This window comes from Syngnathus acus, chromosome 4, assembly GCF_901709675.1.
Source record: "Syngnathus acus chromosome 4, fSynAcu1.2, whole genome shotgun sequence".
Classification (NCBI taxonomy): Eukaryota; Metazoa; Chordata; class Actinopteri; order Syngnathiformes; family Syngnathidae; genus Syngnathus; species Syngnathus acus.
The window spans coordinates 7,806,345-7,877,736 of record NC_051090.1 but is presented as its reverse complement, the minus strand read 5'-3'; the positions used below and the strand labels follow the sequence as shown (position 1 = coordinate 7,877,736).

Genomic DNA, 71,392 nt, shown 5'->3' with positions numbered 1-71,392 from the left:
GCCTGTTGCTATGCCAGCCGCCCTCTCACCTGGAGGTGAGCCAACTTGTACTCATACAATGTGGGGCCATGTGTTGTTTTTGATCACAAAGGAGATGTCTCCAACTTTATAAAAGTGTTTTTTGTTTCAAGATATTGGAGCTGCGAGTCACCCAGATGAGAGTATACACAGATTATTTCACTTTGTCAATAAGTGTGATTATGCATGATCGTGATGATTTTATTAAATAAAGTCACATGAGACTTATTTCGTCTACAGCGACCCCCGACTTTTAAAAAATAATCAAATTGCAATTTATTTCCTTTCAGAAATTTGCTTCTAAGGCTGGTAAGCACTCCACAAATATAGTTATGACTTATAAACATGAATGTTTTTCTTCCCTGACCCTTCCAAGTATGTGAACGCATCGGCACACTTGTGTGATAACAATTGTGTCGATGACATTCTTGTAGTGGCCCTTTGCCCTTCCTTTGACATTCCTTACTTGTTTTTGTGTCTCATCTGGCCAGCTAAATCATAGCGAGGACGACAAGCGAATGTTGAATTTGAGGCATTATTATTATTATAACAGGTTTACAATTCTTTTCGATTGATAACTGTTTCCCCCCCTCATTTCTTTTCTCTCAGCTGTTATGTCTGTGTACCAACCTTTTCATCCTAGTCACAACAATAACAAACACGTGCACGCTCGTGTGTGTTTGTGTGACTCCAAGTTTCCACACAGGATGGAGGAAAGAAGGAAAGCCTTCGTCATTTCCTTCCCGTTTCCTTCATTTTATTCTCCGGTCTCTGGCTGCAACCTGCCCCCTCTTTCCTCCACCTGGAGACACAAAATAAAGTGCACAAACAATGCATGAAACTACTAAACATACAGAAGTTCAAAGCAGAATGTCATAAATAATTAGCCATTAGCACCCACCAATGTAAATTCATCTTGTGTATTGGAGTAACGTTTCATACCTGGGGCAAGTTTGTGACACTAATAATCTTCCAGGTGCAGCCTTTCAGGTGAAGGAAGCTCTAATAAAGTCTTATATTTTACACCCAATATGCTTTACAGAATTAAAAATCCAAAATTTACAAGCGTTTAAAAACAAAGGAGGTAAAGACACTTAAAAGCAAATTAAAGGAATACAAATCAACCTTCTCCTAAATTGTCCAATGTCTGTCCCTAGAGTGTCACCAGCAGGTTACAAAAGAGAGACTGGAAGAGTCACAGAAAGGCATAGAAGTGGACATCCTTGTAAAAGCTTCATAAACCACATATATGAAATTTTGCCAGGGCAGGTATTTAATTCAACTTTGATGGATAAGTTGATATTTAATTCATTATATTAGTTACATTTTCCAGATATTTTCCCTGGCACAGTAACTATTGTCAACACTCTTTCCCTCTTTGCTGTCACTACTATGCTATGTTATAGTAATAAAAGACAAAATAAAGAAGCAAGCACAAAACTTGTAAATGTTTTACGACATTAGAGACATATTTCTGACATAGGGCGGTAAATTTTGACCAGGACATGTGAATTTACACAACTTTACGTCAGGTCAATAAAAAGATTGTGCGTTCCCATGTGACAAAAGGGGTTGCCAGTCACGTTGTGTACAAGGTGGACGTGGGAACGCAGACGAATTGCGATGCACTGGCCTGAACACTAAAGAGCACACGAGGCTCTATAATCCTTTGATTTATGAAAATGAAATTGACAGATACAATTGTTTGCTCCAAAAAGCAAAATACACTGAATTAAAGTGACAGGAATGTTCTCAGTCAGGGTACATTAGATCAAATGGGATTGTACTTTGTGCCTGTGTGAGCGAGCGTAAGCATGTTTTGAATGCTGGGTGTGAACATTGACAATGTTTACAAGTTTCTAGACATCAATAAAACACATGCAGTGTCAGTGCACGGCAAACTACAGAACTTTTATATGATGCGATGGTGGCTGCACTTCATAAGAAATATAAGAGGCTTTAAAATGAAACCAATTACTCTAAAGTGCTTGTTTAATCTGACTCATATTTAATCCAAGTGGTGCGGCGCTAATAGGATTCACACTGTCATTTCATTTTAGCTAAATTGGGCAAAATACTGTATAGGAAGGTACAATTACACAGAACGCACTACATTAGGGGCACAGTCGTCTCTGCATTTGGGGCCCACAATCCATCCATCCGTGTCCCATACCACTAATCCTGGTCTGGGTCATGGGAAATCGGAGCCTATCACATCTGAATTTGGACAAAAGACAGACTGGACTAGTTGCCAGCCAATCGCTGGGCACATATAGACCAACAACCACTCACACTCAAATTCAAGCCATCATCAAGTCAGGTGACTGAACCACCAAACCATGAATTTCTTTTTTTAATTCATCAACCTTTTTTTAATTTTCTGAATTCACACTGTGTACAGCAACAAGTTGTATTTTCTTATCCAAAAGCAAAGCTTTTTTTTTTGGGTGTGTCAAAGAAACAAACAAGAGTGCATGCAAACTGTGCCGTTACGATGTCAATAAATAAAAGCATCCACAAATGCTCTGCACACAATCACAAGCGCCATAAGCACAACCCTTGCTGCAATAGATAAACCAGATAAAACAGCATGATAATCAAGATAGAAACTGCACAAAAGTAGGCCAGAAATCACTCACTATGTCAATCACTGTCTTTTTTAGCGCAATTCAACACGGTGTGTCAATGGGGTTGCCAACAACAACAAAATTCCAGCAGGGTGGATCCAGTTTCTGTTGAACTGCAAGAACTGTCTGATCAGTTTCTCGAAACCAATTCACACCCTCAATCGACCCGTGAAAGGTATGCACGGCATGACGGTCTGATGACAACTACTCTGCTGTACGTGTGAATGTCACACAACGATTTCTTTTCAAGGGTGTGTAGTAGCAGTACTGCACAGTGGGAGCGGCATTAAATAGTTTAAAGCTTCCTTTTCGAAAAAATGTTCGGTATTTGTCAAACTGCTTGTTGCGTAATCACGTGAGTTATGTTCATTGTGCATACAGCACACACATCTTTAATTGTTGCTGACAAGTCAAAGCAAAAACTGATGACTCATCGCAAAAGAATTTTGTCCACTTGCATCTCAAGGCAACACTCTGCTTAAATTAATTATGGTTTCTGTCAAATGTGTGAACAGTCTAGAATGTGTCTCACTTCTTGCTCTAAAGTCCTTTTTGGATTGGCTCCACCTTACCAAGCAAGCCTAATGAGAAAAAAAACACAAAAGAAAATGTATGGAGGGATTCTGAGTTCATGTTTTTATTTTGGATTGTTATCAGGGCGATACAGAAACTACTTGAGGCAATTGCGAGAAAACACGGTGAGATTTTTCTTTGATCCTCGACTGAATAATGTATGAAATTTGGGTGGCTTTACATTCCAGGTTTAAGTGCCAAATTCCAATTTAGTGCCTCCACTGTACTGTATACACAAAAGGAGCTTAGTGAATGCTTGTCTGCCTGTGCGAGTCAACCCAGTGATTGACATGCCTCCAACTTCTTCATGACCTTGAACAAAACATGCAGCATAGAAAATGACTGGAATTTTACCGTGCACTTTTTTTGGGGGGTAAAAAACGTTTCAGAACAATGAATAAATACACAGAGAATATTCTCTATTTAAAGACTGTCAGTGTATTTCCAAAGCCGCTGGAGTTTAGTATGCATTTGCGCACACATACATAAAAGTGTTTCGGGAGCTTGTGAGCTTGAAAGAATGTAAGCGGGAATGTGCATGTTTGTTTAGCGCGTGTATCTTCGGCGAGGCTCATTGTTGTTGTGCAAAAGGCTTCCTGTCAACCAGAATAGCAGAAAATCTCTTATCTCCTCTACTGGATGGGAAATACGGCTTTACGGCGTTTGTGTTAGCAGAGCCGGAGCTCAACGCCATTGCACACACAACGCTGACTCTGTCCAATATACAAGCGCCATTTTATAAATAGATACAAACCTATCTGTCGCCCCTCTTTATCGTCGGCTGTGTGGACGTGAGGGTGAATCCCTTTGGAGGTTTCTTTCTTTTGTCTCTCAACAGTCCTACTGCCCACAAAAATGAGAAACAGTGCAACCATCAAAATGAACATACTAGCTTTTGTGATTGATTGATTTTTGTGTGAGAATCGAAATAATCACCACATCAAATCTCGAGCCACAAATAAATGTCATGGAGGACCGGAGCAGGCCTGTGGGCCTTGGGTTGGAAACTGGTGCTTTAAAGAATACACAACATGCAGAAGTCTCATGAGATTTTTGCATTTGAATGATGGTGTCGGGTTGACTTTTGGGGCATTCCTGTTTAGCATAAAAAGAGTCCTGCTTGTTTTTCCACTCGTTCTTTCTTCTACTCATTAGAAGTAATAGAATCCTCCTGGGACTGAACTGACACAATGACAAAGTATTTCATCTTTGGGTCTGTGTGTGTGTGTGTGTGTGTGTGTGTGTGTGTGTGTGTGTGTGTGTGACTCTGTTTGTGTTTGGCTGAGAAATAGACGTTAAAAATAGATGCATAACAAAGTAGACAAATAAAACACTAAATTTTTAAATAAAAAGGCACACGCAGACAGACACACACACACACACACACACACACACACACACACACGCACACACACACACACACACAGGATGTGTGATGCATAAACAGGCATCAGGCTAGAACAAACTGCTCCACTGACTGAAATGTTTTTCTCGATGAAGTGACCTGCACTTGGTAACCTCCCACATCACCTATGACACATCTCCAAAAATAACTTTTTCATTCTTAATGGTGTAACTGTTATCTTTCATTGGATAATAAATAGAGGCAATAATTGTGATTTTAGACCATGGGTCAAATTGGACCCAAGTGAAAACAGAATAGAGTTGCAAATCATTTTCATTGGAGTTCAATCATTTGCGACTACAATTTATAATTGAAGTTCTTTTTCATTGTGGCCTTGATACCCACTGCCCAGTCACAATGACATTTTGGGAAGCGGCACTTTCTGCAGCATGCGTGCTTCCAAGAATGAGGAAGTAAGGAATTTCACTATTAGAGAGAAAGCGCACAAAAATTCAGAAGTCAAACCCCCCTTTCTCGCTAGCGACCGAAACATCTCAATGAAATGGAACAGATGATTCGCAAACAGGAGATGGACGTGTTTTCAGGCTCCTTATCACTTAGACGATTGTTCCACTTGGGCCTCATACATACGTGTGGACAATAGCACCTCGCTGTAAACAGGAAACAGGACAGAGGTTTGGAGAATGTGTTTGGAAGGGGTGTTTGAAAGCTGGGTGACCTGAAATTGGTCACCTCTCGTCCTTGCCTTTGTCAGCCAGCCTCTAAGTAGTCATCATCTGTGCTAGGCACTAGATAAAAAAGTGTACAAGTATGTATCTTACGGCATTTATGGCTCACTCTGCTTTTTTTGCAAAAGGATCAGCTGACTGTACACACACTGCAAGAACTGAGCTGTCAGTTTGGTAGTGGAAACCTACAGTAGCTATTCTAATCTTCACTCAAGCACATGTCTACTGTTGACAAGTTAAATGTAGCACAGCCTAAACTTTCACAGATTTTCACAGTATGATGTGACTGAAACACGGAACCTTTTGTCCTTATTGTAAGTCATCAAATTGATTATACTTACATTGCTACTCATTTGCATTTATTTCAAAGGCAAAGCTTATGAATTATGTCTCGATTTTTGTTCTTAATTCCTGCGGAATGAAAATCTGATTTACCCAGTTATGTAAATGCTGACGCAGTGTGTTTGAGCACATCAAAACCGCCAAAGTTGAAAGCTTCAAAAGTGGTCAAATTTGGAGTTCAACCTACATTTATTTGAAAACATCCATCCATCCATAATTGTGTCACACTCAGGGATGTGATTTTTATAATTTGTTGTGATAATAATTTGTTCAATGAACCGATTTCTAGAATGATTCCGACGGATTGATGGATATTGTTAGCATATTTATGAATGTAACATGATGACATCAATCACACATGTCAATCAAAAATCCAACTGGGCTACAAATTAGACCCGCTTTTATCTGGTGTAATGTCTCCTCTATTTTCTGTCATCAAATTGTCAGATGCACCAGCGGTGTCCAGTACAAAATGCACCTTCCATGATTTTAGAGCCCATTGAAAATGGAGCCCAATTATATCAATTGGCTTCTTTTCTTGAATTAGATAACAGAATGTTTTTAAAGTTACCTAAGGTATTGCTTATTGTACAGGTAAAAAGGTCTTAGATCATCATCAGGGGCGCAGTTGCCCGGTTTGCCCTTTTATGGCGCCAGTGATTTTGACAATTACCATTTTTAAATAACCTTCATGTCTGCATAGGTCACGTGGAGTCACAACTCTGACACCACAGCCCCTCCCCTCACTAATTTAAACGTTTAGAACATTAGTGATTTTTTTTCCCCCCAGCTAGGTTTTTCTCAAATTTTATCGTTGAAAATCTACATAAAGTCTTTCATCCACATAACTGCACGTGCACATAAAAAGAAGGTGCTCAAGGACAACCTTCTAACTAGAACACATCCACCTTACCACGCGCAACACTTGGACAGTAGATTAGAAATCAAAACCACCGTGAACAGGTACGGATTCCACTTAGCGAGCGGTTGAATGAGCTAATTGAAATGTCTGACACATAGTGTACGTACTGCAGACTGTGAACATGAAAGAAAAAGAACACTGCGTGGGTGTGTGCGTAGGGGTGTGCTTTCAAAGTATGCTTGCCACTAAAGCACAGTGAGTTTGCAGAGTGCGCCGTCTCGTGTATTTAATAATGATGAGCATCATTAAATGAATACAAATACATCACATTGTTAATACAACAATTCACTGCCGGCATGAGGTGAAACAAATTTACTGTGCTGAAGTGGAAGAATGTGTTGACATTGAATGCATTTAAATTATGTTTCAACCTTGATAACTCCTTCATATAACTCTAATGGCAAATGCAACATCTCTCATATTAACGATTCATAAGCATGCCTGTTGGTGGAAAATGTATGTATGTACCGTACTTTCCGGACTATAAGGCGCACCGGACTATAAGGCGCACCTTCAATGAATGGCCCAGTTTAAAACGTTGTCCTTATATAAGGCGCACCGGACTATAAGGCACACCATTAACGCATCCTGTCAGATTTTGAATCCAAATCAAATCATTCTCCATTTTCTCTTTTTTATTTCAACTTCAGAGGCAACAAATTACTTTATAATCGCAAAATAATGATCCATAGTCTTTTTGATTCATGGTTCATAGTCTTCAGCGGGCCATTTATGATTGATATCATGACACAATGCTTCGGGCCAGTTTAAATTTAGGAATTTGGTCCATATATAAGGCACACCGGACTATAAGGCGCACTGTCGGCTTTTGAGAACATTTTAGGTTTTTAGGTGCACCTTGTAGTCCGGAAAATACGGTATGTGAAAATGTTTAAAGTACTCTGGGAGTTCTGTGAGTAGGAATTTTATGCAGCACATATAGGTTATGGGCAAGTATTCCTAGTATGTACATTTGGTCACCTGTATCTCTGCTTCTATAGCTAGCAACAGCCTGCCATCCCCCCCGCTGAGGCTGATCTGCGTCTGGCACATGCAAAGCAACCTTCTCTGTCTCTGCTGATTAGCAGGATGACTGCTGAGGTCCTGGCTGGGACGACACAGAGAGCGATCTGCTCGTCTGGTCTATTTCAAGCTGCCGCCAGTTTAGGAGAGGAAAGGAATCAGAAGACTCCCCTCCTGGCTCGTATACTGGCGAGCTCCGGAAGAAGTCCTCCAAAAGGTGTTTAAATCAGAGCAGCCGCTGACGCCAGCGTCCTGATCATGAACCCGTGCCTTTGTTTCAAACAAGGTGGCGCTTTTTGATCAAATTCAACACAAAGAGCTATTGAGGAGACAGGATGTTTGACGATGTAATGATGCTGGCACAAGAACTGACACAGCATCTTTTGGTGATTTACTAACTTTCAAGTCATCATTCATTAATTGTGGACATACATGGTAAAAGAAAAACATTATTCTTCACCATCCACTCCCAGATTTGATCACAGACAAAATTTCAGTCTGCTCGCCCATCATGTCTACGTCATCCTCTTCAATCATTAGTGGCTGCAAACAAGCTTAGTACTCAGCTAGTTTTAAATGCGTGTGCTTCCCTGCTGTGTATTGAAGTGGTGTTTTGTGTGCTTGGCGAGTGTGCGTGTGAGTAGTCTACACAGTATTCTTAGCCGATTAAGCAGAGAGGACTGGCGGTCAAAGGTAAGCATAGCGGCCACAACTTAACAGACTGCAGCTCAGCTCCGCTAATAATTTGCTGCAGAGATTTTTTTTTAAAAGTACTTTAACACCTTACTGGCCAGGCCCGGTGTAAATCTATTAAAAGTTTTACAGTGCAGTCAAGGGCTTTTTATACGTTACAGATTTGAACAGAAGAACTGACGAAAGTCCGAAAATTGGTAGTTTTGGTTCATTTGTTACATTACATTGTACAGCATTATATTATTGTCAGCCTGTTAAAACGATAGCCTAGCCTAATAGAAGTGTTGATGTATATATAATCATGTCATATCCATCCCATCCATCCATTATCTAAACTTTTTCCTCATTCAGATCCTGGTGAGCTGTAGGAGACTATACCAGCTATGAAGCTGTGACACATAAGAAAATCACTTCCTCACTACATCAGCGGAACATTTGCCTAATGTGAATGTTGGCAAAGTGTGATTATTGATACCAGAAAAATCAACTGTCATGCTTTTTCCTTGTTGGCTGCCAATGAGCATTTTGCACAACAACACACACCGGTGGTCACACAGTGTCAACAGACTTTTTGCACAGTGCAGCTTATCTATGGATTTTTCATGATTTTGACAATATTGTATAATTTGTGCATGTTCTCTTACATATGGAAATTAAACATTAAAACACCTGCGGCTTATAGTACAATGCGGCTTATATATGAACAAAACAGGATTACCCCCGAATTTTAACTGGTGCGGTTTATATTCGTGTGCGCTTTATAGTCCAGAAATTACGGTAGTTAGATTCATGTGTTTTGCTTGAATACCGTTTGTATTTTTTTAACTAACTAAATATTAACCAACAAAATACTGGTGAGCTGTAGTAGACTATACCAGCTATGAAGCTGTGACACATAAGAAAATCACTTCCTAACTACATCAGTGGAACATTTGCCTAATGTGAATGTTGGCAAAGTGTGATTATTGATACCAGAAAAATCAACTGTCATGCTTTTTCCTTGTTGGCTGCCAATGAGCATTTTGCACAACAACACACACCGGTGGTCACACAGTGTCAACAGACAGTTCAAAATTCTTATCTCTTTACACAGCACAAATCACTTACCCACATATTCCCACACACTAACAGTCATGTTGGATTGTGAAATTTCATCCAGCAACTACGCAAAACTATTCTCATGGTTATCGTGCATTGATGACATATAATTGACTTCTGGGTACCACATTTCCCCCGTCCCTCGTAGGGTACATATAATTCCTGTTTACCAATATTTTCTGAGTTTTGTGGGTTTGTAGAGGAAAAGAATGTTTTGCGGAGCCCCCATAGATATTCCACTCACAGCACAAAGGAACGACAGCTTGAACACTACTTGCTCATTGCATATGCTAATTTGTGAATAAGACAGCTGCAAACTAAAATTATAATTAGGTCGGTCTCTGCAATATTAAACAAGTCTTTTTCATAAAACATTGTAATGCATTTAGATTTTGAGGTCTTTTTGAGGTTAGGCCTGCAATTACATCTACTGTTTGTATTGGATTTGTATTAGGATGAGAAATTTTAAATAGAATTGACTGTGTGTGTGTGTGTGTGTGTGTGTTACGTAACCGTTGGATTTAGCAGAACATCGCCCGCAGCCATGTCGTTATAACTCGGTGATACTGAGCAGCACACTGTGCTCTTCCGCAAGACTGTTGTGACAGGTTGCTTAATCCTGAGTGTCCTCGTCTCCTAAAATATATAGCGACACCTCTGTCTGCTCTGGGTCACCTGCAAACTTATAGTGAGGATGTATCTGAGTTGAGAGACAAAGCACTTTCAAACAACAACTGTGAACATATTCAGAAAATATATTATTCAGACTACTTCCTCTTTGCTGGTTTAATATTCATTTTCAGACTGCAAAAGTTAAACTGTTAGCCTCCAGTTCCAAAGCTCAAATTCTTACTGTTAGGGTTTGCACACCCTAACACTTACAGATAAGTTGCCTCGTCGGTGAGATGCTATCCAGCGATGTCCAACTGGGAGGAGGTCTCAGGGCACATCTAGGATGAACTCACGGATGAAAAGGGAATGTATCGGTGTCGAACTGGGGGAGTCGATAAACGGCAAAAAATGAATAGACCTTGACCTAAAAAGTGCATTGTGCAATGAAAAGCAGTCTCTCAAAGAGGTTTTTCTTCCAGACATCCAGCACATTTCCGAGTGGCCTTTTTCTACTTAATATATCTTTACTTGGCATTTGCTGCCAGGAAGATTGACAAAAATGGAGGAAACATGTCTATTATAACAAGACACACGTAAAAGTCGAAGGAGCCAGACCTCCAGATGAACAGGAAATTACTTATTTTGTAGCCAGTAGCCATTTTGTATGAATCATAGACTCACATTTTGACAAACTATTGTTATAGGGATGTCCTGATCCGACATTGATATCAGATATCGGTCTGATGTCATCCAATTAAAAACTGATTATTGTCATGTTTGAAGTTGAATTTATGCAACTCAAATGTTTATTTTCTCACACCTACATTTGCCGACTATTGTTGTTTGTTCTAATAGTATCAATTGATCAAGTTTCTTCAAACATTTCATTCTAAAAAAAAAAAAAAAGCCTGTATAATTCCTGCTGATATCGAATGTTAGTATCAACCAATTCTCGAAACTGCAATACCAATTGCAGCTATAATTTTACTTGTATCAAAATCATTCATACTTTTGCATTGATTCTCTTACAACAACCATTTTCTCGACAGTACCACGCAATCCGCTTATATGCCTCATGTTTACCTGCTATTGATGCATTTTCCAGTTCTTGGTAAAGCCTGAGGATAAACAATAGCGAAGCACCAATAAATCCTCTAATAGCGATTTGTGAAAGTGGACCAATGAGTCTTATTATCCTCTGTTTTATAACAAGAGTTGACAGATGTAGTGCTGAATGGACACTGAGTGAAGGTGCCTTGTGCTTTGTTTTGTTGCATTGTGCTTCTGTTTTAGGGGGCAAAGTGGACATCTGTTTCTTGGCAACCAAGAAATAGTCACAACTTGGCAAGCTTATAAAAAAAGCAGTGCACTGTTAAAAGTTTCATTCCAGTGCAAAGAGTTAGTATTCGGGTGTTGCTGGTATTTCAAAGATAGCTGCATGGTTTCAACAGAGGAATACTTTAGCTCTCGTGTGTGAGGAAGTGCACGTACTGCATGCCACATGATTTATTGCGAAATCTGTAACTGAACGGGGTATTTTTGGGGTTTGGAGAAAATTCTACACTTCAGAAAGCTTCATAAATCAATTCATTATGTAAGAGAATTCATATTAACAAACTAAGAGTCTTATCATTTTTTGGCAGGTTTCTTACTTACGTAATCTGACTATTTATTTGGGAACATGACAGACAGTGATACCACCTGTTCCAACTCCCAAACTTTTGGTGAAGTGCTACCCGTCTTATATTGTATTCTTTGGCAAAGACAGAAGAGTACATTCAACCTGAGACAGTGACATTTTTAAATATACCCACTTGAAGAGCAATCTAAACAAAAATGAAACTTTCCAAATGGTTGACGTAGTAACTCCAATGAGTCCTCTTTGCATAAACATGTCGACATAGTTGACGCTTAAATGTGGATGTTCTTTTTTTTTTTTTTATTGTTGTTATTGTTGCTGTTTACTTGTGCATCATTTTCACTGGCGGAGCTAAGATTTTTTCCCTCGGGAGGCGGGCCATGTGGAATATCTACGGGGGCTCCGCAAAACATTCTTTTCCTCTACAAACCCACAAAACTCAGAAAATATTGGTAAACAGGAATTATATGTTCCCTATGAGGGACGGGGGAAATGTGGTACCCAGAAGTCAATTATATGTCATCAATGCACGATAACCATGAGAACAGTTTTGCGTAGTTGCTGGATGAAATTTCACAATCCAACATGACTGTTAGTGTGTGGGAATATGTGGGTAAGTGATTTGTGCTGTGTAAAGAGATAAGAATTTTGAACTGGACTTGCCGTCTGTTGTCACTGTGTGACCACCGGTGTGTGTTGTTGTGCAAAATGCTCATTGGCAGCCAACAAGGAAAAAGCATGACAGTTGATTTTTCTGGTATCAATAATCACACTTTGCCAACATTCACATTAGGCAAATGTTCCGCTGATGTAGTTAGGAAGTGATTTTCTTATGTGTCACAGCTTCATAGTTGGTATAGTCTCCTACAGCTCACCAGTATTTTGTTGGTTAATATTTAGTTAGTTCAAAAAATAGAAACGGTATTCAAGCAAAACACATGAATTTAACTACCGTAATTTCTGGACTATAAAGCGCACACGAATATAAACCGCACCAGTTAAAATTCGGGGGTAATCCTGTTTTGTTCATATATAAGCCGCATTGCACTATAAGCCGCAGGTGTCTTAATGTTTAATTTCCATATGTAAGAGAACATGCACAAATTATACAATATTGTCAAAATCATGAAAAATCCATAGATAAGCTGCACTGTGCAAAAAGTAGCGTCTTATAGTCCAGAAAATACGGTAGCTAGAAAGTAGGACTGCAACCAACCAATAAGAATATGCACTACTCAATTATTGGGACATTTAAAAAGCCTTTTGTCAAATCCAAAATTAAACGGGACCCACAAATTTGAACACACATGATCGAATATGCAATTAAAGTGAACACTGATACCGAGCAAAGCAATTATATTCCCTCTGTCTTATACAGTGACCAGACATCAGCAATATTTTTTTTTTTGCTGACAAAGAAAGTTAGACTGGCTTGGAAGTGTGTGAGCAAAACGTGTCCCTGAATGTGACACAGTCATTGAATGTTGTCACACGTGTCACACTGCGGAGAATTCCTGTGACGAGCTGTGATGGATTTGTCCGCCTCCTACTGGGTTGACAAATTAAAAAAAAAAAAACACTGCCCAGCACACGAACAGGATGTTGAGACAAGTACATAGTGTACATATTTGCAAGAGAACATAGAGTCGTATCAAAAGTATTAACACTGTGGAAGGTATCCCCTTAGTCTCTATTATTAGTGTCCCCGTTTTCAAAGCAATTACTCAAACACCATGCTTATTTATAGACATTCATAGATGTGAAGCGGGAGAAAATAATTCACAAATACTATAAATACCCACAGAGACAGGTACACATGCATCTTTATTAAAATGGTGACGAGACCTTTGGGTGCACAGTGTGCTGCCTGCACGTGATAGATCAGAATGAGATAGCTAAACTCGGAAAAGGGCGACATGTCCTTTCCACACGCTAACTAACTCATGCGCTCATAGACGCATGCACACAAATGCTTGCACAGTATCGTTTAAGCGTGATTGTAAAGACTCAAGGCCTCTTTCTGTAGACTGCATGTGTAAATGTAATGATGGATGCACGTGTAACAACATGCAGCACGGTAAGGCGAGACGTGTTGACACAAAATATTTCGTTTAGATTTTAAGTTAACATTTTCTATTTGGCTACATGCTGTTAAAATATTCCCTGCAACGGAGACCCTGAATTGCTAAGCACGTGAAGTTGTACATCAGGAATTCCACCTCCAAAGCCTCAATTAGTGTCCTCAATTTCCAAATATTGTCAAAATATTTCATAGGAGAAGAATTGGCCAGCACCAAAAATATGACTGGATGAAATAAATATTTTCCCATTACATTGGCTACAAAGTGGTTTACTCCCATCTTTCTTGATTTAAAAAATACAACCCCATTCAAGCATGTACATCACAGGTGTCAAACTCAAGGGGCCAGATACGGTCCGCCACATCATTTTATGTGGCCCGCGAAGACAAATTGCGCATCAAATTCGTGTCATTACAAGAATTGCAAATTGTCTTCACTTTTAATATCTTTTTTTTTCAATATTTGACCAGTTTTTACTCGTCTGATTTGAAAACGAGTTATTTGTCAGTTTGTTTTGTAGCTTTTACTGTATATAATATGAGGTGCTCATACATTTATTTGGGTTGACAGTCATAATGGCCCTCCGAAAGAAGCTATGACTACAATGCGGCCCGCCAAAAAAATGTACATTGTACATGATGTGAATATGAACTCATTCTCAAAGCACTTGTATGCATAGCTGCTTTAGCTTAACAATGCAGTGATTGTCACTTCCTCTAAATGCCAAAAAACATCCATCCTTGTTGGAAGTATAATTAATGCACCGGTTTAAACAGGAAGCGTTCAGTCCAGGTAACGCTCCTTTTAAAGTATTCTTTACAGCTAATATAACGGCGAGGGGGAGACCCTTGGGTGCACACTTGAGAACAACAACAACAGAGAGAGGAAACATCTGCGGAGCGGCTCATTGCGCACATTGGAATGTACGCATATAAAACATGACTCACTGATGTTTATTTTGCAGTTACTGGGTCTCATGTTTTGACACTTTCACGTTGCCAAATAAGGTATCCCACAGGGCACTGCGAAATACAACCTCAATAGTGAAATATGCAAATGAAGGTCTTTGCGAAACTGCCTATATAGAGCTAAATAAAATCACACAAAGTTTCTTAGTTCAGTAGTGTTCAAATTTCATAAGTGCCACGTTATAAAATCCGGTTCACACGTCATAAAATCCAGTTCACACATGAACCTATTGAGGACAAGCGTCATAGAAAATGGATGGACAATACTGTGAGGACACTGAGTGACAGTAGAGTCACCATCACGTGTCCTGGTCAGACGCCCCAGCCTTGCCGGTACATGTGCCTCATGACTGCTCATTTCAGCCATCATTTTTTCATCATCTAGAGATGAATGTCATGTAAGATGTAGGTCACTACAAACACGAAAGGCCTTTCATTAGATGCTGCTTTCACTGTTTTCCATCTCAGCTACAAATAGGCAGATGGATCCCTACGCTGTCGTTTTTTCCGGCCTTATTTGGGATCCTTGATGAAACCTAATGAGATACTTTTAGCTCTGAAAAGACATCTCATATAACCATGCTTCAGTCAACGTCTTTTACATCTTTTGATGGAATCTGGATCATAATATTAGTTTAACTTTTTGAGTATTCATAGTGGTAATAAAAATAAAAAAAATCCACGTAACAGAAAAAATACATATTTTGTCCTGGCAGCTCAGTAAAATGAAAAACAACAACCAGATAAATGCTACAAAGCCAGCTAGCTATGTCTCATGTGAAAAGACTTTCCTCCCCAGGCACACACATTTATCTCTCTCTGTACAGCTGCAGGCGAGTCCCTGAGGAGTACATGACAACTTTTAATAGACAACTTTTTTTTAAAAAAACTTGCATCCCAGATAAAGGGGAAATCAAGTCAAAAATGTGTGTTTTTTTTTTTTAAATATTATGTTCCACGTGGCCCAACATGGTGTTCTGATTAATTCATGATATAAGAACTGAATGGAATAATTCACCCATATATGCAAATCTAGTGGGGCCCCGCAATATTGTACGTCAAAACTCAAAGCAGAAAATGACTTATTTTGGTTTTGCACAAGTGGCTGATGACAAAAGTGAGTATGCATTCAACACCTCAACCCAAATGTGCACTAAATCATTGCTAATAACTTCTAAGCACTCCACTTCTGCAATTTTGCATCCTCGTTTGTGGCCTAAATAACCCCTAGCCCATTCAGTGACTAAGAATCACATGTGAGCTGAGTCACACTGCTCCCCCCCCACCTCCAAGTGTCACACATTGTGAATGAAGAAAACCACTTTGTAAAAGTGAAAAACTTTTCAACCTTCACATGAGTTTGAATTGCGGCCAAAGTTTTGTTTGTTGAGGCACAGATGAATGTCAAATCAATGAAATAGAAAACTTGAAAACAAAGTATTGACTGTCACATTTTCTACTGTTCACTTTTTAACATCATATTTTATGTATTTCTAAATCACAAAGCCACAGCGCACAAATTCACAGGTGCTGAACTGTGAATATGCAGGGGTTGACTGTAGTTTAAGTTGTAATAACACCAATCACCACCAGATGGCACACATGTTTTAGTTGCGCTCACGCTGGGTCTTATTTTACCTTATACGACAACGTGACTGGCCGCTAATAATTTTTTGCAGATTTGAAATGATATGCAGGACAAATGTAGCACCTCAAATGTATCAACATTTTGAATGTGTTGATTTTTGGGGAAAAAAAAAGTGCAAAATGAGTTCTTGCACTTAATGTTGGTTTCGTGTTCCATAATTTTGTATTTTTCTTTAATGGTCATTTCTAGGCAAGAAAAAAAAAATGACGGTTGCCGATGTAGCCATTTTGTTGTTTGCTTCAAACCCTTTGTTGTGGTTTAGGATAGTAGATTTGTTCTATACAAAATGAAATAAAAAAATGTATGATCAAAAAAGAAATATAAAGTATGTTGTTTTTTGTTTTGCTTCAAACCCTTTGTTGTGGTTTAGGATAGTAGATTTGTTCTATACAAAATGAAATAAAAAAATGTATGATCAAAAAAGAAATATAAAGTATGAAGAAATCTGTGCAAAAGAGATCGATTAACTTTTCTATTTCTCACTTCTTTTTTAGCTTTCTAAGCTTACAAACGTTTCATCCAGCATCACTTTATCACTCTTAAACTCTGACTCTGGAGCAGGAAATAGACACCCAAGTCCCATCAGGGAGTACCAGACCACCTGACTGTGATAACGACAGTAAGTACTTAAGACGGAAAGAACTCAAGCTGAAGGTGATTCTAAGATGGTCATTTTTAATTTGCATGATTTTAGATGATGTAACTCAGCAAGGACTGCATGAAGAAGATAGCAGTGTTTTTTCCTAAAATATGTATCGTCGTTAATGACATACCTCGGGGTTTGGGGGCCAATAACGACTTAACATCAAGTTAACTTGGACGCTACCTTTAATTGCAGGACTTTGCACAAACCGAGAAACTATTTCTACAAAACTTTGTAGAGGGTGGGCGGGCAATAATCTGTATGGCTTTCATACAGGCACATTTCTATGAGTGCTGGTAAAACGAAGCTTCAAATTTGCTTCATGAACCAGTTATTGTATTTCTTTTCTCTAACTTCTATCACAGTGAGTCTCTCTCTGATTTCAAATAAACAGCTCCAGGTGCTTTGAAATTGGTTGCTTATTTTACAACATGTAGTATATCATTTTCACTTTGATTATGCTGCTATAATACAACCCCATTTCAGAATGGCTTTCTTGGGACTTTTCATTCTTTTCTCATTGGGAGCTATTTGGAAAGCATGTGAGAAAAAGACTGTTGACATGCAAAATCCACTGTTTTGTATTCAGGTCTGAGACCACCAATAAGGTGACAATCTCAGAGCTGTTTTATTGGCTCCTCGCAGTGAGCCGTGCAACATGGCATGCTCAGGAGGAATTTCACAGCTCTCCCTTGTACAAAACATCTTCTGATGTGGTGCGGACATCCATTCATTAGCACAGATCAGAGTAAACAGACCCATCTGATGATGTCACTTTTAGAACAAGGTGTACAACTCTGCCTCATCTTGTTCTCCAACAAGTATGCACTAAATCTACCCTTCACCTTTTTGTACTGTGCTGAATCTGGTGTTAGTGAAGAAAATGAGTTGACTTTTTTGGATGACCTTTGCTACATTAGCCTTTCTATTAACATAATATACGTATTGCAGTGTTTTTACTCTTTAATTGTAGTATCACAACCAATTTGGGCTTATGCAAGCCGAATCCTATGCTTTTGTCTGAATTCAAATGTTTCTTTCAATGTGAATGAGCCGATTAGAAACACTGCTTATGTAATTTTGTCTGCTCAAAGGCGCATGTACTTACGTGTAGCTTTGTTTTTGTTGCGAAAACAAGTTTGCGGCTTAGACCGACAGACACCAACAGCTACCAAATATAAGTACTTGTATTTTTTATTCAGTTATATCCTTTTAAGTCTGGAAATTCAGACTTAAATAAATTTACTAAACTTTTCGAAATTCTTTTTAAAACAGCCAGTGAATGTTTATGCTTTTTATGGAGAACATATCTGACCTCAGTGCATTCTTCATCACTTCAAACATGAATGCCTTTCTGCCTATCGCATTTCTCTCATTACACCGTTCCTTTTGTGGGCCTTTTTTGTAGCCTCCTAGGATTGATGAAAAATGGATACAAATGGTATTCCTATTATAAACAGATACCTTTGTTCATTGTCTGAACAAAATCATCTGTTTATAATTGTCACGTAGGCATGATGAATCTCATCGGAATAAATGGTATTCCTGCAAAGAAAAAAAATGTCGTAAACAGGTTTCATTATGGTCTATCAGTACTGACTCTGTGGATGCCAACTTTTTTCTTTCAGTGAATAACAGGCTGGGCAATCCCATCCGCAAAGCTATTTGCATCATTAGCTGGTCAAGTCAAGTCCATTTATACAGCATGAGCTGACCCGGACCTGACCTGTACCAAGATCCTGCATAGTAAGATCACTACACCAGTGACTTCACATTTAGTCATTTTACTTAACTGTCAGTTCGTGCTTTGGTAGGCTCCTTGTGGACTGAACAATTGTTTACATGCTTACAGTGCTACTTCTTTATGACTTAAAATTGTTTATACAGGATTTAAAAAAAAAAAAAGAAGTCTACAAGAATGTTCACATTTGTGTCAGTCACAAATGTAATACCATTTGCGGCTCTGCACTATTTCATAGAGTCTATTGGAAAAGATATCTAGTATATTCCTGTGGGTGTTGTTCTTTATCTCAACTTGGCTGCAGTCCAAGACCTTGGGAAACAATTCCGCTCGCAGCCACAGTTCATAAGGGTAGTAAAAAACCCCCACCTCAAGTCATTCTTCTTCGTCAAACGCTCTTCCTAGCACTAAATCGCCTTGGGTTTGTTTTTCTGTACTCTCATTGTTTTATGTGCGCCAGGTTATTTTTAAGCATTGGGGCTAAATTTATCCTCCTAATCTTATTTTTCTAAACCAGGCAAGAGAGTGAAAAATACATTAGTTGCACATATCTCCTCCTGGGAGCACAGCACTGTCGAAATAGAACAATAAAACTGAGAAAACAAAATGTTCCTAACCTGCTATTATTTTGTTTTGTTTTATTTTCATTACATTTAAATCTCTTTGTAATTAGACGACTTGAATGGCTACTAATAATAAGAAATGAGCACCATTATATTGCATACAAGATAAAACAAAAAGGGTTTAAATTTGACTTTGACAAATTATTTCTCTGTTTATTAGATTTGGGTACTTTTAAGGGACTACGTTTCTAATTCTAGGCTTAACGTTTGGGAAAACCTGGAGTTAATAAATTGGGAAAACCTGGAGTCAATAAAATAATTTAAAAGTACACGTTTGAACTTTCAACAGCATCAAATAAACACACAGCACAGGAATAAAACGGTCTAATTATAACATTTGGAAAGAATTAGAAAACGTTATGCAACAGCCTAATGAGGCTTTATTTAGGACTTTGCAGAGTGTAGCTAATGTCTTTGTGTGTGTGTGTGTGTGTGTGTGTGTGTGTGTGTGTGTGTGTGTGTGTGTGTGTGTGTGTGTGTGTGCAACCTCCATTTAGTGTGCCGTGAAACTACAAAAGAGGTCTTGACAGGGTAAAATAAATGTACAAATTCTTACAAATAAGAGCCGGTTCCATGAAATTGTTGCTGTGGCTTTCATTGGTGACAAAGAGGAAATTTAGCGAGACAAATTTCAGTGGGAGAGAAAGCCAGACAAGACCAAGCAGGAGGCCAAAATAGTTTTCCATTGTTCCCTCACTGTCATATTACCAAAAAGCAGCGGTTTAATCAAATAACAGGTCAGGGTGTTGCTGTCCCTTCACAATGAGGTCAGGCTGAACTCATAAAAATACGACATCGACTCATAAGCCATTTATGCTTAGACTCAAGACTATTGATCCCAACAATCTTAAATTCAATCTGGCTCTCCTCAATGGTTTTCGACCAAAGCCCGGTGAGCAAACATTGGCTCGAAAGTTTACTCAATAGGCACAAGCAATAAAATCTAGTATAATGAATTTATTAAAGCAAGGACACATAAATTTGTTAGATGCTCTAATGGCAATTCACAGTTTCATTATTGTACAGTACTATATTAGAGTCCTGATTTTGATCACAAGAATAATACTGATGATTGCATTAGCAGAGCCATCACTCAATGAGGATTGTACAGTGATTACTCCCCCGACCTCACCCTCTATTGCCTCTAAATTCCTTTTCAATATAGGTGCAGCACGTTTCATGCAAAGTGGAGGGTTTCAGTAAAAAATGAAGATGACATGTAACATTTTTAAGTTAAAAATGTCTCCAGTGTCTCTTTGTGCTTGCAGTCAATCACATGAAAAAAAATAAAATCACCACACACCACAAAACATTTTTTCTTTTTATCTTAAGACCAAACATCCTTTGTTGAACATGTAACGTCATCATTCCATCTTAAAAGCACTCACTTCTAAGAATCGGCTTTTCGGTGCAATCTTGCAGCTCACGTGCTGGCAAACTAGGCAAAGAAAATTGCTTGAAAACATACTGACCCATTTTTACACCACTTATTTTTTGACCTTCAAGAGAGGAAATACGGAAAACTTACAAATGGAGGCTTGATTTTGTTGGGATTTGACTGACTTTTTCAGATGACCCTTATGTATCTAAAGCCTGTGTTATTGAGGGTATTTCTTTCTTTTCTGATTTCTCCTCTCCGCATGACATGTGCTGCTTGTTCATCATCATAACCACAAAGTTCAAATGTATTTTCTATCATATATTTTTGAAAGACTCTGTAAAGTGAATTCAGAGATTTGTTCCTAAATACATTAAACATGTAGGTATATCTACACGCAAAAAAAAAACCTTTAGAGTGCCTCGTTGTCAGTCTTGAATGTGCGAACGTCACACAATGAATGACAGAAGAGCGAGGAGGGGATTCAGTGGATATGACCAAGCTGGGAGAATGACTTCATTTTCAGATTGGATTTTCACACACTCACATATTCCATTCTAATTTTCAGATAACTATCATATATTTAGAGCTGTCCACTTCAAGTGACCCTAATACAGACAATGATGTTATGTGTATGTCGTAAATAATAGTTGTTGACATGAGTTCTACAAAAGACTTGTGGTTATTGGCCACTGGAACACGGAACGAGTCAGACAGAACCTGATAAGAAGTGGATGTACAAAGGTGATTAATTGCAGCAGTGCCCTTTAGAAATGCATTCATTGTCCATCCGCTCCTAGAAAGCATGTGCCCACATACACCTTTCCACAAAGTGATGACAACAGCATGAGGAGACACAGCGAGAGAGAGAAAACCAGGGAAGTGAATGTAGGTCATCAATTTAGAAATGTATGTACCGTAATTTTCGGACTATAAGTCGCACCGGAGTATAAGTCGCACCAGCCATAAAATGCCCAAAAAAGTGAAAAAAACCCATATATATGTATATAAGTCGCTCCTGAGTATAAGTCGCCCCCCCACCCAAACTATGAAAAAAAACCGCGACTTATAGTCCGAAAATTACGGTAAGTGTGATAAAATACAATAACACAATATAATATAACTATCAATATATCACATTGGAGCTGTAACAAAGCACTTTACATATAATAATAGGACAACCCCAAAGATAGTGAAATCAGTAAATAAAACCACACATTATATTATAATATTAAAATAAAAACAGTCAGTCGAAAGCCAAAGAACAAAAATAGTTCTTCAAATAAGTTATAAAATTAGACTGAGAGGGGGCTTGTCTAACAATTAATGAAAGATCATTCCAGAGGGAAGGACTGAGAACAGACCCTCTGAGGCCTTCCATCCATTTTCTATGGCACTTTGAATGTTCTAGTCACACTATTATTCAATAAAATGTCCTTGGAAGATACTAACATTTAAGTAGCAGGTGGAAGCTGACTCAAGGTATTAGTTCTATGCCGCGTGCATGTCAGATTGCATTCATATTAAAGATACACACGCACATTCTCTGGAGCTTTTCAGGGGACCCACAGGGACCTCGTGTCCACCTTTAAATGTGAGCAGGATGTGTCCCAAATTCCTCACGTGCGCGGGCACGGTTAGACAACAGATTGAGACTCCCACAGAGTGCTGCGACCCAACTATTCAATGGTGCCAGACAATTTAAACTCAAGTTGGAAGAGAAATGGGGTGGGCGGAAGATGATTTATCACTCTACCGCCACTTCCGAATTTAAACACATCCTCACCCTGTGTGAGATATACTCAGGGTCTGGAGTGGTACAAAAAAATTGGCTGTGGCATTTCTGCTGAGACGCAGATGCACATGTATACAACGGCGATGTATGGACACCCGATTCAAATGATCAGCTCATCACCTTTAGAAGCTTGATAACAATTCTGATCATTTGTTGGAGCACTCATTTATTCTTTCTTTTGCTTGCACTCCCTTTCTCCTTTCCTCCATCCATGATTCATGCACTGAATTGCACACAAAGGCTAATATCAACGAGTGTCCTCCTAAATGAAACCTCCGGTTGTCTGTATAATCAGGCTGAGGACAGCATGTGCACCATAGCTGTGACTATTTGACTTGCATACCTCAAGTGCTAATGATTCATTAGTAGCACTCTAGCAGAGACACAGTGTGGACCCCAGCCATCTGGGCCAAGGAATGAGGACACACACACACGACACACACAACTGTGCACATGTGCACACGAGGTGGTAGCTGAAAATAGAAACAGGGTGTGTTGAGTAATGCTCGCAATCTGTGATGGGATGCCTGTTTTGTATCATGCAGATAGACCCAAAACAAATACACAAATATCCTTAGGCTATATTCAAACAATGATGCCTATAATTGAGATGCAATTACATATTAAATTATTCATCCTTGTCAATACGATAGTATCGGTAATCAATTTGTCACAATATTTATGGAAAAATTGAAACTATGGCATATTAGTGACGGGGTTGCGCAACAGTTTCTCAAAATAAAAATGATTTAAAAAAATCTGATATTGTATCGCAAGACACAAATTGTGAAGCACAGCTAATTCTGATGATATCTTTTCTCTGCGGAAAAATCTTCCAATAAAGTGTCGATCTTTTTCCTTTGACCGACTTATTGCGTATTGATTCGCAATGGCCCAGATATTGTAGTCTGAAGCTGCAGAATTGAATGAATGCGGCAAAATTAGGTCAACTTGTAATCATTGAAGGTGAAGTCAGGCCTTGCTTCGATTGGCCATTTGCAGAGGAGTGGAAATAATTCCATTTCAATTCATGCCCAACTCCAACACTCACAATAATGTTTAATCTGTCTGACCTACGCAGAAGATCCTCTACTAGTGACATCAGCACATCCTGTTTTAAAGCGTTTAACCCTTCATAATAGATGCTCTGACGCAGAATGGGTGGCTCTTAATCACCACAGGAGATACTGTGCAGCTGCCCTGTTGCATGGACTGTAGCACACTGACCCAGTTCTGCTACATTTGACCTCACACAACGATAAACGTAACGAACGGATATAGTTGGAATGAAATGTCTTACAGGACATTCTCTCCTCTTTCCTGAATGACTTGCTCAAATTACAAGCAATGTATGGAGTGAGTCAGAATACAAATCTGGGTGGTTCTGAGAAAGCATGGTACAAATTAAATCAAATTACAAGCAACGTATGAAGTGAGTAAGAATACAAATCTGGGTGGTTCTCAGAAATCATGGTACAATGATAAACAGAATGTAGGCCTAAAACCAAATGTGTTCAAAACCAGATGAAAATGATATACTATGCTTTAAATAAAAAAGTTCTTTGAGTGTGCTCGGAATAAATAAAGACCATCCACTATTATATAATAATCATATAATTATTATAGGACTCTTTGGTAGCGACTGTAAGTTGTCGTTTGCTCACCCCTGGTTTCACTCCTACACAGACACACGTTTAAAGTTTGTCAGCCACTGACAACACGGTAATGTCACGGTGTCATTTGGTTTCAAACAAACACATAACTCAGATCTTATCGGTTCTCAACTCAGTTGCTTCGAAACGGATAGCTCATGATGTTGGGTAAAATCGAAATTGTCAAGCAAATTCTGTTTTATTTTAGTTGCTGTATTTCCATAATGCAATAAACAAACTTAATTAACTGGCATAACATAAATGCTTAGTGGGAACCACCAGACAAGAGTAATCTGTCAAAGATGGAAATGTAAATTCTCCCTGTGGGGTCTGAAGTAGGACAATTTAGAGATCTAATTCCAGCGAGATGGAATGATACATTATGTGGGTCGGTTTCCCTGGTCAGTGCTCACAGTTTGCATCTTCCACAAAGGCATTGTGAATTCACATTTTGTCAATAAAAGTCGGTATTATGTCTCGAGACAGTCTAATCCAATTCCTGTCTTCTTTGTGTTGGGAAACAGGTTTCCTGTGGTTTGGCCATTACTATCAAGGCCATCTATTTTACTCGACTGGATTATGCATCCTTCCATTATGTGTCATCTGTGTGCCTTAAAGCAAAACTTGGGCAGGTTCCTCTTCTTCAAGATGGAGTAAACGCAGCTTCGGAAATACAAAGGGGAGATTGACATCCATCCCATATTTATTAGTACGATACAATCAGTTAGAGTTTACTGTATTTGTTGTTTTAGTATTGTAAATGACTATGAGAGGCTCCACGAGACTGATGTTATCCATTCTTGGTCTCACACAGTGTGAGCAAAAAGAAGCGACAGATATGGAAGATTATTGAAAGGTTTCACGAAAGTAGCTGCGATGGGACTCCCTACTGAGTCATTGATCCAGTTATTCAGTACAACAGAAAAAAGGGACTATAAAATGTTATTTTGAAGGCTGGCTGACTGACCATCCAAGAGACATACTGTCAAAACTGTGCGATTGCCGCAATGAAAATAATCAGATATAACCGGGGGAAATACAATTTCCTGTCATTGTCCCTCAAGAAGCTCAAGTTTATAGATCATTCTAAATATCAACACCCTGACAATCCAAGATTCTGCCGGTTATTTTTCTGAGGGAGTGACAGAAATAGGTCAGCTTTTGTATGTATGTCACACTGACGTTTTTGTTTTGTACGAAGGTTTTGAAATGCATTTGAAAGCACGTGTTGACAAGCGCATCACGATACAATCTGGTGAAACCATAGTGGTCAATTCCAGGTCCTGCCAGAGTTTGCCTTTAGCCAAAGGTGAGTTTAATTAAACAGACGGTAAACGAGCTAGCTCTCGGAGACCGATTACCGGCCCGGTTAATTCCAAGTACGTATGGCTAAAGGCAAATTGTGGCAGGATTTTTACTTTCTTTACTTTTGACACCTCTGTCTGAAAATATAGTGGTATGGTCTTTACTAATAGTTTCATCAGGCACTGAAGTAGCCCCCCACTTTCACAAGATATATTATCATTGAGAGAGTATCTGAAACTCTTTTGAAACTGCATAAAAGGGCACCGTCTTTTTTTAGTTACCCCGAAGATGGAGTGAACCGATGCTTTAAAAAAAAAAAAATTGATCAGCTTTGGGGTTAAATCATGTGAAATGTATTAATCTGAATACTTTCTTTTCACGAATATTTGTTAGCGAGACTTAATGCTGAACCTTCACCAGCCACCACATCACACACTTACGTGATGAATATCAAGTGCTGACATTCATTTTAATCTGAGAGTCTGCTCAAAAGTGGGTCAGTGGTTTTATTTGGGTCACAGTTAATATTTGCCAGTAAAAGAAAGGCAGAAGCTGACAAAAAACTACTGAATGTGAGGAAAACATAATAACAATAACAGGCAATTTGAATCTGAGTTTGCATGATTAGTCTACAGAGACATTGGTGCAAGTTATCAGGAAAAGGAAAAAGGTCTTAGCAACCCGTCGACCAGCAAAGGGCAAAGAGTCTGTTATGACAAATCCACTGATGATTTGTGAGGGGGAAAGTCTTCAATTATATTAAACAATACTGCATTTTTATCATCTGTATTTAATCATCTGGTATGGAGGTGTTACAGTTCCCATGGTAGATATAGATGGGTCCATCACACTGATAATACAACTGAAAGACATCTCGGTAGCCATGGTCCCTCCACCAGGTACACAGTTGCCGGTTCCAACCACACGCCAGGCTGTAAAACAGTTCTGGGTGCTCCATGCTGATCACAGTGAAGAAGTCTTGGTCCCCAAGGTGGCCCTTGATGCTGTATTTTTCAGCTAGCTTGGTCACGTTTCGCTTATCCAGGAGTTGGTTGTAGAGAGCGGAGGCCCTCATGGCAGCCAAGTCCAGTAACATCACGCCACTGTTGAAGCCGGGGAGACCTTCGGGCGGGGGGTCACCCACTCTGGTTTGAGGGTTTTCCTTGCGGTACTGCCAGAATGTGTGTCTGTGTGCGAAGAGGAGATGTCTGTATGCGGGGTAATGCAATAAAAATACTAGACTGCATATATTTGTTTTGTCAATGTGGCAATAAACAAGAAAGGAAAGAGCGGTGACACATTTGTCAATAAAGTTCCGATTCAACAATTTTGCAATGAGCTGTTTAAGAATTCGTTTGTTCGACTGCATTCATGAAACTGAGCAGCAACTCTCTTCGTATGCCATCTGCTGAACAAACAGCCCAGTGGGCAAATAACAGGAAGCTCGCAGGTCCAAGAGTGCCGTGCCAGCACAGCAGCATTCGGTGCCAACATACCACCACTGACGCTGGTAAAAGAACCCCACACACACACACACACACAGCCTCATTGAATAACCATCGGTATGCCTAGTTGACCTGTGGGTTTTCAAAATATTATTTTATTCCAAAGGCAAGTTTTATTCAATGGAATTGAAAAGTCATAGGGTAGATGTTACCTAATATTTAATGGTGACTGATGTGTTCCAAATTATTAGGCAAATGACATTTTTCTCAGATTTTTATAGACTATAGCACTGAGCATAATATTCAAATCACCAAGTTTTTGACAATTTTTTAAACAAATTTCACAATTTCCCAAATTTGTAGCCCTAGGAGGTTGTATTTTGCTTTCTGCCAAAACAAGTTAAGTTGCATTTTAACATTTGACCTCTTATTTGAAAACAAGACTTGTTTGAAAGATTCTATACAAGAGGTTGTATTTTGTTTTCTGCCAAAAACATCTAACAAGTCAAGTTGCATTTTAATATTTGACCTCTTATTTGAAAACTAGATTTACAAACCAAAGCTTGTGAGTTTCTAGACAGCTTTTGCTTGAATTTCTTTCCAGTGTGTCAGAAAAGTCTTCCAGAGCTGTTGTTTGGATGTGAACTGCATCCCGACCTCAGAGCTCTTGGTTGGCTTGATCGTTAGGGCAGGGTGGGGGCCAGACACAAGTTTCTCTCTTTTATGTCCATGGCAACCGACGATGAAGAGAAACTTCTTGCAGAATGCCCTGTTTTATTAACTTACTGCAGAATGAAGCATGCAAAACCCATCGGGAGTTGAATCATAATGTGTTATGTATATGGAATCAAGTGGGAAAATAATTTTGTCTGAGTCATGACCATCCAGCAGCTGTAGCTTGTCCGCAGTTTAAATCCCTGCAGAGTCGTGTTAAGATGCGTGTACGTGCCCTGCGACACATTCAGCAGGCTCAGTCAGTAAACAATAATAGAACTTTCTTTCATCCGTGATCTTAACCCGGGTGAAATTGGTCAAATAGTCATGAGAGTAAACTTTAAACAGAATAGTTACGATTGGAACAAGTTTGTGTATTTTCTACACTGTCAACTTGACATAGTTTCCTGTTTTTGAATGAAGGGACGGAAATCAAAAGATGCATTTTAAAAATCTGATTCATCAAAATAATATTCGACCGATTAATCGATCATTGAAGTAACCATTAGTTGCAGCTGTAAATGGAGCTGTAGTGTGAAGACAAAGCTTTTTTTCCCCCAAATCTAAATTGAACTGAACTTCAGGATGTGGTCTGAATAGCGAGAAGAAGCATTGTCCTGAAATTGCTCTTTCTTTCCATTAGCACCCAATAGGAGTGGGAGCTCGCAGTTCATAACAGGAAAGTTCTCCCGATGAGAGGCCTGCCAGTACATATTCAATGGTCATGATGGCTATATTTCGAATCCTTTTCAGCTTACTGTATATTCAATTCAATGAACTGCAAAGACAAAATAATTAAGTTAGAAATGACATTAATCCTGATCCACGGACTTTTTGTCGACATAATACTTACAATTAGGACTGCTCGATTATGGAAAAAATATGAATATCAATTATTTTGGTGATAATTGAAATCATGATTAATCAAAACAAAATATTTTAATGGTACAAATTAAGAAAAAACTTTAACATGTAAAAAAATATTAAGACAAATTTCTTTGAAACACAATCATTATTTAAGTTCCTTAATGGACCAAACATTTTTATGACAATGCAAAAGTACTGTATAAATTCAAGAATACCTTACTTGTATCAACATTGTGCATTGGTTATTAATGCATATTAGTAATCATTTTTCTGACGATTAAGCAATTTAGTAATCATGTAATTGTAATTGAATTTCGATTAATTGCACAGCCCTCCGTAAATTCTTTATGAAGTGTCATTATGTAACGCATTTTGTATGACATTGCTTATGCAATGGCAGACAGAAAAGTAATATCCTCCATGACGTGGGCTACGTACTTCTGCGGACTCTTCAATTTCCTTCAGAAACTTTACTTGCAGGAATACGGTTGTCCTTACCAGACTCATTTATCAAACATGGGCCAGAAAAATACTGACACAGTATTTAGCCTCCGTGTGATGGAGCTGTTTTTTTGGGGTGTTAAATGTATAGGAGAGGAAGAGGATGGGAGATAATTCAGCTGTATGCTAGAGAGAAACACATCAATACCAAAACCATCACTATTTATAACTGTGACTTCTTCCCCATCGACACCCATTTTGCCACGCATGTTTAATGTTTATCCTTGAGACCAAAGTTAAATAGTCTGTTGTGTCTTTAACAAAAACCTGGATGGATGGATTTTGACTTGAGAAGTCATTCTGTTCATATGTAAAACTTTCTCTGTGTATATATAATTTCTTTTTTTTTTTTTTTTTTTTTATAAATACAGTACAATGACTTTTTTTTTTTTTTTGAAAGAAAAGGTATTTTGTGTCACTGGCGGAGCTACAATTTTTCCTTGAGGGGGCCATGTATCTCAGGGGTCCGAGAAATAGGACAGATTTTCATAGGAAGAAATGCAAACAAGCCAAACATACAAAACATACAAATAGATTATTTGGCAACAGTGAGCAAGCATGAAAGAAAATCCTAATCCATATGTGGTTGATTGTCAGGTTAGAGAGCAGTGAGCAGATTGTTAATTTACTCCAGAAAGGGAACAAAAGGGACAGAGGACAGGCATGATTCACAATATGGCAACAAAGCCTTTGCTGATTAGAAGCGTCTCTCTGCCAATTTCTCAGTAATCTCCCGAGAATAAAAGAGCAGACCAACATCACGCCAGTAGCAGCTCAGGAAGAAATACCGTGGGCCTTCATGAGCAAACACCTGAGGAACCGACCCTCCTTTGCCATCAGACAAATACCAATGGCATTAAATACACCTATAAAAAAAACTATGCAAAAAATTCAAAAGTCAGTCCTTTTTGAAAAATGCTGGAGTCAAAATAGGACTGATATGATAGCGAATAACATCTCAGTTCTCAAATTGCTGAATATGCAAAATTTTCACGAGTGTTTCCCATTCACGGGTACGTTCTAATAATAATTCAAATCTTGACAAACACTGCAGCCTCTTGAATGGCCCCAAACTTGAAAATTATGTAAATGAGCTCCATAAAGCCAGTCGGGCTACAGGAAGCGATTGCTACATATTTCCAATTATGTTTCCTTGACAAAGCATCTCTTAAATAGGCTATGTTGAGTGACGTGCGATACCTGTACACTGGCTGCATTTCCCTGACGATGCCGAGTACGGCTCCTGGTGGGAAGCGGTCAAATTCCTGGAAGAGGTCCCTGATGTTGGTCCTGTACTTCAAATCGATGTCAAGTTGCACAATGCGTGTCAAATCTGAAAGAAGGAAAAAAATAATCACAACGTGTACGACTTTCGAGCAGCTGTGCAAACACAAGCAAATCATTCAGGAAATAGGAGCCTATGTGGGGGAGTTAAAGATGTTACATAAAACAGTCATCAGAACAGTGAACCCAAGACCTCAAAGAGGAAATGCCGTGAAAATGTGCAAATAAATAAAAAGGTCAGGTAGGCATTAAAAAAACCCTCAAGGTGACCTTTTTCTAGCATCGGGGTGAACACGGTAGCTTGTTTGTGACTATAATGTATCCAGGATATTCAAATCTCATCTGGTCATTGTTTCAATTTCCTATGTTTTTCTGGTTGGCATGGTAATGAAATGAGAAATAGTCAGTATGGGTGTCATGGAGATCCTATAATTATTGAGCAGCTATGCAGGAGCTCAGAAGAATGCTTCCAGGACTCCATGAAAATGTGGGAGAGAAGGCATCCATTTTCTGGAGACTACAGGTGTCAAACTCAAGGCCCGGGGTCCAGATATGGCCCGTCACATCATTTTATGTGGCCCGCAAAGACAAATTGTGCATCAAATTCGTGTCATTACTAGAATTGCAAATTGTCTTCACTTTTAATAATATCATCTCTTTTTTTAAATATCTGACCAGTTTTTACTCGTCTGATTTGAAAACGAGTTATTTGTCAGTTTGTTTTGTAGCTTTTACTGTATATGAGGTGCTCATACATTTATTTGGCCCTCCGAAAGAAGCTATGACTACAGTGCGACCTGCCAAAAAAAAAAAAAAAAAAGAGTTTGACACCCCTGCTGTAGACAATTCAAGGGAAGGTTGCTTCAATGGGGGACAACTTGTAGCATGGATTTCAAATGCATCTTTACGCCTTTTTTGATACATTTCAAATGTGGAATCCAAGTGAGCGGAAAAGAGCACAATGAACAACAACCTGTTTTCTACGCTCTCCAAACAAGGAAGCTAGGTGCACATCACAATGCCCTTGTGTACGATTTCAACAGAGAGGGGCTCTGACTAATGATGAGCTCTGATGGCTTGTACTAACACAGCTTAACTCGTACGAGTGGGATAGGAAGTGGTTATTCAATCGTGACAACACAGCGATGAGGTAGCTTTGATGTTGGATGCTGGACTTGGCACAAGAGTGACAGTAGAGCTAAGCTGTATTTTTTTTTTTTTTTTTCCCCAGGAGTTTTTGGTTGTACAGGGGAGAAAAATTTTGTCGGCCTGACATCCACCCAATTGCATCAACTGCTTGTCTTATCCACGTCTGCCGTCAATCAGAATAACACGGCTTTTACGGTTATGACCTTGAGTCACGCAGCAAGGCGCTAAATTGAATTGCAAGGGATAAGCGGTTCAGAGATTGGATGAATGGACTTAATTTTGTTGCATTGACTGAATTTTTTTTAAATAATCATTTCGCTACATCCAACGGATGATAAACTCTATGCTTGTTCTTTTTTGGGTGTATGTATTTGAGACCGCTACGGAACAAAACAGAATAAAAAGGAATTACAAGTCTTTGCTATTCTTGTGTTGTAGTGCCTGCTGTGGCAACGCTGACGTTTTATTGGATGAATAACGTGATTAAAGAAGCACAGAGTGCGCTGAAGGCTCTGGTCGGAGGAGATAGCACTACGTAGCGACACCTAAATTGGCTGCAAAACAAAAGGCACACTGTTATCTAAGGCCCCTTTTTTTTTTTCAGGAAGAATGTGGGTCAATCTCATTAGGCCCTAATATCCCCCCTGATGTGAGTACTTAAAGCCTATTCATTGTGGGTCGTTGTTTTCTGTTTTTGCCGACACAATTTTGCAGAAACACATCATGCGTAATCACACACATCAAAGATACTTTTCACATGAATTACATTTTCAATTTGAAGATATTTTTTAATCTGATTTTCAATCGGCTATAATCGAGTAGCAGTGCCCTATTAAAGTGACAAAGCTCCATCCAGAGGCATAAGAGAGTGTTCAACCACATTATTTAAATTCTTACACTCCATAAAAAGTCTGGTCTTATCTTTTATATTACAAAACCTCTCATTTGAAGATCTTTTGTCTCTTCTATGCAACGGCAATTAAATAGAGATGAAAGCTCTAAAATTGCATGTAAATAATTGATCATCCTGTTTTCTGGGTGCCATTAGAGAATGTGTGAAAGGTTGTCTGTTTCTATGTGTCTGGTGTAATTGACTGCCAACCAGTCCAAGGTCTTCAGCTACCGGTGATCCCACACACAATAAGTGGTATAAAAAAAAATATTGATGGATGGGCTGACTGTTGTTTCCACGAGTTTCAGTCTGACTAACCACTAATTGAATGATGGCGGGGACCAACTCACATGACTTGCATTTGGTCTAAAATATATTGATTGGTTCACAGATCAGACAAACATTTTAAGAAGGCTTAGCAATGAGATGTTTAACCGCAATTATACCTGCAAGGTGAGTGAAAAAGCAAATGATCATAAAATGGAAAACAGAGAATGATACAGTAACAAGTCCTTGCATGCTTTATTTCTCCAGAGGGGATGCACGGAAAATGATTCCTTGGAATCTAGTTATGAATCGTGACAAATTTCTGTTTTGCAAATTAAACTCATGCCAGCTAAAAATAAGCTTTTGGATACCTCTTCAGCTGATCATTTTGAAGATGTTTTGAAAGTGGTCACATGATGAAGTCTGGCATAATGAGTGTCATCTGCAAGGGTCCTTGCAATGTGCTCATCTCGGGGTGGACATCGATTTTCCATTGTTAGTGTCACTTATCAATCCACGTGTTTTGTGTCTAATGTGACAAAAGATAAGCAATATCTATTTTATGAGTGCTAAGCAACGCCTGAAGTTATAGGTCTTTTTACACACATTTTACCCAAACAATCATTCCTTATGAGCAAGGAGACAAACATTTTGCAGTCAATGTCACTAATGCACATGTTGCAACTGGGTCTTCCACTTACCTTTGGGCAAGATGTGATGCATGGCTACAGACAAGAAGAAGATGGCATCGCTGTAATAAGCCCAGGAGCCAGCACTGAAGTGCTTCTGCAAGGCTTCCACAATTGGGAACAGCTTGTGAGTAAGGACTTCCACATCATGGAACAACACCTAACACAATGAGAACGGTTTCAGAAGAAAAACTACAAAGAATTGTTATTTCTGCGATCGAATGAATGCAATACTCACAGAGAACAATGAATAATGTGATTTATTTAATGTATTGTACTTAAAATTTAAATACAACTAATTTGCACTGTATTTGAAAAGTAAAAAAAATGTGAGTAAATGAGTATTGGGTCGGTAGAACTAAGTAAACCAGCTTCATGCAAAGAAACTACAATCTCCATTCTATTTCAATTTGCATGTTTTATATATATCCATCCATTTTCTGTACCGCTTGTCCCCACAACTAGAACCTGCGGACCACTTGTGGTCCTCACACCACACTTTAAAAACCTCTGAGCTAAAGGAAGGAGATGTCAGCAACTGCAGTCATCTGAGGTTTGTAAATGGGGCTCTATCTGGTACTCACCAATTATTCAAATAAAGTGTCCTCTTTCCAATAACTCCTGCATTGTGGATGTTTTCAAATTGTTTGCATCTAATCCTTAATGGATTTGAGAGATGTACTTTTGTTTCAAAGTGGAAAATTGTGTGTGCCGTTTTGCATGTAGACACACACAAAGGAAAACAGGACATGCAAGAGGCAGTGTCCTTGTTTTTTTCCGCCTTGCAACACAAGAGGTTTGTATCCATCCCAGCACGAGTACGATGTTATCTAGCCAACACTGCCCTCTACTGGGATATCAAAGTGCAACGTAAGTGCTTGAAAATCGAAAATCAGAAGAGCTGGCCTTAGTATTGAGACAAAAATTTTAAAAAATGGTTTAACACTCAACATTAACAAAAGCACCTAAATACATGCTGTGCAAAAATGTGAATGCAAAACTGTTGTCACTGTGATGATGAGAAAATAAAACTGTTTCTGGATGCTGTGCTTACCTCGAACTTGAATGTTGCATTTGTGAGAAATTCCCGAAGCATTTTTTCTCCCAGTGCTTTACTGGCTGGATCACTCACAAAATGAAGCACCAACACCTCTCCTTCCAAGAACTGTGCATACTTGACCATAGACAACATGGCCACCCTGAACTTGTCCTGGAGGCTGCGGTTTTTGTCCACTTTAGTGAACATCATAAGAACATTGAAGTGTTGGTCCAAAGTCTCGTCGCCACTCTTTCTGGATGGAAAAGCATCACTCCCTGACGTTTCCTTCTCCCTGGATCTGTCAAGTTGTGAGAACCTGGTATCCACGGTCAGGTCTGCATTATTTCCATTGTTCTTGCGGCTAGCCTGAGACAGTTTCATCCTCTTGGTGGTACTGGAGAAGTTCTGATTCTCTGAGCCAAAGTAGTAGAACGTCACCACAGCCAGAACAGAGGCTAGGATCAGCAAAAACTGAAGGGATCTGAACATACTGACTCTGGCCATGAGCATGTATGCTCGTTTTAGGATGTGCATGTCTGCACACTCATGTCAGAAAAATGGAAACTGTTTTTGTTGATCAAAGTTTTTTGTTGATCAGCATTTCTCTTTGGTTCTGAAAAACAAACACGCACAATTAAATCTAGTTAAGACAACACTGATGACAAATACACACACTGTTGTATGCTTATAAATGAAGGGTTTCAAATGGTACAAATCTCTCTGAGAAAACATTTAAAAAAAAAACACTTATTCCATGTTACTTTTCTTTAACAAAACTATATCTTAATGATTAAGATATAGATAATATATATATAGATTAAGACTTAATCTATTGCTACAGGTGTAACAGAGTGGAAGGGGCTATGAGAAGCAAAAAGGGATTCGTGTAAGAGGCTTTCAAGGTGACTCATCTGTGCTGTTTTAGTGTGATCTTACGCTATCAATTAGTTTTTTTCATGCATTACCAACCTCAAATAGGAAGCTGAAACTTGTGTCTTAATATGAATACGTGACACAGTGAACAAATTGTCAGATTGCAGTTGATCAATAAATAGGACAAAGTGCATATGGTACAAAGCGATACAATTTTACCATGGCATCAAAAACATGGAGTGACCTGTCGATAGACTGGCTCCATTGAGCACCATCAATCATCACAATCAATTAATCAATCAATAAATTCCTTTATTAAACTAAGAAGCAAAATTTACAGCAGCTTTATCAGTTCGAAAAGAGAGTCAGCAAGCTACCGCGCTCCGCATGGTTGGCAAACTCAAGAAAAACTCACGTGTAACACATGCAATTATTGAGGTATGTGAAGCAAATGGACATACCTTGTTGCCAAAATAATAATAATAAAGAAAAACAATCGCGTCCTGCAGGGCTACATTTCGAGTGGTACGGTATTTAGCAACAGCAGCAAGCTAGCAGATGAGGTATCATTTGACCACGCCCACATAGCCCCATCTGCATTCCGTTTCATGTTGCGTTGAAATATATTGGAAAAACAAACATCTGTTAGGCAACTGATAATTCGAGAAAAAAAGAACAAGCATGGCGCTTCTTTTAATTTTAATCTATTATTTTAATGTAAAAATAAAAACAAGTGTTATATTTGTAAGCTGACCACAGTGGAAAAACGATTGTCATAATTTGTATAAATCAACAACAAAAAATGTGAACAGCAGAACCGTCACGCGACCACAGTCTAGGAAGCGCGTTAAATTTTATATTCAATAAATCAAACCGAATACAAACAACAAATTATATTTGATTCCTTTCATGAGAAATATTTGCATACAAGTCTAAATTACGGTCTTTTTCACTGTACCCGAACGCAGCATTCGTCATCGTTGCTGCAGCTTTCTGCGCATCATCTTTTGTCTCGGCCGTGATATATGATCTCTTCTAGAACCTAATGTTACTTTTTGTATACACGCAATGCTTGTTTAACCCATTAACGCTACCTCGGTTTATTACTTGCATTTAGTGCCGCAGGCTTGATTAAAATTCGCCCGAGATGAATTCCTGCACGCACGTCATTCAGGTGACAAATGTCTCACCAAGCACAACCTCGGAACAAATGAGGACTCTCTTCGGCTTTTTGGGAAACATAGAGGAACTCAAACTCTTTCCACCCGAGTGAGTATCTCTGGAGAAGCTTCTGATGGTTCAGCAGGCCCCGTTGGAAGCTAACGCTAATGCATATCACGTACCCGCAGCTCCATCTCATCTAATCGGAACCACAGTTTATTGTATGGGTGCAACCTAATTTTTCATGAACAATTTCATTTTCTTACATTTTAATCTTTATTATTTAGCTATTTTATTTGAAATTGCTTTCTATTATAATTATAAATACACTGTTTCAAAATGTAGTATAACTGTCATCTAAAATGCACTGGACACATTAGGTACATCTGCATGATCCACTACAACTGAGTGGAAAATTGTTTTTCTTTTTCTTAAATTGTTTCTTTTATAATTACCGAATATATTATCCAAATGATAACCGTGGTTATAACTCACCAGTACGTCATTATACGTATATAGACCAACATAATCTTTTTTATTCTATATAATTCAGTCTTGGTTTTATTTTGAACCAAAATACACTTTCCTCACTCTTGCAAGGTGAAACTTTTTTGGGTTTTTTTCCATAAGGACACATTCTGTCTCATCAACTTTAGAGTCCGTTTGTCCATTGAGGCGACTGCCTTGAGTTAAGAAGACGCCTTATCTGGTTGTCCCTGTTTGTATGCTGTGCACAACATATGTGTGTTTTCTTCCAGTGACTCTCCCTTGCCTGTGACTTCACGTGTGTGTTTTGTAAAGTTCCTTGAGTCTGAGTCGGTGGGCGTCTCCCAGCACTTGACCAACACCGTCTTCGTGGACCGGGCCTTGATCGTAGTGCCGTTTGCAGAAGGTTGGTGTCGGCTTCCTTCTCTGGCTGCTGAACTTAGATCACATGATTTGTATGTGACGATTTGCAAACACAATCACAGTGACCATTGTGTGCTCGTTTTCTTTTCTTTTGTGACAAATCAGACCTCGCTAACAAACAGTCTGAGGTGTTACTAAGGAGTTACTGGAAAATGTGAATTTCTGTTAATTTGTGTCTAGCTGTAAACTTCTCTCTGTTATTTGTGTTGTGGTTTTCATAGTGGACAAGTCAATTGCAGAGAGCCCCTTCCTTGCTGGGTGAAAATGGTCCTCTACTGCCATCGGGAGATTAGAAAAAAATGGCACCAGGCTTGCAAGCCCCTCGTGTGTGTCTCTCTCTCCCTCTAATCTTGTTTTTCTCTATTCAATGAAAATTCTCTTAGCTAGAGCTACTCAAATGTTTACAAGACTAGCATTAAGGTTTATCAAGATACTTATCACCAAATCAAGTAGGGCATCCTTACAACCGTGTGCATGTGCAGAATTTGCCCAAGTGTAATATTCAGATACATCCCAAATACAGCAATTTGAATGCACTAATTAACCCATAGTAATTTGCTTTACCTGAGCGTCTCGACACGTAACTCTGAAAGGGTGGAGTGTCTCTCTCATTTTAACAGTGGTGTTTCTTTTTTGTCATTGTGTTTTGCAGTTCTTTTTCCTGGTTCAGCCAGCTCTATATACCAGGCCTTGCTGCAAATGCCACCAAGCGTTTTGTCCAACGCAGCCTTATCCTGTTTCCCAAGTGTCTGTTCTGTTGTTGCTGTGCACCTATGCGTGTGTGAGTGAGTGTATGTGTATGCGCGCGTCTCCCTTTTACAATATGAAATTGTCTAATGGAGGAGAAAAAAAAAAACATTTACTCTTTTCAGATTGCACAACCAAGGATTGATCTTCTCCATAAGAGCTTCTCATTTTAAATTGACTGTTCTTTTTCCAGCTTCAGGCACATCTTTCTTTCTTTCTTTCTTTCTTTCTTTCTTTCTTTCTTTCTTTTCTTTTCTCTTTCTTTCTTTCTTTCTTTCTTTCTCTTTCTTTCTTTCTTTTTCTTTCTTTCTTTCCAGATATTGTTTACTGTAGACCAAACCGAGATGTGTTGTATCTCATTGACGTTGAAGTAGGTTGTGTTACTATAGTACGCTATAGCAGGGGTGTCAAACTAATTTTTTTCACGGGCCGCATTGTAGTCATAGCTTCTTTCGGAGGGCCATTATGACTGTCAACCCAAATAAATGTATGAGCACCTCATATTATATACAGTAAAAGCTACAAAACAAACTGACAAATAACTCGTTTTCAAATCAGACAAGTAAAAACTAAAAAAAAAAAGATATTAAAAGTGAAGACAATTTGCAATTCTAGTAATGACACGAATTTGATGCACAATTTGTCTTCGCGGGCCACATAAAATGATGTGGCGGGCCGTATCTGGCCCTCGGGCCTTGAGTTTGACACCTGTGCCCTATAGTATTCTAATAATAGTGACTGGTATGAGTATCGATACCTGTTATTGGTACTTGCCCAGAAAAGGTAATATGTATAAGCCTTTCCTGTTTGTGTATTGGTAAGTGCTGTTGAAATGTTCCCCTGTTCACACCCAAGTCACAAACTGTTTTCTGTATCTCAATGTTTCTGTGTGCTTTATAGCGAAGCAGCCGGCGCGAGTCGCTTGTTCATAAAACATCTAATGAAAGTTGAGAGCACATCCCACGGGACAACCGGCTGTGCTTGCTTACGTTTGGTTCATGACTTAGAAAACAAGTACAGGTGATCAAATCTTGGCAGTGTTGAACACAGTGTATAATTGTGACTATTCAACTCCTATTTGCTAATCCTACAGTCATATTGACAAAAGAGCAACAAGTCAGGGATTAAGATTTACAGACATGTGCATTTGTATTGGTCCTTGCTCCAGAGCAAGTCTTGTTTGTGAAAGTTGTGCGTGTTAACCGGTTTGCTTCTGCTAAAACCACCTCTTCTTTTTCCAGGAGTCATTCCTGATGAATCAAAAGCTATGTCGCTGCTGGCTCCGGCCAACGCCGTGGCGGGAATGATGCCTGGGGCGGGCCTTCTTCCAACACCCAATCCTCTGGCTTCTGTGAGTTTGAATCCTAGACAGCTGCTGCTTAGCATTTGAAATAATAAAATGTGCTTCATGTTTCAGATGGGAGGGACCCCGTTTGGAGCGCCCAATTTGGAGCAGATTGCTGCAATGGGAATAGCGGGACCTAACATGAACCCCCAGGTCAATCAACAGTCGTCGTCCAAGTGTGTGCAAAGTAATGCGTTTTATATTATCACAATGTTGTGTCGGTTTTAGGCCCTTTCTGCAGACTTCCTGAAGCTCATGCAGTCTATGGATCCAAAGTAAGAACCCAGTCGGCCTGTTTTTTTTTTTTTTTTTTAATATTTCATTTGTTTGAATATTAAAACGTCCGTAATGTTGGCCATTGCAGGTTGAGTCCACTTGCAGCTGGACTGAACATAAATCCTGGCTTGAAGAATGACGGCTCAAACAAGGAAATTGAGGAGGCCATGAAACGAGTTCGAGAGGCTCAATCCCTCATTTCTGCCGCCATCGAACCAGGAAGTGGGTTTCGATAATTACAAGACGTTTTTAGCGGTTCATTTAGGAAAAAAAAACATTCTGTCTACAAGTATTCTGTTTTGGTTTTTTTTAGGTAAGAAAGATAAACGCAAACATTCTCGGTCCCGGTCCCGGTCACGACGGAGACGCTCCAGATCTCGCTCAAGACACCGGTAAAAACATTTTCTTTTCATCCAATCCACAGCTATCTTTGGTGGCAAGAAAATGCTACTCTTTCATATGTGGGATGTCCCCGATCTGGGGGGAAAAAAATAAAATAAAAATAGCTACGTCATGAGCATTCAAATGTGTTCTAATTGACTGACTGAAATATTTTTTTTCTGTCAGACGCTCCCACAGCAGGTCTCGGAGGAGATCCCATTCAAGGACCAGAAGGAAGTCTAAAAGCCCACGGAGGAGGAAGTCTCACTCCCGAGATAGAAGCCGTCGCAGCAGATCCAGGTTGGCCTTGCGGCAAAGGTCACAAACCGATTAATCCGGTCGGCCGAATTAATTGGCTGATATCAGCTCTTTAATAACCACTCCTACACCGGGCTCCCCGTGGCTAAAACAGTTTATAGTTTGTGCTGACATGATGTTGACTTTTGTGCATACAGGGACAGGAAGGAGGAAAAGTCCAAGAAGAGGTCAAAGACGCCACCCAAGAGTTACAGCAGTGCGAGGAGGTCTCGCAGTGTCAACCGGTAAGGACTGCCATGCGTCATGGGGGGTTCAATGGAGTCAGCAAGAAACAATGGAGAGCTGTTCATCTGTCAGAATGTTACAGTCATGGATTCTTTTTGTTTTTTAATTTTTCAAATAATGTTTCAGGAGGCACAGGCGAAGCCGCAGTGGATCCAGGTCCTCTAAAAAACGCTTGACCAGGTCTCCATCGCCCAGACGGTGAGCTGTCAGGAGTTTTTTTTTTCATTTTAATTAGCCTGACAGATAAATAACACTGTGGCTGTGTGTGCGTGAAGGCACAAGAAGGAGAAGAAGAAGGACAAAGATCGTGAGAAGGAACGAGAGAGAGAGCGGAGGGAACACAGGGACCAAGGTAGAGAGCAGAGGGAACGTTCATCCAGTAAGAAGAAAAGCAAAGACAAAGAGCGAGACCACGACCGCAAGTCAGATAGCGACAAAGGCGATGTGAAGGTTTGTGAGGCTGATTTAATTTTTATTTGAGCGGGGGAACCTTAAAGGCCTTTTGTTTTCAGGTGACGCGGGATTACGACGAAGAGGAGCAGGGCTACAGCAGTGAAAAGGACATGGAGGAGGATGAGGAGAGGAAGAGTGACTCGGACTCCGCCTCATCACCCAAAGGGCTCAACATAATGGAGAGAAGCCAGTGCCATGCTCCCAAAAAGTCCAAACTCAATGGAGATGATCACCATCAGGAAGACATGGAAATGAGTGACTAAGATCCGCATTTCCAGGGTATTTTTAATGTGGGCAACTTATTACTGTATCTGTGCCTGATCATTTGAAGTACAATGTGGTATTAACTGTAAACAAAACAAAGGTGTAGGATGAAGGACTATAATGCGGTTATCATTTTAAGACTTCTCTTGTACTTTTGGTGCTTGATGTCAGTTTTCAATGAAATACTTCTTCTTCCTCACTATTCAGCTTTTCCCATAACATGTCCAGTTCCATTTTCATTTCCAGTCCTTTATATGTGAACACTGAAATATGGTTTTGTTTTACAAAATGAAACTAATAAAACTGGTGCAATTTCACCATGGTGTGTGTGTGTGTTGTGTAACATCTTTTTGGAAATAACAAACCAGAGAATTAAGAGATACGTTTTCTTTAAAAACATCTATATACAAAAATAGTAACTTCCACCATGTTACAATTCAATGTTGAATCAAGTCATGTGACACAATATGGAAAATGCTCAACTTGAGTTGAACACAAGAGGACACTAAAAGGAAGAAACTGTGACTCCCAAGAACATGTACAGATTGTGCAGATTAAAGGCTTTTGTTTGTGTAAAATGAAAACTAACCCAAAGAACAACCCTTCGTTGCTTACAACAGCTACTAATTTATATAACCCCAGTTTTAAAGCGTATAAAGGTGATAAACATCAGACAGACTACATGGTACCATAAAAAACCTGCAGCATTTATAGCATTGCTTCAGTATGAACATTTCAAATGCCACTTTTTAAGGTTGAGAGTTGTGTATTTAAAAACTGAGAGCACAAAGATGCAGTAGAAGTGAATTTGATGATTGACTAATCAAAAAAATCTATGTCGAAGTACAGGGTGTTTCCCCCCCAAAATGACATCCCTTGCAATATCTGAGTGAACACGTCTCAGGCAAAACATAATTAAACATATTAGAACAGATATACTAGATTATTTAATCCATTTTACAAAGCTTAAACAAATATTCAATACACATACCGTTAACGCTAGTGACAAGTCGTGACATTTTTTCGTGCTATGTCCAAAGCTACTTTCCAGTGAGTTTGCAGCACACGTGTAGCAAAATCAATATAAAAGTAACACTAAACTTAAACTCGGTTAGCTTTTAGATATCTCGATAATACCTAACATTATTTGACTGAGAATTTACGACATTAATAGAGTGAAATGTCATTTTTTTAGGGGAACACCCTTTACGGTAATATCTTTTTTTTTATGCGTGTGAGTGCCTAACTTGTTAAACACATAAAAAAAGGATCAGTTCTTACACAGCTAAAATTTGTATTCACTTATATACAACTCTGCATATGATTCCTGCGTGTTGGCAGGCCAGTACCACACACACTTGTCTCTTAGTCAAAATATGTGTTTTAACACACGCACACTTTTTACAAATTTAAACAAGTACAAAGAAACAAACACTGTTTGGCTTGTGTTTTCATTGTCAAAAATGGGCAGTGTATTTAAAAAAGTGACTGGTATCGTACCACTTTTTTGGGCACACCCTGCCAGTGGTATGGTACCTAAAGGGCGGCTCTAAATGCAGTGCAGTTTGTTGATTGGTTGAATAAGAAAACAAATTGTGCCCACCCGACAAAAAAAAAAAAAAAAAAAAAGCTTGCTTTCCACGTGCCAGGAAGAAATTACCGTTAAATACAGTACAGATGTAAAAAAATGAATAAGTAGTGTCACGTTGCAATGATGTCAAATTATCATTCAATCCCTCCTGTCCCACTTGGTGGAAAAATGGCTTTAAATACTGTACTGCTTTTTTTGTTTTTTTTTTTGTTCAGCTAGCCGTGGAGATGTTCATTGAGTTGAGGTTAGGGAGAAGTTAGAGACTGAAAGGGTAGGGTTGCCCACTCCCTGAAAAATCAAGAGACACCTCATCAGCAGGGACGGCCGACCTAATTGCCTTTACTGAAGTGATTTTTTTTGTGCTAATTTTTTGTGGGTGAAACAATTTTTTAACAAATTAATAGTGAATAAGATGCATGTTTTTTAAATGCTATGAACGCATGCAAGTTATTCAGAAATTGACTGGATTTTAAAATGAACTTATCTCTCAAACAGAAACCTTTCCTGTTTAACTTAAAACTGTATAAAAGTGTATATAAAAATAAATAATAAGCAAAACATTTATCGTGTAACTTATGAACAGCGCAATGCCACATTGTGTGGAGGCAGCTTATTTTTTTTCCATTTAGATTTCCTGAGATCTTGACTACTATGAGGAGCGGTTTGTCTTTGGCTACTGCAGAGTAAAACTCGGAGCTAGACATGCCATAATTGAGGCTCACAACGAGCTCGCCTTTAATGAGTTCAGCAGAACCTTTGTTTCACACATCTGAGGACAAAGCTACTGCTGCTTTAACATTGGGGAGGTCAGCCATCTGAACTTGTCAAATTGTACTTGTTTACAACCCAAAAATATTCCATGTATACCGGATGTTTGTCGATTGCATTTTTCAAGGGACGGTTGGCAACCCTACGTAAGGGTGTCAGGGAGGAAGTTAATGTTTGTGTAGTGAAATGTTGCATCATAAACATCCACCTCGCCACCAACCTGTTGAAGGGTGGGTTAAAGGTCAGGGAAGCGGCTGGGGTCTTCTTTGAACTCGCCGGGGATGGTAAAAATGCTTTCATCAAAGCTGTCATAGCGAAACTCCTGAAAAGTCACGGTGGCTGTGATGGTAGGAAAGACTGGGATGTCTGCAAGAAGACAACATTTGACAGGCTGGTACTCCAATTTTGTCGAAATAACATCTCAGTCAAACGTCTAATGGCTTCTTGAATTGCATTCACTGTATTTAACATTGGTTTAATGTCTTTCTACACCTGTGTGACAGTCAAGAAAAAAATATATAAGGTGCACGAGTAAATATTTTCTCAATTACCCTGCGTGACTTTAAACAACACTGAGAAACACAAAGTGATCATATTTAGATTTTTTACAACGGACGTGAAATTCTAATCTTTTGGATATGCAAGGTGGTTTTCTTACCGAGCTTGACAGGAAAACCTGGAGGGAGCTTCATCTGAACAAACTCCCTGAGTTTATTAAAGTGCTTAAAGGGTGCAATCACCTCTAGAACATTCAATAACCTGAGGAAAAGAAACATTGGGTCAGACGTCAGAGCTTAGCTACGAAGGTTCGTCAGTCATATTTACAGCATGCTTTGTTTCATTTCATTCAAATCTATGAACGCATTCATTCACGTTTCAAAAATCGGCATCGGCCACTTGTGTGTCTCATTTCATGGAACTTACGAGTCGATGCTCAGGGGGAAGTCTTGACTCATGGCAATGGTGGCCTTGAAGTTTTTCTTGCTCTCTTTGCACAGCAGCTCTCTGCCCAGATGAGGAGCTCTGAGCAAAGATGCAAAACATCCCGCAGGTTAATGCGACGTCATGTTGTAAAGTCTACGGTCAAGCTGTTTTCATTCAATACAAGCACACAGGTTTTAAAATGACCAAATGCCAATTTTGTCTCTCCTCAATTTTCCCTGGACGCTCAAAGGTGAACGGATCAGGCAATTAATCTAAAACATCAATTTTATACCATGTGTAGAACTTGCAGGTAAACCTGAGCCAATCCCAGCTGACTGTGGCCTAATAAGTCTTAAAGTGCTTGTCCGTGTCCCCAGAGACACCTACTTTCCATTGTCAGCAGTGATGTATTCTTCCCAGGATATGGTGCAGGGTGAAGGTGGGGTTAGAGATTGCCTCCTCGCAGGCTGGAGAAATCGACCAACAAAACAAAAATCACATTAAGAGGTCAGCCAAATTACAATTTATCTTTCACCACTAGATGGCAGCGTAGAGAGTATAGAGGCATGTTGTTACACAAAGTTCACTCTTCTGCCATGCGTAATGATGATCCGCAAGATGTGACTCACCTCAAAGTTTTGATCAATGAGGTTCCCTCCTTTGCTCAGACTCTCCATGATGGCTTTGTTCCTCAAGATGTCCTCCTCGCTCAGATGCTCCCGCCTCTTCCTGGACTCAAGCACCAGGCCGTTCACAGAGTAGAAGTCGGCCAGAAAGTTTCCAACACGTTCCTAAGGATAAAAAAAAAAAGAACTCATCTATGGGAAGGCTGCAATCTTTTAGTTTGTATTTCTGCCTACAGTACAATTTGATGAGAATCATTTTGATGAGATGCCGACAGCTGTTACCAACCGTCTTGTCTTCTCTGAAGAGCCATCCGGTTTGTGATCTAGAGAAGGTGATGGACTTGGTGGAGAGCGTGGCCGAGTACACGTCGCTGCTCATCAGAATGTCCACTTCCTCCTCCGTCTCTGTCTCAGACTCCTGAGGATGTGATTCACAAATGTCAAGACAACAACCCTAACAAGTTCCTTACTGTTTCTTTAATAAGTAATATTATAAACTGTAATGGTTGTGAGGAACCCAGAGTGATTTTGTTTCTTCTCAGCGCCTCACAAACCTCATGGTGTATCCGCTGGTAGACCTTCTGCTCGTTGTCCAGCACCACAAAGGACTCCGAAGGAATGGCGTTGCCGTTGAAGATGAAACTCAGGTCACCGCGTTGACACTTCATATCGGTAAAGTCGATCAAGGTTGTGTCAAGTCTACAGACAAGTGCAGAAGTCTAAAAGTGTCAGTCAAACAAGAATTTGACTTTACATTACTTTTGGGAGTTCTTACATGGGTTGCATACTAAACTATTTAAAAAAAGAAAAAAAAAACTTTACAGTGTATACAGTATCTATTTAATGTAAAGCATCCGAAAAACTGCACTGTAGCTCTAAATACAGGCATAAATTTTTAACATTAGCTCCAGATTAAAAGATATAAGTGATATTCATTGTACACAGAGCAATCACACACAAAAACATTTGTTTTTTCGATGAAGTTGATTTGCATTTTCTGACATGACTTGCCTGATGTTGAGTCCCTGTTTGTAGATCTTACATGCATCCGAAGGAAGAATTCTGGAGAGCAGAGGCACTGCAACATTGGAAGATGGACGTCGTGTAAAACAACACATTAGCCGTCGGGAATACTTAGAAATAAATAGGAATGGGATACTTAAGATGACATGAAAAACAACAACCAAAAAAAAAACACTATCACCTCCAACCATTATTATACTGACAGTCTTCTGGTCATTTCGTGGTATTTCAGCACTGAAAGACTAACAAAGAAAACAAATCCCATCAAACCTGGGATGCAAATTTGACTCACCCCAACTTTGGAAGTCCCAATGAAGCTCCAAGTAAAAGTCTCCAAGCTGCAAAATATTAATTTGCTGTAAGAATACTGAAGAATAATCATGGTCAGTCTACTTGGAATACCGCCGAAGAAAACTAACTGTGCATGATGCAAACTGTGGGGACACACTTTTAGATTATATAGATTTAACCAGAAAGACAAATGCCCTGAGCTTTAGAGAACCAAAGAGAGCTTGGGCTCAAGGTAAAGCAACATTCACCAGAATCTGACATTGCGACGTAAGCCTGAGGACATTCAAAGCTGAGTCCATGCCTCAGTTAAGAACATGAGGATGAGGTATCATATTCGGCCATCTGCGCCGTGTGCCCCTAGGGGGGTGCGCTATTACACATCTGACCTGGAAACTAAAATCATCAGGCGATTACACTTGTCAGCTAGCCTCCATAACCTCATGTTAGGAAGATACAAGTGTAACAACGCATCTCCTTGTGTGAGTCACAATTTATGCTAACAGCGACAACTACTGATCATTTTCATTAAACTGCATCAAAGGCCGCATAGAGGTTCATTTAATCAACTGCTTCATGAAATCAGGTTCTGAAGGGGAGGGAAAAAAGGACAAGAACAAATGAAGAAAAGAAAATATGACATACCTCTTTCAGTGCATTCAACAACTTTGGCCTCTTTTCCTCGACACTCTCCCTGGATTGTTGCTTCAACTTCCTCAGCAGCGCCGTTACTGGACAACAAAGAGAAAACAAGACCAGTTTAATTCATGAGCCATCAACTGCAAGTGCATGACAAGCGGGAATCCTCCAGTTAGAAAGCAGAAAGAGCAAAGTACATAATTCATCACATTCATCAGGAAGAAAAGCAGCATGGCTCCAAAATGCGGGAGCTTCATATAAACCGGTTGAGAAAATTTAGAATCAATACTTTCATATCCACCTTTTGGATGACTCACAATAAATAAATAAATCGACAAATTGCATGTTAAGTATCCTCATGGTCAATTGAAAAATTGACACAAACATGTTAATCCTAATACTCTATATCTCGCCAGAATAAAATGAGTGCAGCCCTCAGTGTGTGTCTAATGAGCGTGGACAAGCCAAGTTGGGGCTCCCTACTGATCGCCTCACAACCAGTCAGTGGGACAAAACAGACCACCCAGCCACTCTTGGAGAACAAGTCTGGAGACCGAATCAAGCGCTTTGTTATGTCGGCAGCTGTTGTGAAATCGGTGTATTGTATTGTAACATTGAACCAAATTTACTCTCTTGACATCAATTCACTGTTATACCAATGAGGAGACTTTCCTGGAGTTAATTAGGAGATATTTCACCTACACCGGCTAAAAAAAGAGTTTAGCCCTCTGGATGAGCTTTCAATTGCTAGTTCAGGCCTCCTTGGCAATTCTCCCAGAACCTGAGAACAGTCAATATTTACCACCTGGTATCATGTGAATGCACTCAACTGGGTGGCTGAATAATTTTTCAAATATTAAACAGTTACAATAATGTTAAAATACAATGAGATTTTCGGACAGTGCAAAAGGTCTCCTATTAAGGAATTGTCTGATTAAAGTTTGTGTACAAAATAAAATAAAAAAATGGAGTAGTTAAATATCCTCCATGCAATTTTTTTTCATTTTCAAAGTGTCATCTAAATGGCACAAATCTTCCAAATGTGGCAGTTTAAAACACGTGAGAGTCAGAAAAAAATAGCCGGAGACTTATTCTGCTCTCCATCCCTCTGGAGCTGATTTGGTGTGTTTTTCTGGTCAACCTACACGGTCCCATCTTTCAGCGGGGAAATAAAATCCATGCAAATATCTTTGCAACATTTTTTTTTCTTTATTTTTCCCGAGATGCTACGCCTCCCCTGAATTTCCTTGGCATACGAGAGAGAAAAACTAAAGTTAGCAGCTAGCGTGAAGCCTGGATCAATCAAGTGCCAAATACCACCACTAATTAGTGTGTCACACATGAGCAGCAGCATCTCCTCTGGTGAGTAAACAGCAACGTGTCTGTCTGCCTTTAAAGAGCCCAAGCTGACAGCAGTGCAGTGTTGCGAAAATGCAACTTTGGGCACAAACTGACAAACTACCAAAACGAAAATCCATTTATACCTTCCTTTATTTGCAGTAGGAGTCCAAACAAGAAAAAGTCAGGGTGTGATTGGTGAAAATGTAGGTCACAAACATTGGTTCAAAATAACTTCAGTCAATAAAAGCTTTGATAGAATATCTTATGCTAAGAATAGCCTGAGCTTACAGTTCGAATACAGCACCGATGCAACTTCATTTGGATTTCAACGAAGAGGAAAGCCAGGGTTAGGGTTAAAGCCAGAGGGTAGAATGGGGGGCTTGGGATTAATCAGCCAATGAGGAGAGCGAAAAACAACCAACAATTTTCTTTTCATCCACACACCAAAGGCTGGAGGGCCTTGCGGAATGTCATGCTCAAAGCAGCCAGGGCAGCGTCATGGCCTCATTGGCAGGAAGCAGCAAAATGTGTAGGAGTACTTTTTGGGATTCGCAACTGTTGATTTGAACTATTTTCACTTTAGAAAGCTCAAATTGAATGCGGAGAGAAAAAAAACTTAAGTAAATGTCCTTCTCTTGAAGCACCATGTCAGACAGTCTGATACTTACTCATCTGTCTGTCTCCGTAACTAATAGCCTCTGCAAGGGGGCTCCATCCTTGAGCATTCTTCACCTTCACTGGTGCATTGTGGGCCAGCAACAAATGGGCGCATTCTGGAGAAGGAAAGGAAGCATGCACAGTCCATCAAAAAACAGTGTAACACACTTCACACTAACAATTTTACATGTGCAAATTAAATAGAATAAAGAATAAATTTAAAAAAATGAACAGGATATTAAAGTTTTTTTTTTAAAGTGCCTGATTTTAATTTGTTTATTTTGCTCTTTTACAATTTATTATTTTTATTATTTTACCTTACAGATTATATGAGGCTCTTAATCTGGTGAAATGAGAGTCGCTAGAAAATTATTTCTTGTAAAAAGCATTCAACCTTGAAATGCTGTCCTAGTTTATGCATTTCTCATTTCCTGTTGTAAATGCAATTTCTTTTCCATTTCATCAACCTTCAGAAAAGAGGAGAACATCCACAAATAATGATCCACCCCACAATTGGACACATATGGGAATAAGACAAAGAAAGCGCAAACATGACAAAGCGAAAAAGGTAGACAAAAGGCTCAGGCATAAAGGCAAAATGATATTCTTGTGCTTTGTCTGTGAACAACCGGTGACAAAACAACAACCGCCCAAATACCAATCCTGTTATTCCGGTCATCTGATACTTCTGTCGTGATGACGTCACTCATTAAAAGGTTGGCGGTGTCGAGGCAGCTCACTCGCAGACCACTTAGCAAAAAAGTGCAGTCATCTGCGTAGTGTTTTGATGAGGCAGAACTCACGGGATCTTAAAAGCCATTCCACCACCACCGAGGCAGATAAAGCACAGCGAGCGACTAACCCCATATAGAGTTCAAAGTCACTGTCCAAAAGCAGATTAGTCAGTCCTAACGACAACACCCTAAAAAACAGGTGACTGCACTGAATCATATGCAGAGGTTTTATAGATTAAGTAAAAAAGTCAGGCGCTCGTTGTTCATATTCTCGAAAAAGTCATGACTAATTGTTCATATTCTCGAAAAAGTCACGACGGTGAATGTCGCAAATTGTCAGTCTTGTCAAATTGTCAGAAAATACTTCTTACGCAATCGTCCTCCTGTAAATTTACCGTAAATCTAATTTGAGATCAGGCTCTATGAGCGTTCCTCCCCCCCAACGATCCATAAGGGTGGTCTCCAGATAATGGGATTTGGAAGTGCTGCAGTATTTGCAGCAGATCAGACTGCAGCTGTCACGAGGGCTTTGTATCCGAAGTAAAACATCAAACATCTGTGCCCCAAGCTGGGCTGAACATCTGTATTCCAGCTTCGGGATGAAGCAGTTGATAATGGGGTTTACTGCTCAGAAAGCACATGCGCACTCTGACGTAAGGCTCATATTGCCTGAAGCTTTTCACCTACATAGGCTATCCAATGATTGTGTAATGACAACATTTAGCAGACACATGTTACATAATCCAAGTGCCTTTTTGTGGTTACCCTAAGCTGCACGACTGCTAGTTTTCATTGATGCAGCATTGGAATTTGTTGGGAATTTTAGCATCCTTTTTTTGCTGGTAATTTAATAATGGGGCTGACACTGCTCAACCTTAATTTAGTGGAATTATGTCACGGGTACAATATCAGTGGCCCACATTTGTATTCAGTTTGCTCTGCTGGTAGCCTACTAATTGTGAGCAAAGCATGAAAGCATTAAAATGACTGGCTTAAAATGGTCATGATTTCCCAGGAGCCAAGGCCACGGATGTATTACAAGTTCCATCTGTAGCAAAAGAAATGCGTCGAAATGAAATTAGCTTGCATTGTGAGTGCATGTCAGGAATTGTTCCAATTTATGCAGGCTCAACGTCCATAGTGTAGGTAGTATCTAATTTGGGATGTTTTTTTAAAATGTATTTTAGCTATTTGGATCCTAGACTGTAGTCATTCCGCCAATGATTTCAAAGGGGGGGGGGGGGGGGGGGGATGCTTAAACATTAGTGGAAGTCTGCACTTACTGAGAGCTCTTGTTCATTCATTTTTAATATACCTGTACATCTCAGGGGTTTGGCGTGGGGTAGTTAATAAAGGCTTGCACAGACAAACAAAGTCGCCACATCACCGACAGGGTAGCCACACCCCAGTTACTGTATGATGTCATGCTGTAGCCCTCCGTCTATCTAATCTGAGCATCCCCGCAGGACATGGCAGCAGCTCAGGCAAAAAACTGACAACCTCATTTGCACAATCAATTCCACAGTGTCCAATCCGACTCTGCTGTTTGAATTCTGTTCAGGCTGTGGTGGAAAAATGGAATCAATCGCAAGCTGTGCTCCATTGGAAGAACGAATGTGAAGTCCAGCACATGTAACCATGCTTGAACTGTACCCTGAGAGGATACATTTTTCAATAACATGTTCCATGACCTACTTGCACAATCAAAGGGGAAGTGAATTAATATTTTAATACTCAGGTTTTCAGTCCAGCTTCAGTGAGTCAAAAGTCATTTGGAGTTTACACTGTGTGCTTGATAGATTATAACATGAATTGTGAACATCAAACTAAATTTTATTTTCGTGGAGCCTTGAGTTACAAACGTCACTGCTTGCTAACAATAGGAGTTAAAATCTTGCAAAAAAAAAAAAAAGACCTCTATTTGTGCACAATTTCAGATGTACCTACACAAAGTTTTGGCATGATGAAAAATAGTTCCCTGAACACCCGACATGAATGTAACCGACTTACCTTTGTGCCCCAACATGACAGCCAGATGCAAAGGTGTGTTTCCTGGAGAAGGCAGAAGACTGAATTTATTGCATTTAGTAAAAACAGACTACATTAATGAGAAGTGAAAATCAAGTTGGAATAACATGTTGTCCATTTCTATACTTAAAAGTACAGTGGGCAAAGTATTGCACAGTGCATTAAACTGAAAGAAAATGGATTTTAAATAGAGATTAGTAACTAACCAGCTCAGTGGCCTAGTGGTAGAGTGTCCGCCCTGAGACTGGAAGGTTGTGGGTTCAAAACCCCGGCCGGGTCATACCAAAGACTATAAAAATGGGACCCATTGCCTCCCTGCTTGGCACTCAGCATTAAGGGTTGGAATTGGGGGGTTAGATCACCAACTGATTCCCGAGCGCGGCACCGCTGCTGCTCACTGCTCCCCTCTCCCCCAGGGGATGGATTAAAATCACACGGGGATGGGTTAAATGCAGAGGACAAATTTCACCACACCCAGGTGTGTGTGTGACGATCATTGGGACTTTAACTTTAACTTTAACTTTAAACAATGACGTGCTAAGGATTCATCTGAGGAATGCATTCTTGGAAAATTAGCATTGGCGCATCCCTCAAAGGAAAAACCAAAGTAGCACTTGCTGAGCTTTTCTTTTGGATTAGCAGACAAACACATTCCTGAGTAAGTAGGCTTTCTTTTGCTGTGAGCCAACTGTGGGTGACAATACATGCAGAAGAATTCCTAATAGACCAATATAATAATAATTCCTAAAGACCCAATATGACGATAAAAATATCTTGGTCAGACAAAGTGCTTACTTCAAATAGTGATTGTACTGACAAGAAGTTTAGTAAATGTAAAAGCCCGCCTTGTGAAATGTGACTGGCGCAAAAGGCTTCAGTTTCTCTGCAGTGCAATCTGAGCCGCAGATTCTGACTCGTATAAGGGCTTGACAATTGACTACAAAAAAAAAGTTAGAGCTCCAACCCAACAGAGATCCACATGGCTGACCCCTGCTTGTGCTGCACTATGAGGACAGGCCACATTCCAGTACAGACAAGAGAAACAAGGGTGTGTTTGGTCGGAAATCCTGTTTTTATCTAAGCAGACTTTGGCCTGCCAATTGGGTTCCGTCATGTGCAACTTTCACAACTCTGCAAGGCCATCACAAACACTCAAGCACGACCTAATGAGATTTGCACTCTACAGAGACGCGTTTTTAATACATTTTGGGGGATCATTCAAAACAATCCTACCTATGCAAATGAGTTTCCTTTCCTTCAGGGAGGGACCATCCAAACCAATCAAGTTGTTGGATAGTTGTTAAATGAAAACAGGGCTTTCTAGATTTTGTCGTTTTCAATTTATTACCACGTGTCCAAGTTTACAAAGTGACTTCTACTCAGTGCAGTTTTTTTTCTTGTGTATTAATAGCTTACATTGTTTTCCATTGTAAACAATGGTTTACTTGATTTCCCTGAGTTGTATTGCAAACTCACTTAGACTTGAACAAATGAACATGATGTGTTTTGAGAGGTTTCCCTTTACGTCGCATAAAAATACTCACCATGGATGTCCTTCTGGGATATGTTTTGAGTCCGTATAAGCGACGAAAGGCGTCGCACGTCGCCTTTGAACACACATTCGTGGACCGGAAAGTCTTGTCCACTTCGGATGATGGGATTTTTGTTGTTGTCGTCAACAACATCGGCTGAAAACAGCGTGCTGTTGGCGTTGAGGTGCTGGTTCCGTTTTTGCTGTTGCTGCTGCGTGGACGCTGACTTGACCAACTTGTGGTTACTGAAGATCCGACTCGCCCTGCTTTGGCTGTTTGTCTTGCAGGCGGTGAACGTTCCGGTGGCTGCTTCTTCGTCAGGTTCCAACAAGTCATCGTCCTGACTGGGTCTGTGATCCTTTCGCAGCGATCGGATCTTCTCTCCGGTCATTTTTCTAAAGAGCAGACGTGAAAGGAGTAGAGGGCGACGAGGACCCTCCGGGCCAATTGATGCGATTCGCCAGCTGGAAGTCTTCAAGCAACCAATGTGAAGAAAATAACATGAAAGACACTTTAAAGAGGGGGGTTTCGCTACAAAAATAAAAGACCACTAAGTCCTTATTAGTGGTAAGTGTGTTAGAAATAAAAATGCTGTTATCCACCCATCGCTACTGTCAGCACAACACGAGCGGCTGTCGATGACTTCGTCTAAGTGTCTTCCGCTTCAACTTATCGCGAGAGTTCATAGCAGTAGTAACTGACGGGCACAAGCCATAAAAACAAAATAACAAACTGCATTTAATATTTAAAGTAAAAGAAATTCAAACGCGATTCGGGTTAATAATATATAAAAAATCTATCCAATTTATGAAGCGTTTAAATAATCTAAATGATAACAATCCAGCGGGAGTTGTCCATTCTTTTCATTTCCGCGTTTATTGAGTGGGTTGTGTGCACGGATTTATATAGTAAATTCATCCACAAGTATGACAAGTATATTACATTAGTCCGTTTTTGTGGGTAAGATGGATCTTATCCCATCTGATTTTGAGCGAAATAAAGTTTGTGTAGTAAAACTATTACTGCGAGAAATTGCGTCATACACAGTTGCGTAATCCACTATGGGGGGGCATTTGTTTAATCACAGAAAGTCAAACAGTTATTTACAAGTGGGATACAATGAGAAATTAATATTATCTTCATATTCCCATTTGGTTAAACGGACGACACGCTTTCTCCCCCGTCTGCACATCGATGGAAACAGCATTAGCTTTCGTTGGCACGCAAAGGACGTTCAACGTTCATTACGTCTCATAACGCCCCGCTTTACGATAATGCTTTTGGATAAATGTATTTCTGGATTCTTGATTTTGAGTGGGTTTTATTTAAGCGATATAAATGCATTTCAAAATGATACACGTTGCCTGGCTGTAATTTAACATGGTTAAAATTATAAACGTATGCAAAAAAGAAAAGATTCAACTATTACATCACCAGGCTCTCGCGCTGCAACATGTGGAGTTCATGTGGTTTGGACGTTCTGATCGTCCACCAATCGACGCTGCGCATTCTAAGATGCCGAACGCTGATTGGCTGAAACAGACCAGGCAGAACCGGCGTACATCCAAGGGCTCATCCCCTTCGTGCACCCTCACAGTCGGGCTGTCATTTCCAGTTCAGGGCTTCTACCCGTGTGACGCGCACCGCATAGCTATGGAGAACCGCATTGAGGGCGATCGGGGCGACTTGTTTGCTAGGTTCAACAAGCCCTTCAAGTCGTTCGCCACCGATGCCATCCACGTGGGTCAGGAGCCGGAGCTATGGAACTCCAGGGCCGTGGTGCCGCCGATATCGCTCTCAACCACGTTTAAACAGAGCGAACCAGGAAAGCATTTTGTAAGTACACGGTAATTGATCAGATTATAATAGTGAAGGTTCTAATACTAGATTCCTCTTTTCTAATTAGCAAAGTTTTATGGTGAGGTGAGGGTTAATGAGGTTGCATCATATTCTTAGCTTCTTGGGTTCATCTCACGTGGTTGTTTAATAAAACAATAATTATCATAGCTCCGCCAGTTATGAATAAGGTGATGTGCAAAGAAATTTGTCTTTCTTGAATGCGTACTTTAAACATGGGCCAAAAGTAAAACATATATATGTTTTCCCTTCAAGTACTGCCTGGCATCACGGATAACTCCAATATGTCCGCATCTCTTTGATGAAGTGATGAAACACAGCAGTAGACAATATGTCCGCATCTCTTTGATGAAGTGATGAAACACAGCAGGAGACACAAACACAAAAAACATTTAAAGTGCCAAATTCTCAAATCCACTTCTGCTGGCTTTACGACCTTTGACATTGTTTTGTCCACTCTGGTATGCTTGACCCCACAAGCGTGCCCCTGTTTAACATGGGGCACACATCCTATAGATATTGTCAGAATGCCTATTATATGGCTTTTGGGTTAACGGCTGAAGTCTTTGGACTGTTTAGTGTATTTAGACTAAACTGGTTTATCTTCACAAATTATTCTACACACATGGTGCTGTTCACAGGAATGTTTACCTGTTGCCTCAAAGCAAACAGTAACCCTGACGACGTGAATCCATGTTTGTAATATGTACAGGTGTCCTCAGTTTACGATAACCCCAATTTGCAGTGAAATGGGAACACGCTGTAATCCCGTGTTTTTCAAACTGGGTTTCCCAGAACCTTAAACTGTCCTTGAGCCGTATCATTAAAAAAACAATGCAAGAAAAAGTGTTCCATATCATTTGATTCAATGAAACTAACATAAATACAACAAAATATAAATACTCCTTCCTATCTTTGTTGGGACCCCGCTGTAGTCTATGCCACTCTAAAAAAAAGCAGTAATTACAGTGCGTATCCATTTAAAAAAAAACACTTCAAGGCCATAAATATTGAAAAAATGCAAAATTATTTTTACGGGGTAACATTTGAATCTTCTCTTTTTTTTGTATTTTTTTGCATTTTTTGCATACATTTATAATCATAAACATGTTCAATTGCAGCCATGCAACGTGTATCATTATGAAATGCATTTCTATCACTTAAATAAAACACACTGAAAATCAAGAATCCAAAAAATTGAAATAAATGGATACAAAATATCGTAAAGTGTGGCGTTATGAGACTCAATTGTTTTACCTTCAGTGATTAAAGAATTTTTTTTTCCCATTGTGGAAGTGGCTGTGACACTCATTCCAGTTTTTTTTTTTTTTTTTTTTTAAATCAAAGTCAAAGTCTGCTTTAATGTCAATTTCTTCACATGCCAAGACACACAAAGAAATCGAAATTACGTTCCCACTATCCCACGGTGACAAGACATAGTACACAATGTACATACAAGTTAACAACACAAAAAAATAAAAACAAGAAGGCACAAACAATGAATAAATAAGAGTGATGAATAAATAATAAACAAATAACACAATAAATAAGAGGAGCAAAAATGGAGCAAGTGTGCATACAGCAGACAGTCAGAATATAGCGCAAAAGTACAGGACGCTACGCAGAAGGGGGGAGAGAGTTCAGGATCCTAACAGCCTGGAGTATGAAGCTGTTGATTACACAACTATGTATAATGCAATTTCCTTGATATATTACACAATAGTGTATGATTCAATTTCTCGAAGTATTAGTGACTACTCAAACTAAATTTTGCTTAAAGTTAGTGTTTATTTTGGAAGGGGGGGTTAAGCAGAGTTTCATAACTTCCTTTGTAATTATTACATCTGGATAGAAGCAATAAAAATACCTTGCATACATTACTTATTGTAAAAACAAAAAACAAAATGTCCTTCACACAATGGCTCCAACATGTGAAGAATGTCGTGACTGTTTTTAATTTTTAACTGGGGTCCAACTTTGTCTATCCAAGTTGCAGCAAAACCTGGGGAGAATGCATTGCTGTGCCTACTTTTGAAAAAATTAGTACAGGAATGCATTGATCTGCTTTATCCGCTGACAAAAAAATTCAACTTCCAGCTTTGTTGGACCTTTTTTTTTTTCTCACACAGGGCTACGAATACAGCCGCAGTGGAAATCCTACAAGAGATTGTCTTGAGAAAGCCGTGGCAGCACTGGATGGGGCAAAGCACAGTAAGTGCAACAATGTGTACAATGTAGACTTAAGTGCAACATCCAAGGATGACCACAATTCATTGAAGTATGCTTTTCATTATAACAGACTAGTTTTATGGAAACCAGCTAAATTAAAATCACAAGTTGCAATGTGCTTTGGCGGTTCAAAGTCGATTTTCGTCTGGGTTTAGATGAATGTAGTAGCATTTCACTTAGAGGGGCCACTTTATTAGAGGTGATTAAGACTTAATTTACATTTTTATTATTATATTGCTGCAGGCTTTGCCGTGGCTTCAGGGCTTGCTGCCACAGTGACCATCACTCACATGCTGAAGGCGGGAGATGGAATCATCTGCATGGATGATGTTTATGGAGGTCAGTCAAGAGAAGATTAGAGTTTGCAAAGTGGTGACATTTTATATTTTGTGAATCTACAAGGTACCAACCGCTACTTCCAAAGAGTGGCTGCTGAATTTGGGCTGCAGATCACCTTAGTGGATTGTACCAAACCAGAACTACTCGAAGCAGCTCTGAAGCCCAACACAAAAGTAAGTGCAGAATATTTTTTTCCATTTTGGTCACCTTCCAAAAGACTTAACAAGTTTGAGATGTTTATATAGCTGTTTACTTTTTCTCGCAAGAAGGGCAGTTACGTAACTTTGTTTTCCATTGCTTGTGTCATTTGCTTAGCATTGTAAATAAGCACATTGTTTTGCCAAATAGCCCTTATCGTGTTGTTGTGGCTGTTTTTGCAGATGGTGTGGATTGAGACGCCAACCAACCCCACCATGAAAGTTGTCGACATCAGGGTTTGTTCCGAGTTGGTCCACAATCACAACAAAGACATTGTGGTTGTGGTAGACAACACCTTCATGTCTGCCTACTTCCAGGTGTGACACTTGCCATGCAGTTCACTCAATTTAAATTTCAAGTCGTATTCATATTTACTTTGTTTCTTCCCTCAGCGCCCTTTGGCTTTAGGGGCGGATATTTGCATGTACTCAGCCACCAAATATATGAATGGTAGGGAAGGTTAAACTCTCCATTTTACTCATAAAAGGGCCACTTATCATTCTGGGTCTCTCGACTCGAATATCAGTTTTATTTATTTAGTTGTTTTTTCATTTGGCCCCAGCATTAATGTCACTCACCCTATCTGCATATATTACTATCAAATATTTGCTGACTCACCTAAATGTCCTTTGGGTTGATCCACGTTCTGTGTTTTGTATAATCGTCAGGTCACAGTGACGTGGTTATGGGCCTGGTGTCAGTCACACGAGAGGATCTGTATGAGCGACTGAAGTTTCTACAGAATGGTGAGTAAAAAGAACACATTGTACGTTAGGGCTAGTGTGGCCAAGTGCTCAAGAACCTAATTCACACTCGCGACTGCCGTATGGTTGAGTGAGGCACCAAAAGAACAGTCTGTGTCAAATGAAGAGGAGACGATTTGTGAATTTTAAGACCTGCAATTATGGTTAACCCAGCATTATGTGACCTAGTGAAACATTTATGGGGGGAAAAAAAACTTTTGAAAAGCTGTCCTGTTGTTTCCCTCGACAAAAGTCAATGTCCAATTATGTGACCCAGTGAAACATTTGAGGGGGAAAAAACCTTTGAGCCGTCCTGTTGTTTCCCTTGACAAAAGTCAATGTCCAAAAGTTACCATGTCAAGGTAGTGTTGGTAAAATCAAAATCGGTTAGTGATTCACGATTGTATTTGATGTACTGGAATGGTTTGATGGTGACTGTGAGAAGACAACTGAAAACATCTGTCAAGCATCAAATGTGTTTAAATATCAGCACAAATACAATCGAATGAAAGTGGCTTTTTAGAAACTGGTTTGTGAAAGTGTTATGTTTTCATTTTAGCTCTAGGGGGCGTGCCATCCCCTTTTGACTGCTACCTGGTCAACCGCGGGCTGAAGACATTGCATCTGCGCATGGAATGCCACTTCAAGAACGCCATGGCCGCAGCCAAGTTTCTCGAGGGTGATTCAAGAGTGGAGCGTGTCATCTACCCAGGTCGAGTGCGAGAATCATGCAGCTGACACTTTTGTCTACTTTATTGACAGTTACCTCCTTTCTTGTCACAGGTCTGCCTTCTCACCCACAGTATGATGTGGTGAAAAAACAATGCACGGGATGTCCGGGGATGATCTCCTTCTACATTAAAGGAAAACTCCAAAATGCCATCAGCTTTCTCAAGAGTCTTAAGGTAATGAGCCACAAAAAAAATCGAAATTATCGTAATTGTCATGTCGGCGTTAAACACAATTGCCATATTCTTCTGTGATGTCACCGATTGTCTTCTTTTGTATTCAGGTGTTTGCCGTGGCCGAGAGTCTTGGTGGTTATGAAAGTTTAGCAGAGCATCCGTAAGTCCTATTTCTGTTTTATATTTGTTCAAAGCTCGGCTGGCTAGATCATATGCTTCGCTGTAAAGGGGAAACAGCAGAGTCAGGCAAAACGCCTCAAGAGGGCAGCAGAGATCAAACCATAGATTTTTAGGGTGCTTCCGCTATCCTTGATATATCTATTTTTTATATTAAAGCATGAGCACCTACACTTAAGTGATTATTTTGCTATTTTCCTCCTTTTCCTATACCTGATGTTTATTCCTAATAATTACCAAGTAATCCTTTTAAATACTTTGTGTAAAATAAGGCTACACACTTGATTGTATTTTACCACATTTATCGGTCCTGAATAGTGTTTGTGACCCTTAGTTGCATGAACCCTGGGGTTGTAAGTTTTTGTTGTGTTCGCCACACAGACGGCTTGTGTTGATGAAGCAAATGGTTCACCCCAAAATATCTTATTCCAACACAGGGCAATTATGACTCATGCTTCAGTGCCCGAGAAAGAAAGGATCATCTTGGGCATTAGTCATACTTTGATCCGGCTCTCTGTGGGACTGGAGGACAAGGCGGACATCATTGAAGATCTGAATCAGGCACTTGCTGCTGCTTTTCCTAATGTAAGTTTCGAAAGGGCAACTGCAGGTAGCTGCTAAGTATTTTTATAAAATCCGAGGGATTTTAGAATCCCTCAGATTTTTGCCCACCAATTAGTTAATTGTTTTATTTTTGTTTTTGCCAGGGGAGAAAGTACTTTGCCCTCATAAAGGTTCACATTGGGTGTAACTTGTGAATTCAATGAATTTGTAAATGTCACTTCATAGTATAGAAAACCATTGCGCACACTTTTTAGTGTGTTTGGCTCCATACCAAGACAATACTGACTCATTGTCTGATGTTTTACTGCCAATTTTTATTCTGACAGTAATATAGTGTGGCACAAGAGAATTGCTCAGACTTTTTTTATTCCGGTTAGGGTGCATTTGCATAATTATCTGTTAGTAGGCAGAATTTGTTGGGCCCATAAAAAGAAATGTGCGTATGTCAAGAGACCTTTATTTTACAACAGAGCAAAGAAAGGACGAGGAGGTTTGACAGGAATGGAGTTGCTTTAACGGGAATAAAAAGGACTAAGAATATACATGAGATATAGGTTTTTATACACATTCAACCAGAAACTGCATCTCAAATTATAGATTTGATGGGAAACAGCTTCACTAAACACAGTAATTATCAATCAGTGAAAACGCATTCTTGAGTTTTTTTTTTCTTACGCTTAAAACAATGTGTACACTTGTACTTTTGAATACCAAAATGAAAAAAAGTCAAACGTTAGATTAAAAACTGCACTACAAAAGTGAAGATTAAGCACAAAGCTAGACGTGGATATTACCTCCGAATTAGCATTTTGCATTTACTGACTTGGCAGACTCAATTCATCACCACATTTGTCAAATTGAAAATAAATGAAGGCTAGAGGAAAAACGTGATTGTGTTGCTTACTTTGTTGGAAGCTGTGGTCTATCCATGCAACCATTTGCTACCACAGAAACTAAATGCATTTTCTTTACACTAGTCTATTTTCTGAAGATTCTGATTCAGTTTGTACTCAGAGAATCCTTCAGAAAACACATTTCTCTTTCTCCTTCCATTTGTAGATTTTTAGTCCATTTGTACTACTCTGTATTTTAGCCTCCGTGTTGTATTTTTACCACAGAAAGACATCAAAGTCTTTGCAAGGCCAGCAGATGGCCCCTCGACAAGCGTCTTCCCAGAATCCTCCTCTCAGGTTCTGTGATGGCTTTGATTTTTTTTTTCTCCACCCTCCTTTTTAACATGCTGCAGTGTTGCGCACCATTGCATTTTGCATGACTTTGTTTGTTTGGAATTACAGTGGAACCTCAGAAGTCCAACAACGCAATCGGTTTCGGGACACTAATCACCCTACCATGTGAAACAATATAGATGAAAATGTTTTTTTTGCCAAGTTCAAGATGTCACCTTCATTATTGATTAATTATGAGCTGTAATGGTAATCGTCTCACATTATTCCCCGATCATTTTAGTCAGTTTCAATAAGGCACGACCTTTTGGGGCGTTCCAATTTTGAGGTTCCACTGTGCTTGAACCACCTTCAAACCAAAACATCCATGCAAGAGAGAATTTCATTGCCCCATCAATTACACAATTGCTTGGACCTCATTTGACACTTTAAAGTAGAATTTAACATATTCAAACGGCCTTAAGTGAGTTGATTTTGGCTCTTTTATTGCCATTTCCCACTCGCTGCCACACTGCCAGGAAATAAAGTACATTTCCAGGAATTGCCCTGCTGACGCTCTCATGCAGCAGACTTCTTTGTAAGACCCCGGCTCTCATCAATACTCAGTATTTGCTGAGTCCTCACTAGCCCATTTGTGGCAAATGGGAATCAGATTGGCACATATCTGTGGTTGTGCGAGAAGACGGCACCTGTAATGAGCGAGGCGATAAATTGAATCATACCGCGGCTCAGATTGAAAAAGTCGAGCATCTTAGTTTTTTATTTTGAGTCTCAAACTTGGCTGTTGCTTTATGACTTGGAGCTCTCAATTTATAACTGACTGGCTATCACTGTGGTGGGCCGGCTGTTAATCTGCATCTGATTCGCAAAACACGGTCAACCCCCCGCCTTCACTCATCAAGCAAAGGCGGGAAGGAACATTATCACAGATCATAATTTTTTTTGTGTATGGAAAACATCTGATTACCAGCATCTTATTAAAATGTCCGCCTGTTGCTTTGTGGATGTGTCTTAGTAATGGTTGCTGGCTTCCATTCATCTCTGTTCTCTTTTTTCTTTTATAGAATCCACTGAAGAATTAAAAGTGTCTGGAGGGCTTGCGCTTCGAGAACAACAGCAACTGTTGAATACCAACATGGAGTTAAGCGCACAAACATAAAATGTCACTTGTTCTTCAAAAGATGCAAATATTTTCTTCCTCCATCCTGAATGTATCACTAACCACACACGTGCTATGATGCTGACTCCGCTACGAGTAAAACAAATCTCCATCTTTCCTGTCAAGCACCTGATTAAAGACCGCATGGCTTTTAATGAATCACAATCATCCCCAAAACAACTGTCTGCACATTCATTTTGAAATGTGTGTGCAAGAATGACATATTCTTCAGTTGACTCAGTCATGAATGTTACATGGGTTTTATGCCATTTAATAAAATATTTGCTTATTATATGAATAATTTCTCATTTTGCAAAATTGGACATATTTGGAGTAATAAATCAATATCAAATAAATAATTCACAATGTCAAGCGCCTAAACATTTTTGCACACAACTATGAAGAGAAACATTAGCTATGCAGATGTTGTCCTGGCTGGTCCACTTTTATTACAATTACCCGTAACTATTGAAGCAGGTGGTGACAACAACATATTGCCATCAAGCTATTATTTTTAATGTGAAATTACATATTCTTGCTTTGAAGAAGTATTCTGTCACTTACTACTGGAAAACATCCTGCATCAAGAGGCTTGTTATTTCCTTATGCTTAAAAGGGATAATTGCCAGTAAGAGTCATTGAAGGAGCAACAATCTATTTAAATCAGTTTTCCGTAACGTAACAGTCTGCGTGTGACTCACTTTCTATCAGACATCTTCCGGGACAAACACAAGGAGACTGAATAACTTAGCGAGGAATTTAGGCAGATGGTGTATATTGGTTTTCTCAGCATATTTTTGCTTCCTTTCACTTTCCAAATACGTCATTGTTAAGTTGAATGAATGACTTTGCATACTGTATGAGATGTGCCAAAGAATGAGCAATTAATGATTTAAAAAAAATAATGATTGTAAGTCGTTCTAGCTTCAGGTTTCTGATGATTTAAGGAGGCAAATGTGAAATGTTTAAATGATCAAACACAATTCTGACAATTTGTAGCCTGTGTATGGATGATGGCGAGGAGAAAATAAACATGAATATGATCATGTTTCACGTTGACATGGACTGTTCATGTAATAAAATAATTTAAGGATACTCTGAAATGTTTTTTGTGTATTGAACTTGCAATAGGGCAACATGGTGAGCCAAAAGCAACCTGATTTAGACTACCAGATAAAAGTAAGTAGTCATGTTGTGACTGTGAGGAATTTTTTTGAGTGTTTGTTTAAAACAGTATGATTCACTACATGAGTTATCACCGATTAAAACTGTAAAAATGTGGAGCCAAAGTCATGACTATAAACAAGCAATAGTTGTGAGCACCAGCTGTTGCCTAACTGATGGACAAAATAGCTTCATGTGCTCTCCATCACGCATGAGGTCAAAGATGACACTTGCATCATCCACTGCTTGGGATAAGAGATTTGTGAAACTTTGGAGGTCAACTGGTGAGCCAACTTGCTGACAAGCTGCTCTAAACGGGGCTGTTTGGGGAGGCTGCTACGTCTTGTAATGATTGATCATTGAGGCAATTGAACTATTAATTTGTAGGGGGGAATTGCGCAACAGGTGTCATGTTATAAGGTATTCCAAATCTTCACTGTGGTAATTCTGACCTTTTATGCTCAATGTACGACTGACATGAGTTGAAACTCCACAAGAGTTACCTAAAAAAAAAAAATCTTAACATTTTTCCTCATTCAGCTTTTAACCCATATTAGGCAATGGTGTCCATAGCGACTGCTGTAAAAATTCCCAGTCTACTGGTCGTCTTGGTGAATATGATGCGTGACCACTGAACCCGTTACCTCTTGTTCAAACGGTACTATTTGTCCTCAGGCTGTATGCACTGTGGATTTTATTATCCATGTAAAATTACAGCGAGTACACAAAGCGTTCATAAAAAACCGCTTTGTCGTTGCTTGCATGCCCATCTGGAACCAAAGCCACTTAAGACTTAAATTACCATTTAATAGCATGCCATAATTTCAGTGCAGGTCTATGTTTGCTCAAACTGACAAAAATTTCCAATGATGCACAAGATAACAAATATAGTACATGCTGTACATTATCTCATATGTCCATGTCATGTTTACTGTCAATGTCACTCTTTTGGTTTCTCTTCGCACCATGTTCAAAACCACAGGCTTTGGCTCCAAAGCTTTAAAACTGCTCATTGCAAATTGAAGTGACATTAATGGAAAAATTTGCCGGCTAAACTAATTTCTCCTGAGAATGCACAAACGTACCTATTTGTATGTCTGTCCAGGCTGCCTCTAATGTGCACGACAAGTATAGATGTAGCAAGAACAATAATTACAGATGAGAAAGCTTTCCAAAACAATCTCTGTTTCCTGGGAAAAAAACAAAAACATAATTAACCCTGTATTGAGTGAGAATTATGTCAATTTCCCTGCTTTTCCCAGAACAACAGTGGTTCGGGGTTCTCACTTAAAAAAAAAAAAAGAAAAAGTATTTTCTCCAATATACAACAGTCCTTGTAAACAGTTTTTTTTTTTAAATAAACACTAACGCAGCCATAATATTATGACCAAAAACAAAAGCAAATGAGACCCATGACAAGTAAGGTACCATATTGAACTGCTTTTGCAAATAGTATAATGTTCAGTTTGATTTTTCTTTTGCCTGTAAAGAGTCCATTTATGGAGTCTTGAGGTTAAACAACATGAGCTGTCTATACTTGGAAAAACCAAGTGATTTCGATGAAAAATCAATCCCAACGTTTGCACAAACATTGGTTATAGCCAGTAAAATTTGGAATCCAATTTTGGAGTGAAATTTCATTTGGACTGCCTTGGAGAGTAAATAAAACATTGGTGTTCTAAGCAACAGAAGATAAATGAGTGTCTTGAGGTGGGAAACGAGTTGATGATAGAGATGAGAGTTGTAAAGAAAGACCTTAAGACAACTATCAGGCAATCCTCCAAAACTTGAAAGATTTCTGGATTGTGAGACCAACAATAACTTTAAATATTCAAGAAAGAAAGATGTGCTCATGATCCCAACATACAAGCTCATCCGAGAAACTCCTTACGTATGGCTGCAGACTGGCGGCGCTTCTTCTCGGACAGCCTCATTAATCTTCATCAACATCATGAAGGCGGTTAAGATAGTGACACAAAATAAACAGCGGAATCAGCACATAAGTTCATCATGGGCAATAAATACTGTACATGGACCAGACAGCCCAAGTCAGTCTTAAAACGTGGACACATAGATCATGTGTTTTACTGCAAATCATACTACAGGGACTGAAAAAACAAACAACCAAAAGTTTGTGGTGAAAGCCTGGAAAACATCACAAGAAGATTGCAAAGGTTTGGAGATGTGAAATTGTTCTTAATGTCCTTAATAAATATCTGCTCCCTAACTATGGTTAATGTTTTTGATTCCTGGGACACAGTTGACCTCAAGTGGATGCTTATTAACTTGTTCTTTGTAAAGAACTCTCTTCTAAGAGAAATAAATGTTTTTTTTTTACAAATTAACAGTCAAAACATGTCAATTTTTGGATTAACACAAAGTTAACATCTGTGTCTGGAGTGGCACAGCATGACAACTTTTCAATGGCAAACAAGCATGGGAGCTCGCCAAGCAGAAAATTGCATCTTGTTTCTTAATATTATAACCACCACCCCCCATGTATTTTTTCCTTCAAGTAATCATTACACCACATGCTCGCACTGCTTTCCAGAAACAAAACCGAGCAAGAGGTACATGTCAGACGAGAGAAGAAAATAAAGTGACTCCTGCATGAGGTCGTATTAATATGGAGTAGATTGATGCTTGAGCGAGTTGAGCTGGAGGGGACGTTACCCCTGCTCCTAACCCAGTGGAGGTGAGCTTCTGCATCAATTATTCACACACCGAGTGAGCGACTTCTCTCTTCATTTGTACAACTATTTGATATGTTTGCTTAAGATGGACATTGTTGCTATCAGAGACGTATTAAGTCACAGTATGACAAAAGAGGAAAGGCAGAGGACATTCTGGTCCTGGACTACTTGGTTGCATATTGAGAAAAACATGTTCTGGGCTCTTTTGTTATCATTTGGATTGTCTGTCTCTTCCGTTTGTCATCAATTTCCTTCCTGCTGCCACATCCAGGGATGGTGTCTGAAATTTTGAAATAGTATGTACTGTATTTTCCGCACTATAAGGCGCACCTAAAAACCTCCAATTTTCTCAAAAGCCGACAGTGCGCCTTATAATCAGGAGCGCCTTATGTATGGACCAATATTGAGCCACTACAGCAGGCGTGTCCAAAGTCCGGCCCGCGGGCCAAATGTATATATCTTATATATGGACAAAGTTTTAAAATGGGCCATTCATTGAAGGTGCGCCTTATAATCCGGTGCGCTTTATATATGGCCAAAGTTTTAAAATGAGCCATTCATTGAAGGTGCGCTTTATAATCCGGTGCGCTTTATAATCCGGTGCGCCTTATAGTGCGGAAAATACGGTAGCATTGCAGTCACAGGAAAATCAGGATTCTAGGAAATGGTCTAGCCCTCACTTTTAAATTTCTTGTCTACAAGTTTCGTTCGAATCACCTGAGATAACACTCGCCTTGGCGGACCACTTATTGAAGGGATGGAATTGGGGGGTTAGATCACCAAATGATTCCCGAGCACGGCACCGCTGCTGCTCACTGCTCCCCTCTCCCCCAGGGGATGGATCAAAATCACACGGGGATGGGTTAAATGCAGAGGACAAATTTCACCACACCCAGATGTGTGTGTGACGATCATTGGGGACTTTAACTTTATCCCAGCAAGAATCAGGCTTCATCCCACAGTTGTTGCCAGGCAATCTCAAGACATATATAGACAAAGAAGCATTCACATATTTGAAGGATTTATTCTTCAGTTAGAAATTCACAACTGACTTCTTGACAGCAGATGTGGTAATGCGTTATGTGCTTCCTGGAATAAAAAAATACCTTCAATTCATTCATTCTTAGCACAGTGCAAGGCTTTTCTGGGTGTTAAAAAGTCTCAAATGAAGCCTGGGATCAACATTTCTACCTTTTGGTGGCATATTATTAAATAAGGGATCAGACATAACCCGCCTCTGACCAACATTTCAGTCCCTTGATAGAATATCCACCAATGTATTCTATTCTATGATGAAACTGATGTAACTTTTTTTTTAATTATCATAGATAATTCTCAGTCTCAGAAACAACTTATCTGTGACTCACATCATAATTAATTTATTTCTCTGAAACGTAGACCATGAGGAAACAACATCTAATCTCTCCAAACACTTCTACTCTCTTGGAGTAATCTCCTTGAGTCCTTGAGGGAAACTCAAGCTTTTTGATGTTGGTGAAATGCAGACCTTGAATTCACATTCATCTGTTGTTTTAGAAGTAGAAAATGTAGATTTATGAGTGTGGACAGTAACCATTGCAAGTTTACTGCAACATCTTTGTCAGCAAAAGCAAAACATGATCAATCACATAAAACAAACTTGCTACACACATTTTCGCCAGCTAATATGTCAAACTATGGATTTACATAGTGCATACCCACTGATGTGTGTTTTTTCTACTTTTTAGCCAAATCTCACTGTTTGAACAAGAATGCTATGGCACTTTGATAAAAAATGTGATGCAGCCTTTTTCTGACAGCATGAAACAGGATACTTGTACTTCTGGAGCACGTTAGGTAATACAATTTTCACCAAAACAGAAAAGATGTTTGCAGTCATAAATTTGTACTCAGTAGTATAGTGGCAACAAAGCAATAAAATGAATATATTTTCTTAGAGGCTTCACCAATTTCAACATATTCCAAGGTAATCTTTTGAAACCAATCAAAAGCAACCAACAAGAGGAGCTGCACTCAGCAAAGAGCCTACACCAAGGTGAAATGTTTTAGAATCCGTATCCACATAAAAAGTTATTTGCTAAAACGTTGTTAGATTGCTAAAAGGACTTTTTTTTCCTTATGTTTTAAAAATTGTTTGGCAAAGTCTCGAGTTGTTTTTATAGTCCCCGGTGTTGGCGAGCCCATGATGTCACAATTCAAGATAAGAAATGGACCCGCCATAATTGATTATGTAAATTCAAGCTCTGAGACCAGATCGGTGGAGGCAAGATTGATTGGCGATAGGTTGATTTGTGATTAGCTTCAATTTAACATGTTCTCATAAGACAAAACCCAATAAGGTTGCAGTGATAACATTCGAATGGAACCCAGTAGAACACAGACTTCTCACAAATCCTCAGGATAAAAAGCAGAATTCTGCATCTGGATCAAAACCAGAATGTTCATCCATTTGAGCTCGGCTCATAACCAAGCCACACACACAAAATCTCATCCAAATTGCATTCCTAACTTTCTGAAGTATGCTGGTCACAAAAAACTAATCTAGAGAACTTTAGTATTGTAGGACAAGCTATACCACTTTGTGCTTCAAGTTATTTTCCCACAGAAAAAAACGACATTAAATTTTTTTTTAACTCCCGGTGGAGCAAGTGTGTTTTCTTTTACATGCCACTGGTGCACCTGACTATTTTGCGACAGTAAGTAGGCTGGACATTAGACCAGCTTGGAGACGGTCAAATTTGTGGCGCAAGTGGTATAATTGGATTTTGGTAAATTTGATTAAGACACAGGCCGACAGAACGACACATGGACACGAATGATCGGGTTGGGAGCCGGTCTCCATATGCCTACTTCACAGTGGTGATCTGTGATCATGCTAGCCAGCTTTAAATCACCCAATTCTAAGTGAAGACATGCAAAACAACAACTACACTCCAAATCACTAAATCCAATGAATTCTTCATCCTCGGTGTCACCTTTAAACAACTCCTCTAACTAAGTAGAAGATGAGGCGCTTCCTCTTCTACATGGCTTACGTCAGACTCATCTAGCTGCAGTTCCAATTATTCCACAGGCCTAGAGCGCCCTCCTTTCGTTTAGTGTGAAATGATATAATGTATTAATAATTTCACACAAGTCGCTCCTGAGTATAAGTCGCACACCCGGCCAAACAATGAAAAAAACTGCAATTTACAGTCCGAAAATACAGTAGTATAGAAGATGGCTGGATTGAAAACATAACATGACCATGCATTCTTGTGGAGGGAATCATTGGGTGGGCACGAATAAGCAGATCCTAAACGTTTGTGTTTGGCTCCAAGGCAAAACAAATGTTTCTTTTGCTTCTACAATCGATCTGAAAATGAAGGAGTACGATATTTGTCTTCATGGAGCCAATTTTCACCCCTGAAAAAGCCCATCGGCCCTCGATGACACTGCATGTCTGTTCGGCTCTCAATAATTTCATGCTCCTCCTTGCCACGATTCACAGCACTGTGCTAAAATGGACCAATAATAAGGTTCCCCTTATACAGACGGGAGCGCAGCAGCCCACACCGCTGTTGCTGCTGGTAGAGTAACATTTGATGTGCACTGAATAAGAGCCCACCAAAGGCAATCATCTTAGGTTGGAAGATGATTATTCTGAAGTTCCTCTTACAGAAACACATGGTGTCAGATTCAGGCAATAACAACGTCACGATTCAGAATATCCAAGCATCTCTTTGATGGAATTCCTTGGTGTGCACAATATAGTCAACAGCTCTTCAGTCGGATTACTATATGTTCTCATTACATAATAAATTAACATACAACAAGGTTAACATACACCAGTTGGAAAGACATTATAAAATGACATAGCATTTCTCAATGTTTCTTAATCAGTTGTGATGTATGTTTGATATAAAATGGCCTGAAACCACCATTGTTTTTCAAATGATATCATTAAAAAAAAAAAATTACAAATTATCGTCCGTATCAGTTCATGCGAATAGAGTGGAATAATACTGGGAAACAAAAACAGTGTGTTTTCCTGAGGCCCTTCCTTGGCTTATTCTAACCATCTGTCGTGAAGTTCGGTAACCGTGGTTAAATATTCAAGTTTCTGCTCTGAGCTAATTTGTTTAAACAGAAGCATGAGCTTCTCAGTGGTGCAGCTGGTCCATCTGTCCAGCAGGCAGGTAACGTCTGGGAAAGGGCACTAATCACCGCAACATTTACACTGCTTACAGTCACCATTTATTATGATCCATCAGGGCTTGACTGCTAATGTGCAGTTAGTGCTCGCTAAACATACAAGGCAAGAATCTACACCCTGGGTAATTTCAACACCAAAGTAGACCGCAACAATACACTTCTAAAGTATTTGTACAGTGACAGTGAGTTTCTAGGATTTCTCCTTTAAACATCACAATGGATTAGAAATAAAACAATTGATAGATTTCAGATTTTTATTTTAAAATGTTATTTTATTTTAATACTTTGACCTTTTCTTCCGTCCAAATTGTGACATTCTAGAATATCACGTTTCCATAGATAAAACTAAAGCAAAAGACTATATTGATGTTTTTTGCACATTAAAGCATAATGATTATGCCATATGATTTCTGAATAAGTCATACTGAAATAAAATAGAATGCCTGTTATTTTATTTGAATACTTTGACCTTTTCATCCGTCCAAATTCTGACATTCTAGAATATCACATTTCCATAGATAAAACTAAAGCTCAAGTCAAGTCAAGTTTATTTGTATAGCC

General features: G+C 39.3%; 4 protein-coding genes across 10 annotated transcripts; 2 read left to right on the top strand and 2 right to left on the bottom strand.

The window, feature by feature from the left end:
* Positions 1–25,961: 25,961 nt before the first annotated feature.
* Positions 25,962–35,787, bottom strand: xxylt1 (xyloside xylosyltransferase 1). Its single transcript, XM_037250146.1, has 5 exons — positions 35,657–35,787; positions 34,338–34,935; positions 33,296–33,443; positions 30,203–30,335; positions 25,962–26,662 (listed from the first exon to the last, which is right to left on the bottom strand). The coding sequence occupies exons 2-5, from the start codon at positions 34,854–34,856 to the stop codon at positions 26,266–26,268; spliced, it is 1,197 nt and encodes a 398-aa protein (XP_037106041.1). The 5' UTR covers positions 34,857–34,935; positions 35,657–35,787; the 3' UTR covers positions 25,962–26,265.
* A 360-nt stretch (positions 35,788–36,147) lies between these two features.
* srsf11 (serine and arginine rich splicing factor 11) lies at positions 36,148–41,591 on the top strand. Of its 5 annotated transcripts, none has more exons than XM_037250141.1 (12): positions 36,148–36,464; positions 37,115–37,248; positions 39,254–39,363; positions 39,430–39,510; positions 39,586–39,632; positions 39,722–39,855; positions 39,947–40,025; positions 40,201–40,326; positions 40,470–40,556; positions 40,684–40,755; positions 40,833–41,007; positions 41,070–41,591. In XM_037250141.1, the coding sequence occupies exons 1-12, from the start codon at positions 36,343–36,345 to the stop codon at positions 41,271–41,273; spliced, it is 1,371 nt and encodes a 456-aa protein (XP_037106036.1). In that variant the 5' UTR covers positions 36,148–36,342; the 3' UTR covers positions 41,274–41,591. The 5 variants fall into 5 exon arrangements, with proteins under 5 accessions (XP_037106036.1, XP_037106037.1, XP_037106038.1 ...); XM_037250142.1 differs by having other exon boundaries at positions 36,149–36,464; positions 40,201–40,314; XM_037250143.1 differs by having other exon boundaries at positions 36,149–36,464; positions 36,987–37,248.
* A 708-nt stretch (positions 41,592–42,299) lies between these two features.
* On the bottom strand, positions 42,300–54,098 carry LOC119121993 (ankyrin repeat domain-containing protein 13C-like). Of its 2 annotated transcripts, XM_037250140.1 has the most exons (14): positions 53,438–54,098; positions 51,876–51,917; positions 49,143–49,247; positions 47,140–47,225; positions 46,499–46,544; positions 46,195–46,261; positions 45,738–45,882; positions 45,470–45,601; positions 45,187–45,348; positions 44,945–45,024; positions 44,558–44,656; positions 44,292–44,392; positions 43,854–43,999; positions 42,300–43,153 (listed from the first exon to the last, which is right to left on the bottom strand). In XM_037250140.1, exons 1-13 carry the CDS (start codon positions 53,814–53,816, stop codon positions 43,869–43,871), a joined length of 1,575 nt encoding a protein of 524 aa, XP_037106035.1. In that variant the 5' UTR covers positions 53,817–54,098; the 3' UTR covers positions 42,300–43,153; positions 43,854–43,868. The 2 variants fall into 2 exon arrangements, with proteins under 2 accessions (XP_037106035.1, XP_037106034.1); XM_037250139.1 differs by having other exon boundaries at positions 42,848–43,999.
* An 827-nt stretch (positions 54,099–54,925) lies between these two features.
* LOC119121992 (cystathionine gamma-lyase-like) lies at positions 54,926–63,875 on the top strand. 2 transcript variants are annotated; one of them, XM_037250136.1, is made up of 13 exons: positions 54,926–55,261; positions 57,412–57,493; positions 57,755–57,850; positions 57,914–58,023; positions 58,231–58,365; positions 58,441–58,498; positions 58,717–58,794; positions 59,351–59,503; positions 59,575–59,696; positions 59,804–59,856; positions 60,311–60,458; positions 61,556–61,627; positions 62,686–63,875. In XM_037250136.1, exons 1-13 carry the CDS (start codon positions 54,941–54,943, stop codon positions 62,701–62,703), a joined length of 1,446 nt encoding a protein of 481 aa, XP_037106031.1. In that variant the 5' UTR covers positions 54,926–54,940; the 3' UTR covers positions 62,704–63,875. The 2 variants fall into 2 exon arrangements, with proteins under 2 accessions (XP_037106031.1, XP_037106032.1); XM_037250137.1 differs by lacking the exon at positions 61,556–61,627.
* The last annotated feature ends 7,517 nt before the right edge of the window (positions 63,876–71,392 follow it).

Bases quoted from the DNA above. Each gene is read 5' to 3' on its own strand.
- xxylt1 (XM_037250146.1), bottom strand. From the start codon at position 34,856: ATGCACATCCTAAAACGAGCATACATGCTCATGGCCAGAGTCAGTATG. The intron at 30,336-33,295 runs GTAAGTGGAAGA...TCCTTCTTTCAG, and splicing joins GCATCACATCTTGCCCAAAG to ATTTGACACGCATTGTGCAA. The intron at 26,663-30,202 runs GTATCGCACGTC...CTTCGCACACAG, and splicing joins GAAATGCAGCCAGTGTACAG to ACACACATTCTGGCAGTACC.
- srsf11 (XM_037250141.1), top strand. From the start codon at position 36,343: ATGAATTCCTGCACGCACGTCATTCAGGTGACAAATGTCTCACCAAGC. The intron at 36,465-37,114 runs GTGAGTATCTCT...GTTTTCTTCCAG, and splicing joins CTCAAACTCTTTCCACCCGA to TGACTCTCCCTTGCCTGTGA. The intron at 39,856-39,946 runs GTGGGTTTCGAT...GGTTTTTTTTAG, and splicing joins TGCCGCCATCGAACCAGGAA to GTAAGAAAGATAAACGCAAA.
- LOC119121993 (XM_037250140.1), bottom strand. From the start codon at position 53,816: ATGACCGGAGAGAAGATCCGATCGCTGCGAAAGGATCACAGACCCAGT. The intron at 46,545-47,139 runs GTATGTCATATT...AATATTTTGCAG, and splicing joins TGTTGAATGCACTGAAAGAG to CTTGGAGACTTTTACTTGGA. The intron at 46,262-46,498 runs GTGAGTCAAATT...CCAATGTTGCAG, and splicing joins TTGGGACTTCCAAAGTTGGG to TGCCTCTGCTCTCCAGAATT.
- LOC119121992 (XM_037250136.1), top strand. From the start codon at position 54,941: ATGCCGAACGCTGATTGGCTGAAACAGACCAGGCAGAACCGGCGTACA. The intron at 57,851-57,913 runs GTCAGTCAAGAG...TGAATCTACAAG, and splicing joins CATGGATGATGTTTATGGAG to GTACCAACCGCTACTTCCAA. The intron at 58,795-59,350 runs GTGAGTAAAAAG...TTTTCATTTTAG, and splicing joins ACTGAAGTTTCTACAGAATG to CTCTAGGGGGCGTGCCATCC.